The 71,905-nt window shown below is 49.4% G+C and overlaps 1 protein-coding gene across 1 annotated transcript; it reads right to left on the reverse strand.

Annotated features, from left to right (window-relative positions):
- Window positions 1-11,370: 11,370 nt before the first annotated feature.
- On the reverse strand, window positions 11,371-57,618 carry LOC131278947 (anthrax toxin receptor-like). Its single transcript, XM_058299579.1, has 13 exons — window positions 57,574-57,618; window positions 29,667-29,738; window positions 28,963-29,034; window positions 27,256-27,340; window positions 27,117-27,150; window positions 26,058-26,137; window positions 25,912-25,980; window positions 25,497-25,574; window positions 25,318-25,378; window positions 16,766-16,864; window positions 13,241-13,310; window positions 12,252-12,330; window positions 11,371-11,808 (listed from the first exon to the last, which is right to left on the reverse strand). Exons 3-13 carry the CDS (start codon window positions 29,025-29,027, stop codon window positions 11,371-11,373), a joined length of 1,158 nt encoding a protein of 385 aa, XP_058155562.1. The 5' UTR covers window positions 29,028-29,034; window positions 29,667-29,738; window positions 57,574-57,618.
- Between the last annotated feature and the right edge of the window lie 14,287 nt (window positions 57,619-71,905).

A 71,905-nucleotide genomic window follows, 5' to 3' on the forward strand; every position in this document is an offset into this window, starting at 1 on the left:
ATTATATTTTCTTGATATATTGACCCTTTTATTAATATATAGTGAAGTTATTTCTTATAACTCTTTTTGACTTAAAGACCATTTTGTCTGCTATTATTCACTTGGAATATTTTTCTTTCCTTTCACCCTTGGGTTTAAGGTGAGTCATTTTGTAAATGCATATAGCTGGTCATGCTTTTTACCCATTTTGTCAATCTCTGCCTTTTAGTTGGCTAGTGTAATCCATTTACATCCAATGTAATTACTGATATGGCAGGATTGACTATGGCCATTTTGCTTTGTGTGTGTGTGTAAATCTGATGCCTTTTGTACCCTACATTTCCTCCATCTCCTTCTTTTGTTTTAATTAATCTTTTGTAGTGAAATGATATGATTCTCTTCTCATTTCCTTTTCTGGATATTTTAAAGATATTTTCTTTGTGGTTCTCATGAGGTTTACATTTAGCATCCTTAATATATAACAATCTAGATAGAATTGATACTAATAATTTGCCTTCAATAGAATACACAATCTCTGCTCTTAATACTCCTCCAAACCCTCGCATAGTGTTTTTTTCTCCACAAATTGCATCTTTATATAGTATGTGCTCAATAACATAGAATTATTCTTTTATGCTTTTATATTTTAAGTCATGTAAAAAAATAAAAAAAAATTAGAGTTACAAACCAACATTACAATAACTCTTCCTTTCTTCATATGACTTCAAGTTGCTGTCTTGTGTCCTGTCCTTTCCTCCTGGAGGACTCACTTTAGTATATCTTGTAGGGAAGTTAGAGTGGTAACAATCTCCCTCTATTTTTGGGTTTCTGTGGATGCCTTGGTTTCTCCTTCCTTTTTGAAGGACAGTTTTGCCAGATATAGAGTTCTTGGTTGACAATTTTTCTCTTTCAGCACTTTAAATATGTCCCGTCACTGCGTTTTCACCTCCATGGGTTCTGATTAGAAATCAGCAATTAATTTTAATGAGGATCCCATGTATGTAACTAGTGACTTCTCTCTTGCTGCGTTTAGGAGACTCTTTGTCTTTGCCCTTTGACAGTTTGACTATAATGCATCTCAATGTGGATATCTTTGAATTTATCCTATTTAAACTTTGTTGAGCTTCTTGGATGTTATATTCACACCTTTCACCAAATTTGGGAAATTTCCATCCTTTATTCTTTCAAATATTCTGTCTCTTTTTCTTCTACTCTGGAACTATGATATGTTGATATGGCTCATTGTGTCCCACAGCTTTCTTAGGCTCTGTTTACTTTTTTTTTCATTGTTTTTCATTTTTCCTCACCAGCCTGAATAATCTCTTGTCTTATTTTCAAGGTTGCTGATTCTTTCTTTTGCCTGTTCAGATCTGTTGTTGAACCCCTCTAGTGAGTTATTTCAGTTACTATACCCTTTATCTTCATAATTTGTTTTGATCCTCTTTTAGATTTCTAATTCTTCCTTTTGCTCATGTATAATTTTTCTGATTTATTTTAGTTCGTTGTCCATATTTCATCTCACTGAACTTATTTAGGAAAGTTGACTTACTGTCTTTGATTAGGAATTCCAGTGTCTGACCTTTCTCAGGGGTAGTTTATTCATTTTATTTTGTTCATTTGAATGAGCCATCATATCCTGTTTCTTTGTATGACTTGTGATATTTTTGCTGAAGTCTAAACATTGGATATTTTCATGTGTTAATGTTTAAAGTCAGATTCTACCACTTCCCAGTGTTCTGTAATGTTTGTTTAGTGATCGTTGAAGGCTGTAATGTGGATCAACTCTGTGTTGAGGGTCTCCTTCTACATGTAGGCCTATTTGTACTGAGCTCTCATAAACCAGCCCATATTAAAGAATTAGGTTCCTCTGTGGTCTTTCTACACATGCATCTTGCCCTGGACATGTGTAGGAGCTTTCAAAAATTCTCTGGCATGCACAAATTTCTTTTTTGTGTCCCAGCTTCCCATCCTAAAGAGAAACTCTCCAGCTCTTCCTCCTGTGTGCCAGGCAGCTTTTATATCTTCACCACATTTTACCCTGGTGGCTGTGGCTTATTTCTTCCCCATGATCTGTCTGCCCTGCTTCTCCACCCATTTTCTCTGCCCTGCATACTTTCCACATTAGGCAAAACCAGTGATCACCTTGAGTCAGTCTTTCAGGAGCTGTTGTGTGTGCAGACAGGCAGATGCACTAAATGGGACCCACCCTGTGAACCTGCAGTATTTGTCGGATGTGTGAAGTACTGATAAATGTCACAATGATGGTTTATTTTCTAGATTATCACTTAGGTAGGTTAGTCCTTACCACAATGAGTCATTTTTTTAAATGTGCATTTTTTTTTTAATGAGCAGATTTTACAGATACATCATAATAAAATGTACTGCTACATTTGAAAAATAGGGGATGATGTGGGAGAGTGAGGAGGGTACGGGGAATTCCTCATAATTTCGATGTAACATTTCTGTAATCTAAAAGCTCTTTAAAAATAAATTTTATTATATTAAAAAAACACACACACAACTGCCGAGCCCCTCCCCAGGGCTTTAAGCCCCTCTCCCTCGCTCCTGGCTCTGAGTTGGCCCATTGCTCGGCCTCGCCTTATGCGGCATTTTGTCACAGGAACAACCTTCTTACCACCAGCTTGGGAGAGGATTTGCTGGCACACAGACGGCCTGGGAGGCGAGTGGGAAACGCTCTCCCCAAGCCCGTCCTGGTGGCTGGCTGGACAGACGGGGGACTCGGCTGCACAGGAGGGTGATGGGCAGGGAGGGGGAGAGGGGGCTCCCTGAAGCAGCAGCAACGCCAGACAGGAAGGCTTTGAAGGCCAATGGTTATTTGTCCCAGGGTAAGCCTGCACACACAACCTGCATACGCAGAAACGGGCCCCTCCAGAGAAATTTTTTTAAACATGGGAGAAATTATGGTTATTTCCTTCACTAGCCATCTAACTCAATCGATATTAAACTCCAAAACCTGCCATCTTTCCCCCCGTTCTTGCCGTGCACTCAATTGAAAGGCAGAAATGTAGCATTCAGGAAGACGGGATTGAGGTGGAGAGCAGCCTAGTTCCCTAATGAAGTGAATGCCTGGGTGCCCTCAGTCACAGCTGCCCTTGCAGACCCTCCTGAGGTGCTCGGGGACCCCACGCCAGGTTCCGGGGGCCTGTGGGCCTGGTGATTTCACAGACACAGAGGGACCGTGGGCTACGCCTGGTGGGAGGACGCTGCTCACTAAAACTCAGCCTTCTTGGGCGTGGATTCTCCAACAGGGGCAGATGGAACCAGATGGGGAATTGTTTTTCTTCTCTAGTGGAGAGGACACGGTTCAGTGGAATCCTTCTGGGCTTGGGCACAGTTTGGGACACCTGGACGGAGAAGTCGTGCTTCCAGCTAGTGACCCTGGGGGCTCCTCACCACCTTCTATGACACGTTCAGAATGTGGGACTCCAAAGTGGGAAACCAGGAACATGGAGAAAGGAGATGAGAAATTCAAAGGCTTCTCTTTGCATGAAGTTAGGGCGGGAGACACAGGACTGGATTCACATGAAATAGGCTCTTTGGGCTTTTTCATGGAGCGGAATTTGGCAGATGGATGAAGACGAGGTGCTGTGAGAGGCACAATCCATGTCATCCCCCACAGGGCCCCGGGATGTGTTATTCTAGCAGGTGGAGCGTACATGCATCTCGGAGAGGACAGAAACTCACCATGTAATAAACTCTTTTAATCATCAGCAACAAATGCCAACATCTTTTTGACTGTAAAACCAAAACTGTGTGTCCACCTAAGCAAGTCTACAATCCGGGTCATTTGGTGCCTTAGCGATGGGGCTTTGCAGGCAGGGCTCGCGGAGGGCAGGCGGCCTGTGCCCGGGAACAGGGCGAGACCAGCGGCAGCATCCGGGAGGACCAGGAGTACGCACGGGGGGAATGGCAGCACCCCGGGCACACGGGGAAGGGGACCCCCCTGCGGCAAGGTGGGGCGCACAGGGCTGGGTCGCAGACCACCGGCATGCATGGGGCTCTCACTGGGGCGAACGTGAGGCACCTCCCCTGGAGGGCAGAGAAGAGAGAGAAGGTCACAAGAAGGTTGTCCGATTTGGGAGCGGAGGTTGCAGTTCCCTTGGCACGGTGGGCTGGGCTCAGGACACCTGCACCCATTGGTGGACCTTTCCCTGGGTGCTGGCCTCCAGCCTCCACTCTACTTGGTGACGAGCGTCGGCTGTCACCTCCTCTGCAGGGGCACTCCCCGCCCTCCCCAGGCCCGACCTCTGACCTTGGTCTCCCCCCAGGCCCGACTCCACCCGGGGCTGCAGCATTGACCGGTTTGGGCCTCGGCATGTGTCTGCTGAAGGAGGACCCCTCCCCACAGCCTAGGCCACGGCGGGGCCCTGAGGCTGGGGGCTGCAGGGGGCCCCTGAAGGCAGAGGGTCTGCCCCACCCACTGTGCGAGGAAGCCCGTGCAGACCCTGCGTCTGTCTGCGGCACCTGCCGCCCCGGCGCTGCTGTCCTCTCTGCCCCTCCCTCCTGGGCTTGCCGAGGACCCCCACCCTCCACTCAAGGCCCCCGCAAGTGCCAGGAGAGTGACCAGAGCACATTGGTCCCTCCCTCACTCCCAGTAAGGAAGGGTCTCCCCGCGCCTTCGGTCAGCCCCCTGGGAGAAGGGAGACGGCCGGCCTTCCGGGACCCCCGCTCGCCTCCAGCGGCAGCACCTCAAGACCCCGGCGTCTATCTTTAGAGCCCAGCACCCCCGGTGCCCAGGAGGCCGGCCTCAGTAGGACAGGCCCGGCAGGGCCCCGGCGGGTGCTTGGCCGCCACCCTCGGCTCAGGCCCGGGGCCGCAGTCCTCCAACTCGCCCGCACACCCGTGTCCGCCTGGCCTTCCATGAGGGCCCGCCCGTGCCCGCTCTGAGCCAGGCGCCTGACATCAAGACAGCCCTGCTCTCAGGCACATGGCCCTCGGCTGCTGGAAAGCGAGCCCAGGGCGCCCATGTCCTTGAGGGGCCTGCAGAGCTGTGCACGTTGCCAGGTGAGGCCAAGGGGCCTGGAGACCCCCTCCAGCCTGTAGATGGAGGACGGGCCAGTGTGCGCGCCTGAAGCCATGGAGCTCGGGAAACTTCCATGGCAGCTGGAGGAAGCTATGACACCGCCAGGACAGCCAAGCAGGGACTCCAGGAAATGGTCGCGTCACAGCCTCCAAGCCACCCAGGAAAGGCCACTGGAACCACGCGAGGTCCCCAGGCCCTGCTGACCTCACGTGTCCCTCCCCACACCCCGAGCACACGCCGGGGCCTGTCCTGTGTGGTGGGGTCACCTCAGGACCTCACGCAAGAGGGACAGCAGAGGACACAGAAGGCAGGTGGAAGCCAGCCCCGCACAGCTGGGGTCAAGTTAGGGTCAAGCTGGGGCCCGGCATGTCGGGGAGCTCAGAGCTTTCCTCTGCAAGACACGGGGCCTGACCCCCAACCCAGGACACAGTGGGGATCAGATTTGGGGGCCACGAGCCACCCAGGAGCACTTGGAGAGTCTTCCAGCACGTGGACACGCTGCTGCTGGGCAGACGCCTCCTCAGTCGGAGACCTGCTGTCCCCTGGCTGTGGTCACTCATTGGCCCCACAGTGCCTGTGCTGACCTGCAGCAATCCCGCTGCGGCAGAGACCAGGGCACCCTGCTCAGGGGTGCAAAGTCCCGACGAGGAGCAAGGGGCACGCCTAGATGGGAGGCGTGTTCTCCGGGGCAGCATTTGGTGGCCGGGTGGGGTGTCAGCTTGACCAGTCATCTACCGGATAACACAGCTGCCATCTCTAGAACGGAGCTGGAGCGGAGCCAGGAGAGCAGGAGGGAGAGGCTGGGCACGTGCACCGTCATCCACGTCTGCCAGCCCAGGGGACTGCGCGGCCCTGGGACCACTCGCCAGGCCAGACTCTTACCTTCACCAAGAGGAATTTCTCCTTTCCTGTGTTTACTAAGTGTGCTCGGCTCTGGGGGCGAATCTAAGAGCAGGCTGTGTGGCTCTAGGGTTCTCTTTCCTCCTGTCTGTTCCACCCCTGTGCTCACCAGTCCAGGGACGATGGGCCCAACAGGCATGATGAGGCTGATCTGACGGCAAGGGCACCATGTGCCATCCAGAACAGATGTGCATGGAAACTTTACATCAGATCAGGCAGGGTGGAGGAGGGCTGCTGCAGCAGGTGGGCGAGCAGCGCTCGGGCCGCCCGGTCCTCGGGACAGCCGCACCCTCCCTGGCTCGGGCCTGTCTGCCCTGGGTGGCCTCAGGTGCTCTCTGTGCCCTCGGGCACACAGCAACCAGAGCTGCACATTCCCCGCACCTGCCAGGATGCAGCAGTCCTTCCACCTGCAGTGCCTGTCCTTGCTGGGCTTTCTCTCTGCTGGGTGCTTTTCCCAGATGATGCAGGACTAGCCTGGTCCCAGCCCAGAGCAGTCCTGGAGCACCGCCTGAGCCACAGATGTGGCGGTCAAGGGCCGGGCGCCTCCAGGGCCCCTGCCCCACCTGCACAAAGCGTGACGGGGGAGGCCACGCAGGGTGGGCTGCAGGCCGGGCCAGGGGGCCCGCGGCCACGTGGGGACAGCTGCCAGGTGATGTAGGAGGACCACATGAGATCCCAAGTGCTGACCCGAGCACAGGCAGTGCAGGGTGAGGAGGGTGCTGGGCTCTGGAGCCAGGCCACCGGGTCCCAGTCCATCCCCGCCCCGCAGTGGCTGTGTGAGGCGGGGCAAAGCACAAGCCTCTCTGTGCTCCAGCTTCCCGGTCTTTACAGCTGCACGTAACACAGTGCCAAGGCTTGGGCCAGAGGAGGGGCCAGAGGGGAGGACTGTAGGGCTCCCCAAGGGCAGCTGCCCAGGAGGTCCACCACGAGCGCAGCACTGCCCTGACTCCAGGTGCACACGTAGTGCTGCCGTTTACCCCCCGTGCCAGGGAGCCAACTCCAGGGGACCGTGGCTACCTGGAAGAGCCTGTGGGGGCTGCACCCGGAGCCTCCCACATGGGAGGCCACCTCCCGGGTGGCATAAAGCCAGCTGACCCCCAGGGCTGCAGGTGCAGGGGCCTCGTGGGCCAGGAGCGCTGGAGCTGGCGGCCAGCCCTGCTCTGCAGCCCCTTGCCCTTGACTCTGGCTGTGGCCTTCAGCCTCCAGCCTGGACAGTCCCCCGCCCATCCGAGACCACAGGGAGGAGCATGTGGGCGGCCACGGCCGGCCCCTGGGGCCTGCGTGCTCCTGAGGCCCCTGTCTGTGGGCACGTGTCACAAGGGAAAAGCACTGGGGTGTCGGCCCACCATGAAATGGGGGCCACATCAGGTGCACTGGGGTGCAGCATGGACTGAACAGGGCACACAGGAGGTCCACCTTGCCCTGCAAAGGAAATGTGGTGTGAGGATGCATCCAGAGAGGGTCAGGCACCCCTGCTGCATGCCTGCTGGGGTGGTGGTCGCTGTGCTCAGTGTCAGAATTTGGAACAAGACACCCTTTTGGCGTGTGGGGTCAGTGGCTCATTTAGGGGACAAGTTCCCAGGTCGGGCGAGCTACACCAGGAGCCAGGAGAGGTCCCTGAGGGGGTGGTCAGGGGGTGCAGGGAGTTGGGCAGGAGCCCACGGTGGGCAGGGAGGCCTGCACTGGGGTGGAGTGAGGAGGGGGCAGGCAGGGGCCAGGCAGGAGGCAGGTTCCTGATATGGGGGGTGGGCAGGGCAGAGAACAGCCCAGAAGGAGCCCTGCGCCGGTAGAGGCAACACCTGGCTGGCCTGAGCCACAGGGTGGGGCGGGTCTGGGCCGAGCAGGCCGAACAAGTCACTGTGTCAGGACAGGGGTGGGGCTGGCTGTTCCAGTGCCTTCCGGGTCCACAGAGGGGCACGGAGCAGACGCAGGAGAAGGGCGGAGGGGCCCGGCCAGGAGGAGGTGGGACTCTTGTCCTCCAGGTGGCTCTTTCACCCCAGGACACTCGGCCTGGCAGGGCTCTCCTGACCAGGTGGGTGGCATGACCAGGGAGGGGGTCTTGGGGCTCCTCCTCCCTGCAGCCCTGCGCCCCGTGTCACCAGCCACACAGCCAGCAGCTCTTGTCCTCATTCTGAGGAAACCTCAGTGGGAACTGCTTACCTGCCTGCTGTGGGCTGCCCGCAAGCACCAAGAGACCAGGTGGGGCAGGGGCGGCCAGGCTCGGTCAACTTGGAGCACCTGGGGCACAGGCCCCCCAGCTTCATGCCCTCCCCTGGCCCCTGCACCCAGGGAGGAAGCAAAGCGACCCAGACCCTGCACTCCCCCAGGTGAAGCCTTCCAGCCAGGCCTCTGCACCTGAACCGTCGCCCTCTCCCCTGCCCCAGCCCTCCTCACCTCCATTTGGCTCAGAGGCCCAGTGCCTGGGCAGTCACAGCAGCGGGTAATCATCACAGGGCATGGCAGGCTGCAGCACACTGTCTGTGGGAAGAGAAAGCACCTGCTTCAGGGTGGCACAACCGGGGGGCTGGTGCTGCCACTCAGCTGATGTTTGTGGGATGAATAAGGAACGATCGAGTGAGGGACCCCGGATTCCATCAGCAGCCCGCACCCCCAGGGAGCATCCTCTGGGGTAAACAAGACATCATCTGGCTCGTCCCCAAAGTGCTGCAAAGCTCCCCTGTCCCCTCACTGCTCTGACGCTCCCATTGGCAGAGCCTCCTTGAGGCTGTGCCCTGTGTGGGGCCTGGACCGAGGGCCCCAGAAGACAGGGGTTCACGCCTGCAGCTGTGCTCTCTGCGGGGAGCCATCTGTAACAGGGTGTGCCCAGGACGTCACTACTGGATGGGTGGCCAAAGAGAAGCGGGGGCTCTGTCCACTCCAGGAGCCTCATGAAGGAGGAAATGTGACTCAGGAGGAGCCTGAAGGCAGAGGATGGAGGGGACCAAGGATGGCACTGTGTGGCCGAGGCATGAGGCCAGCCAAGGACCCCGAGAGCCGCAGTGACTGGCACTGGAACCTGCGGACCTGGGAGAAAGCAGGACTTCTGGGCTCCAGACCAGAGACAGTGACCTCCGGGTTCAAGCCACCCGGTGCATGGCGTTTGTCAGAGCAGCCCTGGCAAATGAAGACACCACATGCTGGGCTGGTCAGGGGTCCACGCACGGGCAGGGGACGCCCCTCAGCCACCGGGCTCAAGCTTTGAAAGCGTGACTGCCCCAGGCCCACCTGGTCCCACGGCTGCTGCCCTGAACCTGGCCCTGGGCTCCCCCAGGTGGGTGCCCCTCGCAGCTCCATGCCAGGTAAGCTCCCTTGCCCACCCTCAGCCCTGCAGGCCCCAAGGGCTGACCTGGCCAGGCCCCTCTGCCCACCAGGAGACCGTGATTAAGACAAGGGCCCGGCAGATCCCAGAGCTGGGTCCTTGCAACATGAGGCTCCTTTTCCAGAAGCTTCCCTGAGTCCTGGGCAAGTACCATCCTGCCAGCCGGCAGGGGCTCAAGTTCCCCACCTGTCTCAGGAGGGTCCATGGCAGACCCCCACAGGCTGCCCACACTGCCCCTTTGGTGGGAGCCCAGGAAGGGGGACGCCTGGCTTTGCTAGCAGCCCCCGTCGCCCCACCCCTGCGCCCTCCTCCTCCTGCTCTGCAGGCTCTTGGCACAGGCGGTGGAGCTCCTGGGGCGGGAGCGGACCCCTCCCTGGGCCGTGGGAGGCTCGGTGCATGGCAGATGAGCTCACAGGAAGTCAGGACGCACTTAGGACTTACAGTAGAGGGTTCCAGCAGGAGTCGTGGCAGCTCCTTTTCTGTCTAGATTGAGAAAAAAACATAACCTGTGCTGGAAGGTGTGATTTGGGCTCAGCCTCAGCCCCTGGGAGAGGTGGGGACCCTGCTCAGAACCGCGGGGCACAGACCAATGCCTGTGGAGCTGTGGCCAGCATGGCTGCCTCTGAGCCTCAGTTTCCTCCTTTGTCACAGGGACACCACCCCTCCCTGGACGGCTTGGGCAGACCAGGCAGGCTGAGGCCACCCCAAGCCGAGAGCCCTTTGCGGGATGGTCCCCGCAGGCCTTCCCTCGAGCCCTCCCTGGGCAGGGACCCGCCTGCTCCTTCTCTGCCCCCCCCTTCTCCTCCTCCTTCCCGCAGCTCTCTGGATGGTCCTTCAGCCCCTCGAAGGCCCCTCCTTCCTAACCCAGGAGCACTCCTGTCTGTCCTCCTGCTGCCCTGCTGCACACTGGCCTCTGGTCACCTCTAGAAGGGCTGTGGGCACTGGAGCAGCCTGGCCCAGCGTGCGCAGCCTCCCCGTGAGCATCCCGTGGCAGGTGGGGCAGGAGGCCAGGGTGCCTCTAGGTTCCAGGGGGGAATGGAGCCTGAGCCGTGAGCAGTCTTGGGAGCTGCCACCATAGCAGGGGCACTCACCTGCCTGCTCATGTAGCAGGGCACTCACCTGCCTGCTCACATAGCAGGGGCACTCACCTGCTTGATCACATAGCAGGGGCACTCACCTGCCTGCTCATGTAGCAGGGCACTCACCTGCCTGCTCACATAGCAGGGGCACTCACCTGCTTGATCACATAGCGGGGCACTCACCTGCCTGCTCAGGCAGCAGGGGCACTCACCTGCCTGCTCATGTAGCAGGGCACTCACCTGCTTGATCACATAGCGGGGCACTCACCTGCTTGCTCAGGCAGCAGGGGTGCTCACCTGCCTGCTCAGGCAGCAGGGGCACTCACCTGCCTGCTCATGTAGCAGGGCACTCACCTGCTTGATCACATAGCGGGGCACTCACCTGCTTGCTCAGGCAGCAGGGGCGCTCACCTGCCTGCTCAGGCAGCAGGGGCACTCACCTGCCTGCTCAGGCAGCAGGGGCACTCACCTGCTTGATCACATAGCGGGGCACTCACCTGCTTGCTCAGGCAGCAGGGGCGCTCACCTGCCTGCTCAGGCAGCAGGGGCACTCACCTGCCTGCTCAGGCAGCAGGGGCACTCACCTGCTTGATCACATAGCGGGGCACTCACCTGCTTGCTCAGGCAGCAGGGGCACTCACCTGCCTGCTCAGGCAGCAGGGGCACTCACCTGCCTGCTCATGTAGCAGGGCACTCACCTGCCTGCTCAGGCAGCAGGGGCACTCACCTGCCTGCTCATGTAGCAGGGGCACTCACCTGCCTGCTCAGGCAGCAGGGGCACTCACCTGCTTGATCACATAGCGGGGCACTCACCTGCTTGCTCAGGCAGCAGGGGCGCTCACCTGCCTGCTCAGGCAGCAGGGGCACTCACCTGCCTGCTCATGTAGCAGGGCACTCACCTGCTTGATCATAGCGGGGCACTCACCTGCTTGCTCAGGCAGCAGGGGCGCTCACCTGCCTGCTCAGGCAGCAGGGGCACTCACCTGCCTGCTCAGGCAGCAGGGGCACTCACCTGCTTGCTCAGGCAGCAGGGGCACTCACCTGCCTGCTCAGGCAGCAGAGACACTCACCGGCCAGCACAGGTAGCAGAGGCAGCCCAGCAGCAGCAGCAGCAGCAGGAGCAGCAGGGCGGATGCGCCAGCCACGACAGGGATCCAGGGGAATTTGGAGCTGCCTTGGCTCTCGGTGGGGTCGTCATCCTCGTACTGGTACTCCTCATCAGCGTCCTCCTCGGGGTCCTCCTCCTCATCAGTGCCCTCGTCTTCTCTATTCGTGTCCTTGCTGGCATGCTCGGGGGACTGCTCAGGGGACTGCTTGGGGGACTGCTCGGGGGACTTCCTGGGAGTGCTGGCTGCAGCATTCTTGGAGGGCTTTGTGGGGCTCTTCTCAGGGGGTGTGTCGGGGGATTGTGCAGCGAGGCTTTGGCTGTTGACCTTGCTTGGGTTCCCAGCCTTGTCCTCGGTGGGTTTGGCAGCAGGATTCTCCCCCTGTGGAAGGGCCACCGTCACCATCCAGCCTTGGCTGCCAGAGAACAGGTGTGGCCGAGGGCTGGGCTGGGGCTGGGTGGTCCCCTCCTGGCTCCCGTCCCCTGGCATTCCACCCCCAGCCTCCTCCTCTCCTCAGGTGCTCCACCTCCAGGGACCCCAGGGGGGGCCAGGAGTCCATGGCCAGATGCCCAGACCACCTCGGCAGTGCCCAGGGCCACAGACACCACATGTGGCGGAGGCTGCCCCATCCCCCTGCCTGAACCCCAACCTGGAGGGGTGGGCCTTGGGGCCCACACAGCCAGGGGTGCCACAGGCCTGGACTCTGGTCCTGGTGGGCCCCCTGCCCCACCCACTCGCCCTGGCTGCCAGCTGCCCCCCAGCGTGTCTGCATCAGGGCTGGGCCGACGTGCCCCATGATGGGGGTGCCCCCACCCAGTACTCACGCAGTCCTTTCCACTGAATTTGAGGTTGTTGGCGATGAAGGTTATGCCTTTGTTGAGGCTGATTTCAACGAAGATGGGCCTAAAGCACAGAGGGGGTGGGCCGGTGACAAGCAGGTCTCCCCCATGGCTGAACCTTGGCCCCCAGCTCTCCTGGGTGCAGTGACTGTGCCAGCAAGGTAGTGGGGTAGTGGAGAGAACGAGGCAAGAGCTCCTTCCCCAGGGCACGAGGTCGGCCTGGCTTGGAGGCCCCAAGGGACACGGCCGGCCCCAGGAGCCCGGCATCGTCTGCCTGCCGTGCGGCCACGTGCCACATGAGTGGCTGCCACGGGGGGGGGTCACTTGGCTCCTCCTTGTGGACAGGGCACGTGGGCTCAGCTCTGGCGAGTGGCAGGAGCCCTTTGGAACCAGATGGGCTGAAGCGCGTGCCCCAGAAAAACCATGTTCACGACCTGCACCCAGTCCTGGGGTGTAACCCAATGTCAGTGGACCTTCTTAAGACATCGTTACGCTGCGGTCAGGGGAATGAGACTGCCCTTAGTGCTGTGACTGGGGGCTTTCAAGGGAAAGCCATTTGTAGGAGAAGACACTGGAAGTCCTTGGGAACCCGGCAGAGAGAGGAGAGCACGTGGCCGTGTGGTGGGGGAGCCACGGGACCCCAGGATTGCCGGCTGCCAGTACCAGAGCGCTGCCCACCCTGGAGGGAGCCAGCTTCCAGCCCCAGCACTGGCAGCCAAGAAAGCCCTCTTGTCAAGACAACCCATGGCTTGGTAGATGTCACAGCGTGGGGAAACTGAGGCAGGCACCCTCCACCTCCTGCCGTCCTCAGCAGAGCCGGGCCACATGGATCCCTGCCCACCTCCAGGACCACCCATCAGGGCAGGTACAGAGGGCTCCCTGGGTGCCCTGGCCAAGGGTGCCCTCACCCAGGACCCTTAAACCACTGCCCACCTGGTCTCCTGCCATGAGGGTCCCCAGACCGGGGCACTTACTTTCCAAGTACTTGAGGTTCTACTCCAGGACAAGTTATGAAGTTGTCTCCAGAAGAGTTTGCTGCTTTATCTAAAAGAAAACCCACAGCAGAAGGTCAGTGCACGTCCATCCATCCACCACCTCCTGCTGCCCTCGGCCAGACAAGTGGACCCTGGCAGGTGGCCAGCCTCTCCTTCGGCCATCGTCTACTCAGAGAAATTGTGGGATCCCTGGCCTTGCCCCAGGCACTGGGCAGCCGATGGTATTTAACAGAAGCAAGGCAGGCAGAGAGATGTTCTCAAGGCAGGAACGTTCTCGTGACTGGATGGGGAGGCAATCCCATAAAATATAACCATGAACAAAATAAATGCCAGGGAGTGCGAAGTGCATGACAATGAAAACGGGGAAGGCACAGAGCATGCAAGTGAAGGGACATCTACTCAGAACAGGTGGCCTGGATCATCTCTTACAGGTACAATTTCTCATTTGGAGACATTACGATATTTGCAGATGGACAGATGTGATGTCCGGGATTTGCTTCAAATAATTGGCAGTGGGGATACCGACGTCACCAGCTTGGCATGGGTGGACCATTACTGACAGCAGGTGATGAGTATTTCAAGTTCATTCTATAATTCTCACAAGAATTGTATGCTGTTGAAACTTCACTAAAAATCAGGCCTCTCCAAGGAGGCAGTGCTTGCTCTGAGCCCCAACAGGTGAGGAAGCCATCAGGGAGAGGTCTGAGGGAGGAATGTTCCAGGCTGTGGAAGGGCCTGTGCCAAGGTCCTGAGGTCAGAACTACTCGCGCGTGTGCAGGGAGGAAGGGAGTGAGCAGGATGGGCAGCGTGGGCTTTATCCAAGGACAGCGAGTGTGCCGGGGCCTGACAGATCCCGGGGTGCTATGGACTTAAAGGCAGCAGGACTTTTGGTGGTTGGATGCAGGGGAAGCAAAGAGGCACGAGGGGGCCGTGAGCTTTGGAGGAGAGGACTGAGTGGCTAGGGGCGCCCTTTCCCGCGATGGGGAAGCCTGACATGGGAAAGGATGTGGGCTGCTTTGGCTTTCCTTTAGCCTTCAGTTTCTGTGGGGTTTGGGACTGGGGCACAGGAGGCTGAGTGCAGGCCCACAGCTGTGGGGGGACCTCTCAGTCCACAGCCCACGCACTCACTGGCCCCTGGACTGGGGTGAAGGGCACTGCAAAGCCGCCCTCTGAGCAGGGCTCGGCCTCACGGTCATCCCCCAGGCTGGAGGAGCAGGACCTCCGCTTCCCAAGGCCCAGGGCCAGCTGCGCCCAGGAAGGAGGGTGAGCAGCAGCGTCCACTGTCTCTCTGCAGGATGGAGGCTGGGTCTGCCACCACCTGCAGCCCCCGAGAGCTGTGCTCAGAGCTGCTGGGAGCACTGCCCTCTCCAGCAGAAGGACCCTGGAGGTGGCAGGTCAGCCCCCTGCAGGGGAGAAGATTTAGGGGTGGTTCTTGTGGAATGTTTTCAAAACTAGGCTTTTTATCTCTTTAGAAATGCCAATTTTGGTGGGACTGGCAGCCAGGTGTTACTTCCTGGGCACTTGACCTATAAAGCACATGGATCAAAATGAAATGGAACCCCTGGTTACTGTCCTAACCACTTCAGGTGTTCCAGTCTCCTTTAACTTCAAGGGTGTCTTTTAGGAACCAATAGGTCTTATAAAGAAATATTTCTAGGGCATGAGAGTTGCATTAATTCCAGTTCAGTTTCTTTTCTTTTTTCTGTCAAATTTGAGAAAAATTATTTCACTATGCTGTATTTGAGAGGGTAAATGGTAGTTATTTGGGTTTGGGATCGGGGTAATGTTTTATTCTCTATTCTTTCCTCTAATTCCCTGTGGCTGCATCAATCTTATAATTAAGAATCTCTAACAATTGTGATTGTTTTTCTCTTTTCTACCACAGATCAGGGCTCTTCTCAACAAAATGGCTCGTTTCCACAGTGACCCACTGACATTACAACTGTCAGAGGAGCCATGAACCTGGAGATCTGGAAACTCATCTCCAAAGCAGGGCTCGAGGTGAGGATTTGCTGTGGGAAGGTTGGGAGTCACTGGAAAATGGACTCCCAGGGAGAGGATGACCACAGCATGTCCAAGGTCAGGGTCAGGAAGCACAGGGCACTGCAGGTGCCACCAAGCCACGGCCAAGATGGCTCGTGGCCAAGACGGCTGCCTGAGGGGCAAGGTGGGCAGATCAGGAGGGAGGTGCCACCCAGAACGAGCTCATCACCCGAATTTATAGGCCTTCCCGCTGTCGTGAAAACAGCATGCTAAAGACAGAACTCATGGGACAGGGGGACACACTGGCTATTACATTTTTCTTCTCATTTCTCAGGTTTCCAAAAGTTTTCCCAGGTGTTTTAATAAGAGGAAAATGTGATTAGAAGTAACAAGACAAATTCTTCTCAGTGCATCAGAGCTGCTCATGACATGCCACGTGCCCTGGCTCTGCCCACGTGGTATGGCCGGGTGCCCGGCACCCAGCACTGCCTTAGAGGGGACCCCCGGGGGGGGGCGCAGGAACCCCCAGCTCTCTGGGGAAGGACCTAGAAGCATTTCCAGGGCCGTCAGGTGGGCTCTGCCTGCTCCAGGAACTCTCTTCTAGGTGAACTAGAAGGTGCCCTCCGTGGTTTTGGCTGTCAGCACTGAGGGGCTTGGGCTCACCCACCCTGGGGAAGGGCAGGTAAAGGGAAACAGCACTTCCCTGGGCGCATCACCCACATGCAGGGTGGAGAGCCAGTGCTGAGATCCTCCCCATGCTCTGCCCACCCAGAGGAGCAGATGCCCACCAGTGCTGGAGAAGGGAGCCGTTCTGGGTCTACCAGGCGGCTGGGCAAGGCACTGGCCCAGGAAGATGCAACTGCAGCAAATGGAGGCAGCGAGGAGCCGGCTGGGAGCAGAGGGTGCTGAGGGCCGCCCAGCAGCCCAGGCTCTGGGAAGGCCCACCCAGCCCCAGCTCCCTGGGCACTGCCTGCCGGGCCCTCTGCTTCCTAAGGCTGCTCACCCTTGGTCACGTGCCTGGCACCTCAGTTCTGCCAAATAATAGGCTGCTTCTTACATTTTCACACAATTATTACACCCTCGAGGGCACCTCCCGCTCTACGTACGAGATCTTGCCATGACCACGGCCCATGTTACAGGAAAGAAAACAGGTTCAGGAGCAAGGCCCTGGGGCCTGGGCCTCGGACTCTGGAGTCCAGGCCTGGCCAGGGCTCCTTGTCTCAGCTCAGGATGAGCCACCTTCCCTGCAGGGGTCAGTGAACCAGGCAGGGCACAGGGCCCAGGCTGGCTGCCCATGCCCCCAGAGCCACCTGCGGCCCTGCTCCAGGTGCCCAGGGCCTGTTTCCAGTCGGGGTGGGAGGGGCCAGGCCCCCAGCCCATCTGACTCTACATGGCACGCTGCCTCTGACTCCACCAAGGCCACTGAAAGAGGCCATCAAGGGCAGGCAAGGCTGGGCATCTCAGAAGGAACACATGCTGTGGGGTCACTCGGGACTCAGAGGCATTTGGGCAGGTACTTACCTTCGAACTTGGTTCTGCTGAACTTGAATCTGCAAATTATGTCCTTCTTATTCAGGGCATTTGCAAAGCCTCTTCCGTGCACCTTGATATCAGGGCTTTCTGCAAGGACAATGTGGAACAGGCTTGTGAGGATGCACTCAGGGCTGTGTTCCCTCGGCTCTTCCTTTCAGGACAGGCTGCCCCAGAATGAACACCCAAGGGGACTCAGGCAAGGAAGTAGCTGTGGGGACACCACCTCTGGGGGACACCACCTCCGAGCAGCCTCTTCTCTCCACTGATTCTTAGAAGCCCTGTGTCCTGCCAGGCCTCTCCTTAGGGTGAGCTCCGCCCCTGAAATCCCATGGGGCTCCCTAAAGCCATGGGATGCTGGCAGTGGGCAGTCACCCCTTGCTTTACAGGTGAGAGCAGAGCTCGGTCCAGGTGGGTCCAAGGCCCCCAGGCTGCCTGAGCTGGGCCTCCAGGCCTGGAGCCATGGGACTTCTGCACATACAGGGGCTGTTCCTTCATCCTGTCCTGTTGGTGCCCAGGGCAGCATGGAGGCCCCCAGGGCCCTGCTCCTGAGAGGCCCTCATGGCAGGGGCAGTTCCATCCTAGCCCTGGGTGCAGAGCCCTGAGTCAGCTACCCCAGCACCCACCTCTCCCTGGCCACCAGGGACCACTCCTGGCCCATGCTGGGCTCAGTGTGCACATCCGTCCCCATGTGAGAAAGGCTGACACGGAGGTGCCATTCGGTGCCTTGCACATGTCCAGGCGCTGGGGGTCCCCTGGGCTTCCTGGCCCTGAGGCAAATACTACAGTGGCTTTAGGGAGGCCCGCTGGACCTTCGGCAACTCCATCGCCGTTCCACCCCGGTGCACCCACCTGAAATCCATCCATCCCCCCCCCCCCGCGCTGCCCCCTGACCCGGGCCTGCTAATTCCAGCCCTCATGCTTGGATGGTCCCCAGTCACTGGACCTGAGGGACTTTGCCTCTGAGGCCCGGCATGGCCCAGTGATTCCCTTGCTCAGGCAGCACCTGGTGGCTGTGGCCATGCCTTTGGAAATGAGCCATGCGGAAGCACCAAGGGCCAGGGGACAATCATGCCTGCCATAAAAGTCACTTCCAAGGCCAGTCCCTGTGCACGTGGGTTCAACCCCTTTGTAAAGAGGAACTTTGAAGATGCTATTACGAGTTAAGGAATGAGCTCATCTATGAACAAGAAACCCAGGGATCATATTTCTTAAAATGCAGAGAATATGCAAACACAGGCAAGGAGAAAATGCCAGGGGAGGAGACCATGGAGACTGCTGGCCTTGGAGTGGTAGGTGGGGGAGCCAGCCAAGACCCCCAAGGATTGTGAGGCACTTACACCAGCAGGCCACAGACCCCAGGAGAAAGCCTGGCCTGGAGCCCTTCATGTGGGACTTTGGGGGCCTCCAACATGATGAGCCAGGAAACTCCTGAGTGAAGCCAACCAGCACACGACCCTTGTCATGTAGCCTGGCAAGCTATGAGGACCTGTGGTGACAACATCACCTGCGGCTAATGGCAGGCTGTGTCGCTCGGCACGGGCTCCCCCTCCAGGCGGGGGGCACAGGCTCCTTCAGTCATGGCCTTCTGGCTGCACCCTCAGGCACATCCCTTCTCCCCCAGCGGGACGTGGGCTGGGCCTTGGCCCAGCATTGAGTCGCCACCCACACGGGCCGTTGCTGACCGGCCGACCCCGCCCACACTGAGCAGGGGACGGTGCTCAGTCATTTCCAACTTCCATCCTGGGATTATTTATATAACAGAAGGCGGAACCCTGACGAACACAGCGAGGCGTGGCTAGATAGACCCCAAGAAGGGACATTCCCTGCCGGAGTGCAGGCAAGCTAGACTCTGGACGGGGCCTTCCTGCCCCAAGAAGAAGCCAAGAAGAAACGTCCATGGGCAAGTTCGAGTGGCGCGTGGACGACGGGCTCATCCTAAATCGCATTCCCTCGTTTCTGAGCATCTTGTGAGCAGAAGGTTCCCACTTTACAGAACCGGAGGCTACAAAGGGCCCTGGGCCAGGGCCCAGCTCGGCGCACGCAGCCCGGATCCCAGGCTGCTTCCCACGGGGCCCAGCCGGGGTTGCGCCACCCCAGCAGCCCTGCTCCTGCCCGTCCCTGTCTTGTTCTGAGCCGCCCTCTCAGGGCTCCTCCCCAGTAAGCCCCCGAGCCCCTGAGGAGTCGTCAGCTCCAGGAGATGTGGGTCCTGAGCCAGAAAGCCCCGAGCAGGGGTGGGCGTGGAGGGCAGGGATGGAGGCCCAGGACAGGGCCTTTTGGGGACCCCGGAATGGCGAGCACTTGCCCCCACAGCACAACCCTCACCCCCAGCCTCTACCTGGAATGCGCATCCAGCCCCACAGCCCCAGCCGGCCTCAGGCTCCAGATCAACCCACCCATGCCCTGGACCCACCCCCACCCCCCAAGGATTCAGCTCCAAGAGGAACCTGCTTCCATGAGGGAAGGACAGGGAAGGGGCAGGGAAGAGGATGCCCAGGCAAGGACTTCTGCTCTGCGCAGCAGCCGCTCCTTCCCCTTCCCAGCCCCTCACCACCCCTGCCCCCTCAGCACCATCCCGGGGCAGGGCATCCACCACCCGCAGCGCCGGCAGCCCCGGAGGGAGGCCGGGCTTTTGGCAAAGGGGTCTCTTCCTCTCAGGAAAAGGCCCTACACCAGGCCGCCTGGGTCAGGGAGCTGAGCTGGGCAGCAGGGGTTCCCCAGGAGGGAAGGGCTGGGCAGGAGCTGAGGGCCGACAGGCGGGCAGCACTGTGTGGGCAGCAGCTTCCAGGTGAAGAGCCTGGCGATGGGAGGGCCTCCCACACTTGGAGACCCAGCACCAAGTCACTGCTGAGCAGGTCCCCTCTGGCTGCGCTCAGCAGGGCCCCGTGGCCGTGACTGGGGAGAGGGCTTCTGCCCAGTCCCCAGGTGGGCGTGGGGCTCAGGATTCCACCTCCAGGAGGAGGCAGCTGCTGGCCGATGAGCAGGCTCCCCTGCCAGGCTGGGAGGCCCTTCTCCCCGGCGCTGAGCGGGGGGCATCTGGATGTCGGGCTCGGCCATGTCTTTCCTCCATGCCTGAGCCGCACTTGTTGGGCTCCCCGTCCTCCGACGCTGTGACTTGCAGGTTTCAAATGGCCACACAGCGGGGATGATGGCTAATTCCTCCTGTGTGATGTCTGTCTTGTGTGCTCCTGTGCTCCACTGCCTGGTGCTGTGCTGAGGGGGCTCTAAATATGCTTTTCCTTTCTCATTGTTTGTTAAACATTTTGTTTTGAGAGGGGAAAAATGTACTTGCACACACATACCCACAAACACCCTCACAAAGCCACTCACAAATGAGCACCTTCCTGCACACTTCAAACACACTCACACACCACACACACACAAACACGTGCACACACATATAGACACCAAAGTATAAACACACAAAGGCACATACACGTGCACATGTGCACACACCACACATCCAAACACATATTCATGCTCACACGTACACATGCATACATTGCAAATACACACACACTGCATGTACATAGATACATACACAAACATGATTCTCACACATGCCCATGAACACACATAAACACACATGGATATGCATGCATACACATACACAACAACCCAAATATACACATACACATGCATGTACACACATCATGATATCCACATGCACACACACATGAAGTCTGAAACACATACACACAAACATGCACGCATACACACATACAGGTTCATGCTCCTATTATACTCGTATCTGTGCACAAAAGCATGCCTGCACACACACACGATTGTTCTGGTCCACTAGGCTGCCAAAAGCAATATACCAGAAAGGGGTTGGCTTTTACAGTGGGGATTTATTAGCGTACAAGTTCATGGTTCTGAGCCTTGGAAAGGTCCAAATCAAGGCACCATCAAGATGGTACCTTCCTCCTGAAGACCACCAGCTGCCAGTGACCTTGCCTCCTCTGTCACACCACAAGGTCCTTGTTGGCATCTGCTGGTCTCCCTCCTCTTCCAGGCTGTTGCTTCCAGCTTCTTCCTTCCATGGCTTTCTTTCTCTTTGTGTGGATTTCATTGTCTTATAAGGACTCCAATAAGAGGATTAAGACCCACCCTGAGCCAGGCCTTAACTGAAGGAACCTCATCAAAAGGCCCTACTTACCATAGGTCCACACCCACGGGAATGGATCAGCTTTAAGAACATACTTTTCTGGGGTTTATACATGTTCAAACCATCACACTCTGCCCCGTGAATCCAAAAAGACATGCTCTTTCTATACTGAAATACATTCATTCCATCACAATATCCCAGAGCCTTAATTCATTTCAGTAACAATATTAAGTAAACTTCTCATCAAAAGCAGTTACAGCTGTCATCTGTCCTGGGGCACAATTCCTCTGGCTGTGGACCTGGGGACTCAGAGCACAAGTTACCTGCTTTCAAGAGACACAGAAGGGATAGTCATAGGGCCAACATTCCCACTGCCATAGGGAGAAATTGGAAGGAAAACAGGGGTCACAGGTCCCAAACAATTCCAAAACCCTTCAGGTCAGACCCATGAGATTTCCAGGTCTGAGAGTCATTATGGAACAATGGTGTGACCTCAGGCCCTAGTACATCAGAAGCCCCACCCTTTCCAGGTGCTTGCACAGAGTCCCTGCCACCACAAACACTGGGGTGAAGGCTTGTCAAGCATCTGAGTGGCAAACATCCTCTCTGCAATTCCACAGGCATCTGAGAAACCTGGCATGGTGGCACTCTTCCACAACAAGGCAGAAGGCCACCACCTCCAAGCTCCCAGGCATACTCACACCTTCCACATGGAAGTGCTAACCTCCAAGCTCCCAGGTGTACTCACACCTTCCACATGGCAGGGCTGACCTCCAAGCTCCTGTGTGTACTCAAACCTTCCACATGGCAGGCTGAGCTCCAAGCTCCTGGGTGTACTCACACCTCCACATGGCAGGGCTGAGCTCCAAGCTCCTGTGTGTACTCACACCTTCCACATGGCAGGGCTGAGCTCCAAGCTCCTGTGTGTACTCAAACCTTCCACATGGCAGAGCTGAGCTCCAAGCTCCTGGGTGTACTCACACCTCCACATGGCAGGGCTGAGCTCCAAGCTCCTGTGCGTACTCACACCTCCACATGGCAGGGCTGAGCTCCAAGCTCCTCTGTGTACTCACACCTTCCACATGGCAGGGCTGAGCTCCAAGCTCCTGTGTGTACTCACACCTTCCACATGGCAGGGCTGAGCTCCAAGCTCCTGGGTGTACTCACACTTCCACATGGCAGGGCTGAGCTCCAAGCTCCTGTGTGTACTCACACCTTCCACATGGCAGGGCTGAGCTCCAAGCTCCTGTGTGTACTCAAACCTTCCACATGGCAGAGCTGAGCTCCAAGCTCCTGGGTGTACTCACACCTCCACATGGCAGGACTGAGCTCCAAGCTCCTGTGCGTACTCACACCTCCACATGGCAGGGCTGAGCTCCAAGCTCCTCTGTGTACTCACACCTTCCACATGGCAGGGCTGAGCTCCAAGCTCCTGTGTGTACTCACACCTCCACATGGCAGGACTGAGCTCCAAGCTCCTGTGCGTACTCACACCTCCACATGGCAGGGCTGAGCTCCAAGCTCCTCTGTGTACTCACACCTCCACATGGCAGGGCTGAGCTCCAAGCTCCTCTGTGTACTCACACCTTCCACATGGCAGGGCTGAGCTCCAAGCTCCTGTGTGTACTCACACCTCCACATGGCAGGGCTGAGCTCCAAGCTCCTGTGTGTACTCACACCTTCCACATGGCAGGGCTGAGCTCCAAGCTCCTGGGTGTACTCACACTTCCACATGGCAGGGCTGAGCTCCAAGCTCCTGTGTGTACTCACACCTTCCACATGGCAGGGCTGAGCTCCAAGCTCCTGTGTGTACTCAAACCTTCCACATGGCAGAGCTGAGCTCCAAGCTCCTGGGTGTACTCACACCTCCACATGGCAGAGCTGAGCTCCAAGCTCCTGTGTGTACTCAAACCTTCCACATGGAAGTGCTAACCTCCAAGCTCCCAGGTGTACTCACACCTCCCATATGGCAGGGCTGACCTCCAAGCTCCTGTGTGTACTCAAACCTTCCACATGGCAGGCTGAGCTCCAAGCTCCTGTGTGTACTCACACCTCCACATGGCAGGGCTGAGCTCTAAGCTCCTGTGTGTACTCAAACCTTCCACATGGCAGGGCTGAGCTCCAAGCTTCTGGACATACTCACACCTTCCACATGGCAGGGCTGAGCTCCAAGCTCCCGGACATACTCACACCTTCCACATGGCAGGACTGAGCTCCAAACTCCTGTGTGTACTCACACCTCCACATGGAAGGCCTGAGCTCTAAGCTCCTGTGTGTACTCACACTTCCACATGGCAGGGCTGAGCTCCACGCTCCCGGACATATTCACACCTTCCACATAGCAGGGCTGACCTCCAAGCTCCTGTGTGTACTCAAACCTTCCACATGGCAGGGCTGACCTCCAAGCTCCCAGGTGTACTCATACCTCCACAAGGCAGGGCTGAGCTCCAAGCTCCTGTGTCTACTCACACCTTCCATAGAGCAGGGCTGACCTCCAAGCTCATGGGTGTACTCACACCTTCCACATGGGAGGGCTGACCTCCAAGCTCCTGGGTGTACTCACACCTTCCACATGGCAGGGCTGATCTCCAGGCTCCTGGGTGTACTCACACCTTCCACATGGCACGGCTGACCTCCACACTCCCGGGTGTACTCACACCTCCACATGGCAGGGCTGACCTCCAGCTTCCTGGGCATACTCACACCTTGGCTGGGCTGGTCTGCTCTCTTGGCTGAATACTGTCTACAGTGCAGATCTCAGCTGCCATCATTGTGCCTTTGAAGTTATTTTTCCATCAGTCTACCCCTTTTCTGTTCCTTATAGACCAAACTGGTAATGGCTCCATTCATACAGATTTTGCAAAAAACGTGTTGGTTTCACAGGTAGAATACTGGGGTCCAGGCCATAATACAAAGGACCTTCCAGAGATCCTCCCTGGATGGTTGTGTTCCCAGTCCTGATACACACTGACGACCGGCTCCCTGTTCAGGGATGTTTTCACATGGGGCACTATTCTCTGGGGACTCGCTTTTCAGAAGCTCAGAATTTACCACCCATCAATATCTGCTCTCTTTGTGCCCATCAGTTCAGTCCTCAGCTTATCCCTTTCCTCTCACATTTTACTATGAGCTGCAAGGAGAAGCCAGGCTGCATTTTCTACATTTAGTCTCATATCTCCTCAGCTACATTTCCAAGCTTGTCATTTCCAAATTCTATCATCTTCCATATGATATCAGGACTCAATTTTGCCAAATTCTCTGCCATTTTAAAACAAGGATTGCCTTTCTTCCAGTTTGCAATGACACATTCATCATCTCTGACTGAGGCCTCATCGGAAGTTCCTTTAGCATCTGTGTTTCTACCAAAAATCTCTTCAAAGTACTCTGGGCCTTTTCTATCATGCTTTGCCCAATTCTTCCCACCTCTACTCTCTCTCCCTTCTAACAGTTTTTTAAACATTTTAGGTATTTGCACTAGCAGCTACCCACTTTCCTGGTACCAAGGTCTATTCCAGTTTGCTAGGTTGCTGACAGCAACATACCAGAAATGAGTTGACTTTTACAGTGGGGATTTATTAGCATATAAGCTTACAGTTCTGAGGCCTTGGAAAGGTCCAAACAAGGCATCATCAGGATGATACTTTGTTCCTGAAGATGGGCTGTTGGGACCCTGGACTCCTCTGTCACATGGCATGGGGTGCATCTGCTGATCTCTCTCTTCACTTCTGGGTTTCATTACTTCCAGAATCTTGCTTCTGTGGCTTTCTCACTCTTTTTCTGAATAATCAACCCAAATGCCCATCAACAGATGGATGGATAAACAAAATGTCATTTATACATACAATGGAATACTACTCAGCTGTAAGAAGGAATACAGTACTAACACATGAGATAATATGGATGAATCTTGAGGACCTTATGTTGAGTGAAGCAAGCCAGACATTGAAGGACAAATACTACATGACCTCTCTGATATGAATAAAGCAAGTCAAGCTCTCTCAGAGAGCTGGAGACTAGAAGATAGGCTTACAGGAAATAGGGGGAAAGAAGAAGGTTGTGAGCCATTGTCCACCTGGGCAAAATCTATCATTCACTTTAAACAACTCCAGTAAGAGGACTGAGAACATCCCTGGGCCATGCCTTAACTAAAGAAACCTCATCAAAAGGCCCTACATGCAATAGGTTTACACCCACAGGAATGGAATAGCTGTAAGAACATGCATTTCAGGGGTCCATGCAGCTTCAAACCACCACCACAACACACGTATATACACACACAAAAACATGCCAACACACACATGCACACATACAGACTCATGCAGAGGCACACACCTACACACACACCCATATGTATGCACACACACACATACATATACACATACACAAGCAGACACACACACACCTCTGTCTACACCAGTGACACCTCAGCCCTTACCTCCCATGCAGACACTGGTAGGCTCCAAAGATTTAATTTCGATACAGCTCTTCTCAATTACCTAGAATCCACAGTGGGCAAGAGGGCAGGGTGTGAGCTGTGGGGAGATTCTCGACAAGCCCCTCCTCACTTGCAGCTTCTCACACCCATCAGGGTTCTCACATCCAGTTCCCACTCACCTGGGAACTGATGCTTGACAGGGAGTCCAGATCAGGGACCCCAAACATATGGTCCTTGGAGTCTGCAATTCCTTCCAGCTATGAGGGAGAGGAGGTGGTTGGGATGTACAGCCAGGGCATGGAAGGGGCAGCTGCTTCCACAAACGGGACAGTGCCTGGCCAACACGTCAGGGTCTGGGCAGTGTTTCCCTGGAACTAGATCCTTCCATCTGCAGGAGAACTCATGGGGGGCGGCCTCCACCCTCAGCTGGGGTGCAACCGAGCCCACCAACTCCATCCTTTAAAGTGGACGGGGTAGACCCAAGTAATTGGGGGGGTTAGGATGGCATCCCTGGGCTACCCAGGGAAAGCAGCCTCTGACACCTGCCCCCAAACAGGCTCAAGGGTGGCCCCTGCGTTACCTGCTCTCACTTACCTGTTTTTGCTCAAATTCGTTTGCGCCAATGGCGAAAACGATTGCTCCCATCTTCCGAGCCTTTTGAGCCTAAGAGAAAGAAGGTGTTGAGTAGAATTCCCCAGAATCAGTGCAGCATAATGGCTGTAACGATGGATTGGACTCACTTCCTCCGCAGCCAGCCTGTCTGCCCCTTTAGGTATTTTTGCAGCCGTCAGAGCATAGACAATGCTGGTGACCTTCTTACCTGGAGGACAAGCAAAGAGGGCCCAGGTGGGAACGGGACCTTGGGTGCACCAGGGAGCCATGGCGGCAGAACCTCAGGGCTGCCCGTGCGGGCAAGGTCTGAGCAGCTCACTGGGAGGCGCATGTGCCGGCCACCCTACTCTGCAGGCTTTCAGCAGAGAAGGGCCTGAGCCCAGGACCCACCTGGCAGACAGGAGTCCAAGCCCACCTCAGGGCACCTCCTGCTAGGCTGCCCCACCCTCCCCCACCAGATGGTACCACCTGTGCCAGGAAGGGAAACCCAGCTCATGCACCTGACAGGTGCAAGACTCCAGAACAGCAGGGAGACCACAGGCTGACCTGCCGTAATGGGTGGGCTGCAGGTTCAGGGTAAGGGCTCCTTGAGCCGGGCTGGCCTCGGGGTTCCTGCCAGTGTCCTGGGCCCCAGAGCCCCTGGCCAAGGCCCTTGATGGGGGACCATGCACCCAGCTAAGGGCTCTGCAAAACCCAGTGCAGGCCCCTGGGAAGCCTGGAAGGACGTCAGTCCTGGTCTGAGGACAGCACCCAACACCATCAGGGAGGGAGGCACAGGGTGAAAGGAAGAAGAGCTGAAAGCCACAGTGCAGCTCAGAGGGCACAGCGGGCAGCAAAGGGCGGCAATCGAGAAGATCCATAAACCAAATCCTACGTCTGTGCGGGAACATTGGCTGCTTCCTTTTTTTTTCCCAAGTGCAGGTCAGAGAGGGAAATGGCCTCACCTGGACACACCTGCAGCCTCTCAAGACCAAAGGTGCAGGCAGGTACCTTAGTTCTCATAAAGGCGAGGTGGGTATTACCTTAGCCTCCTTGTCCAGGGGAGGAATCTGTAACTCGGAGACCGTAAGGAACTTTCTCCAACTCAGAGCTAGAATGTGGGGGAGGGATTGGGACCCGAACGCGCTGATGCCCAAGCCCGGCTTTGCCCTCGGCCCCTGAGCCCACGGCGGGCAGGAGGGGCTTACCTCCAGTGGCGGCTTTTCTGATCATCATATTTGCCTGCAAAAAAGGAAGGAAATGTTGGGACAAGGGGTTTAGATGAACAAGGAGCACTCCAAGAACGCAGTCAGGCGGGATGAAAGCCCCAGGCTCCAGCAGCTGTACCTTCTCTAGTCCTTCATTCACGTATGAAAATGTCACGAGAATGGGCTCAACTGTTAGTCTCCGAAGGCCTTGTTGAAGATATTCTCTGAAATGCAACATGGAAAAGGCAGTGGAGGTGGGCGTGGCCCTCCCCCGTCACTCTGCGGGGACGTGCAAGGACGCGGGTGCATCTCACACGCAGACAGGGCTCCGCTGTCCCCATGGGCTCGACCTGGCTTGCTGGGTGCATCCCTTACCCACAGCACCCAGCCCCCAGCCCCAGGGGCCCTGCCTCTGACCATCCTCTCCACAGTGGGGGCATCCCTGCATGTGCAGCTGCGAGGCAGCACTCACGAGGGACCAGTGTTTCCGTGGAACTCCTGGGGGACTGCCGGCAGGCAGCCCACGGGAGGCTGAGTTTGGGAAAGCTCGTCCTGCTTCTCCACTGCCCACCCCCTCCTCTGTTCAGCAGCCCCCTGTGCGGGGGTGTGGACTCAGTGCCACTAGATGCTTGTGTCAGTGCTAGAGGAAGCAGCAAATAGGCCTGAGAGGGTTCCTGGGCTGCTGCGGGAGAAAGGCCAAAAGCTGGGAGGAGCGTGGGCTGTGAGCAGAGGGCGGGGCAGTGGGGGCGGCCTCACAGGCCTGCCCAGCCCAGGAGGTGGGGCTGGGACCCCTGGAGGCTGGTGTGCAGGCTCCACCTCCCTGGGCAAGCCCCTCCTCTTGCAGATGCCTCTTCCCCTAGGAAACCCCCTCCCAGGTCTCACTCTCCTGACAGCCCAGCTGGGGCCACCCAGCCCCTGTGCTCTGGCCTCTGCCCCCACAGCAGACCCTCCATGACCCTGCACCCACCACCCATGGCCACACGCTCTCCACACCCCCCCAGGGGGTCAGGCTCCCTCTGCTCCCAGGCCCAGGGCCCCTTCAGGCCCCACCCCACCCCTCTGCCCCACCCCTCCTCAGCTCGGGCAGGGAGCACCTGTGGGAGCACCAGTCCCAGGCCGCCCCAGCTCTGCTGCAGGCCACGCGCCCCCAGGGCTGCTGCTTGAGGACTTGGGGCTCCCTGCACGTGTCCCTCCTGCATGGCTCCCACAGCCTCCTGCCTGGGGGGGGCCTTCCTGGCCCAGGCATGCTCCCCCTGGACACCACAGCCCCACCCAGGGGCCTTCCAAGACTTGCTTCCTCCCACCTCCAAACCCACATGACACACACTCCCCCTCCATGCTCTCACCCCTGCCCAGAGCATCAGCCCTTGCAGCTCCTCCTGGAGCACCATGGGGAGGCCTGGCCCCCCCGGTGCCCCCTCTCGGGTGCTGCCTCCTGCTTCCCCTGCTGCCCTGGCTTCCCTCCAAGGTGCGGGCAGCGTGCTCTGCTCCACCCCCAGGCACCACCCACAGGATGACATATCCCCAGGTCTCATTTGGGCTCCCCACTCGGCATGGGGCCCCAGCGCTGGTGTCCCCAAGTGCCTGGACCCTGCATCCACCAGGCACTTCCCCAGCCCCACCCCCAGGCTTTGTGACCCTCTTCAGGCCACTGCATGCCCCCAGCTGTGCCCGCCCCATGCTCGCAGGACCCTGCCCTTGGGCTCCTCTTTTTGACCCACTCTGGCTTCCCCGGACCCTTTGCTCCAGCACCCTGACTGCCCCCATTGTCCCGCCTGGCACTGGGGCTCACTCCTCACTGCCCTGCCGGGCCTCTGGGTCCACCGAGGGCGTCCAGGGGTCTTACTCGTCTGAGGTGAGGTCCATGGACACGTAGCCCCGAGAGTCGAACGTGATGAAGCAAATCCGCATTTTTGGGCTGCGAGGAAGTGCCCACTTGTGAGAGGCCACTCACAGCTGGAAGCCGCACACCCAGGCAGCCAGGCCAGGCCACAGCCCAGCTGCCCCCTCCCTACCACATCTCACGTTTGAGCCCACTCCCCACCAGGCAGTGCCGACAACTTGAGTGAAGGATTTGGAGGCTTCACGCAAGAGCGGGTGCCAGGATGGCATTCTGCCCACCTCTAGAGCCCACACCCCAGAAGATGCATGTGCACACCTGCACACACCTGCACACACCTGCACCTGCATCTCTGAGGCATCTCCCTTCTACTGTGATATTCTTGCAGCTCTGTCCCTCCTTCCTCTCCGCCATCTCCCCTCCTCCCTCCTCCACCAATTAGCCCCCTCTGGGGAGTTGGTCACCACCTCCCTGTCTTGGCCATGGATGGTCTTTACTGAGCTCCCCCCCCTTGGTACCACCCCTCGGTCACCACAGGGGGCATCCACTGGCATCTGTCCATGTGTCCTCTGCTCTGGCTCAGAGCACTGGGCTCGGGGCTCCCACCCGAGGGACGTGCAGACCCCTAGAGGCTCCAAGGGATATGTGCTCTGCCTGACCAGGGCCAAGCTCCCACAGCCCAAGGGGCCTGCAGCTCGGAGAAGCCTTACTTCTTTAATTTATTTGCGATGTCGGCAACAAGGTTGCAAATGCTTTTCCAGTTTTTCCCCACAAATGTCGACCTGAGGACAAGAGGGCATGGGTCAGGGGGACGAGGTGCCCTGTCGGGCAAGAGGGCAGGGAGAGTTTCTACCTGTCCCCCAATTCCAGCAGCCTCTCTAACAGGCACCTCCCTCCCGCACACAGCCTTGGAGAGCAACAGCCCTCAGGCCCCATGGCGCATCTGGTGAGCAGGGCAGGGGGTGCCCCCAGCCCATTTGCCCAGGTCAGAGGAGCTTCCTGGACCAGGGCCTTCCAGTGCTGAAGCTGAGTCAGCCCCAGGCAGATGGAGGTGTGGACCCTGGAGGGGCCAAGAGGGCCAGGATGGGGGCGGTGGATTGGCTGGCTGAGCCCATCAGGTACTGACCAGCAGGGAAAGCCACAGGCCCTCCCACCCACACTTTCAGGTACTTTCTCCCTCTGAGTAAATGGAGAAGCTTCTCCAGGTTGTGTTCAGTGCCTGGAAGAAGTGAGGTGGTTGGAGAAGGCTGAGGCCCCTTCTGGCCAGGTGGGAAGCTGCTTGTGTCTATGTATCTCCCCTGGGTTCAAGGTCTTTGCACGTCCACAGATCTGTTGTGTACAGCTTTGTGGAGCTGGGAATGACTCAGGTTATGGAGGGAAGTGGCAAGTGCCTGGGTTCCTTGCAGGCCTGCAGTCTGAAGGCCTGCAGAGGTAAGTCATGGGGGCAAGGCTGGCCCCAGGCCTCCTTGTTCCCTGCTGGCTCTCTCCCTGGATCTGGGACCACTCAAGTCTCCCCTAAGCCATGCATCAGAGGGACCAACCCACAGGGAGGCCCTTCCTTTCCCTTCCAGCAGTTAATGTACCTTTGGGCAGTTTGGAGCTCTGTATCCCATAAAAAACATGTTCTGAAACCAAATCCATTACTCTGGGTATGAACCCTTGAGGATAAGGACTTTGATGAGGTTGCCTCAGTAGTATGTGGTCCACGATGGGTCCTAATCCTGTTACTGAAGACCTTATAGGTAAGGTCACAGAGAAAAAGCCACAGAGGGAGCAGCTGGAAGGTAAAAGTCAACAGAGCCAAGAAGAGAAGGGGGAGACCAGGAGAGGCTGCCATGTGCATTGCATCATGACATAGGGGCTCAGGACCAAAGACCTAAACAGCCTGCCCTGGGAGGCCAGTCTTCGGGAAGAAAGCATCATCTTGGCTTGGACCTCTCTCAGCGTCAAAACCATGAGCCAATAAATTTTTTTGTCTTTATTTATTTTTCAATATTAAATTAAAAAAATATGAGGTCCCCATATACCCCCCACCCCCCTTACCCCACTCCTCCTACAACAACCTCCTCCAACATCATGGGACACTCGCTGCACTCGGTGAACTCATCTATGAGCACTGCTGCACCACCTGGTCAGTGGTCCACATTTAAGTCCATACTCTCCCCCAGTCCACCCAGTGGGCCATGGGAGAACACACAATGTCCAGTAACTGTCCCTGCAGTATCACCCAGGACAACTCCAAGTCCAGAAAATGCCCCCACATCACATATTTTCTTCCCACTCCCCACCCCCAGCAGCCACCATGGCCACTTTCTCCACCTCAATGCCACATTTACTTCCATCACTAATCACAATTCCAGAATAGAGCATCGGCAAGTCCTCTCTAATCCATACTCCACTCCTTCATCCTGTGGACCCTGGGATGGTTATGTCCACTCCACCTCTGTATCAAGAGGGGGCTTAGCTTCCACTTGGATGATGGATGCAGTTCTCCTGTTTGCAGTTGTAGGCACTCTTGGCTCCCTGGTGTGGTGGTTGACCTTCTTCACCTCCCTGTTAGCTGGCTTTTTGTTTAATCCAACCCACTGTATGGTATTTGCTTTAGCAATGAGGAAACTAAAACAATTCTCAATGTCCTGTTTACAGACATTGCTATACACCCAAGAGCAAACTTCTCCTCCCCTCCCTCCTTACTGCCTCCTCTAGGCTTTGTCTAGAACTGTCAGCAGGGCAGTGCTCCAGGGTGTATTCACCAAATGCAATGAATGTGTCTTACTGATAAAAGAGGATGTTGATGTGGGAGGAGCGGGGGTGGGGGGTGGGGAGTGGAGTATATGGGAACTTTTGTTTTTTAACGTAAGAGTTGTGTGATGTATTTATCTTTTTAAAAAAATTTTTAAATAAGTAAAACTGCCAGCAGACAATAAGGAAACTAAGGACAGATGGTTCTAATGATATCAGGATTATCAATTATGGGGTATTTATATCCCAGGCACTTTTTATGCATGACTTCGAATTCCAGGACAACCTGATGACCCAGTGTTACTATCATTTCACAGATGGGATAACTGAGGGTCAGGCGGGTCAAGTCGTTGGCCACACTTTCTGGGGCTAGCATGGATAAGAACCCATCTCCAATCACAAAGCACCTGCTCTGCCCTTTGCAGGAGGTGCAGGCACTCTGGGTCCTCTCTAGCATTGGACAACTTCTGGACTGCAAAGCTCTAGCTTCTGAAAAGGCACCCACAGTACAGACTTTACCCTTGGCAGCCCACAGGAAAAAGTACAAGGCCCTGCCTTTTCCTAGCTAATGCTAACACTTCTCTCTACTCTTCTCTTCTTGCCCTGAGTGAAAAGGCCCTTCCAAAGAATTACAATTACAAGAATATTTATAGGAAGCAAGAGTCGTCAGCTCACACAGAACATCTAGGAAAGTTCCCAGTTTGAGATGATTTTGAAGGAGGGTCTAGACTATAAAAAGAAAGCAAGGGCTTATGGCCAGTAGAATGAGTCACAGGATACCCAAAGACTGGAGAAGGACATGGTGTGGAATAGCAAAAAGCTTCTGGCACAACAAGCTGCAATAGTGTTTTTGTGCCCCCCTTTTAGATGAGAATGGACAAAGATGGTCAGACACTCGAGGAACACCTCAGCTCTTAAAATTTGTGACCAAAATATCAGTACCTACAGCAACAACCAGAAAAATTCAGAAGAATTAGTGAGCAGGATAAAATGTAAAAATTCTGCAATTCATAGTCTCAGAGAATTAAGAGAATATCTATGAAAAAATTGGGAAGCTAGTTATATAAGAGGGAAGCTTCTACATAATCAGAAAGCATGGGAAACTAAAAGATCCCTGAAGTAACAAGATAAAAAATAAACATAACAAATCTTTAAAAACTAAATAACACCATAATAAATAGCTCAGCTATAAACAATATTTATATTGTAAGGGCAAAGTAAGCAATAAATATTTAGTATGAAATTATTTAACTCTGTTGGGAAAATGGAAGAGGTCAAATGATAATATGTAAACTTTAATAAGAAACTGCACTCAGTACAACCATGTTATCAGAATAATGTGCAACATGCTCACAAAAGAAGAGGTTTTGCAAGTGGCTGCTTCTGGAGGGTAGGAGTGGAGGTCAGGAGATGGGAGGTTAATTTTCAGTTTTGATAGGGCCATTCCTGCAGGGTATGAAAATGTTGGTCCATGCAAGGAAACCTGACCTAAAATTCAGAGTTATCTTCACAGTGTCTCCGTAAAGAATGTGTCCCTGGGCACTGGACATGTGTGAGTGGAGGTAGATTAGCAGTGCAGTTCTATCCCCAGGTGGAGATTGAGCCTGATGACCTGTGAGGTCACTAACCACTCTCTGAGCTGTGAATCCTGAAAACAAGCAGCAAACAAGACAGGGTGGAAAAAATATGTTTCAGCATCAAGCCTGTACCTTCCTCCTGATCTTCCCACTGCCTGAATATACTGAGGTCAAACCACAAAAGCCACATGGGGCCATTGGCCTGCAAGGGCATCCAGTGAGCCACTAGGTCTCAAGCATCTTGGGGAGAGGCCCCAACATTTGGCTACTAGGACCGTCTGGAGCAGGCTGATGCTTCTTGGACAGTGAGATGACCACTCCCAGCAGGAAGTGGTGGATGGCATGAGTGCCAGAGGAAAGGACAGGAGGCTGCAGGTGGGACCAGGCATCCCATCCAGCCTTTGAGCACCCTGGAATGCCCTTTATTCCACACCTGCACATCAGCCACAGGTGCCTCCTTGTGGACTTGTGAGGGGTCCTGAGAAGGTGAAAACAAGAGAACCTGGATGGCCCTCTGAAAGGGAGAGCAGAGATTAACTGCTGCCTTGCCCGGCTCTATTAATCCTTGTGCATCTGCTGCCTTCCTAAGGTCAGTTCCTGGAACAGACTTAATCCAGCAGTACACCAAGATCTCAAGGATGCTGAGAAAGGGGGTACAAGTCACAGCCAAGGCTGTAGGGAAGCTGTGCAGCAGCCTATTTTGTGGGTTGAAAGAATTTTGTTGGAAGACTCCAGGCTCACTGCCTCGGGCCATTGGCTAGATCTCTGCTGTAACACTGGCTCAGGCCTGGTGTGAACTGGGGGGCCCAGGCTGCAGCTCCCTGAGGCAAGCTATGTGACATCTCAAAAAAAAGATGGGCCAAGTGCATGTCACAAGCCAAAGGGAGAAGAAGGGACACTCGGAGATGCCCAGGAGAGGAGCAGGACAGGCAGGACCTCTCCCCTTTTGGAAGAGAATTTAGGACAGGTTCTAGATCTGTCATCAGCCTATCAGAAGCCGCTTCTCAACCATCTACTCCAGGTCCAAGAAATAATTAACCAGCTGAAATACTTTGGCCTTCCTTCAGTTAAATCCCCCCCAAATTTGGCTGCAAACCCCAGACATGAAGAAGCAACAGGATGGTCCAAATCCAAGGCGCTCATGGGGAGGCTGCACACAGAGCTGGTTAAGAAAGAACCGAGGGATTTTGCATCCTGACCTCAAGATCTCTAAGCATGGAGAGGGGCGGGCCTGGCTCATGTCCCACAGAGCCTGGCCTGGAACCCAGGTCGGGATGCTTGGCATGTGCTCTGAGGCCTGGGTGCTGCCAGAAAAGAGCCATGTTGCGGGCAGACAAAGGGTGTGGGTGGGTACCGTGGGTTCTACAGAGAGTGGAGGCTGGTGGGGGCGGCCCTGGATGTCCCTTCCCACCTCCCTTGCCTGTGGGGCTATCCCCCCACCAGGGGGCTTTGGTGTGGGCCCTGGAACGTTAAAGGCTATCCCAGCTGCAGGGATCTTGGCTGACAGCTGAGGACAGGCACAGCCAACCCAGCAGAGACCCAGGCGAGGGCTTCCTCACTCAACCTGAGCCTTTCCTTTTCTGCAAAAAGAATTGAGAGTGGTCCTGCCTCGTTCTGGTAGAAAACTGGAAGGGTAAAGCTGCAACTGAGAAGGAACATTCCTTCCTTCTTCCCAGGGTCGAGGCACCAGGCTGCGTTCCTCCAGTGTTGCCATCCAGCCTGATGGAGGCGGGGCTGGAGACTGAGGAGGAATGTCAGTGTGTGGCTCTGACTCAAGGCCCCCAGAGCAGAAAGCCAGTCAGGGACCCTCAGGGACTGCAGCATGCCATCAGCAGAACACTGGAGACTATGGGAAGAGCATGTCCTTGATCGGGCCTTAGTGTGGGACTTCGAAACCCATGAGCCAATAAAAGGCTGTTCTAAGCTGACTCGTTGTGTGCCTCAACAGTGTCAGCAAACCAAGACAGTTTTTGGTACTGGGAGTGGGGTGCTGCTTTTAAAATTATCTGAACATATGGAAGTGGCTTTAGAATTGGATAATGGGTGAGGGTTGGAAGAATGTGAAGCATTTGATTAAAAAAAAAAAAAAACCTAGATTACTTTAAAGAGAAGATTGGTAGAAAACTGTATATTGGTGGGTGGACCCGTGGCACCGGCGCCAGAAGCCGCGTTTTCTGGAGGCTTTGCATTACTGGGAAATTCATAAGCCCTGAGCGGCCTATCAGGGGGTTAACAGGACAGGAGGCCTTTGCAGACTGATTTGGGGAGACAAATGGGAGTTTTATTGCGAAGCGGGGGAATTTTTGATTGCGGACACAAATAATAGCACTTCCGCCTAGAGCCCCGGCCCCCCCAAGCCTGGCTGCCGATCTGCAGTGGACTTAAATTGATAGCAATAAAGAGACATCACCAGGGTCTGGCAGGGTGAGAGACATCTGGAAGCTGATTAGGGGAATATTTTGTGAAGCGTGGGAATTTCAGTTTTGGACTGTTATCAGCGTTTCCAGCTGGAGCCCCACCCCCGGGCCTGGCTATTGATCTGTGTCATTAAATTGGCTGCAGTGTAGAGGTGCCCCCAGGAGGCCGTTCTGGGGGTTTACAGGGTGGGAGGGGTCCTGAAGTCAAATTGGTGATACATCCACAGAATAGACCCCAGTGAGTGAGTGAATTGTGGGGTTCAGACACACAGGATACAGTTTGTGGATGTGATCTCACCCATAGGGCTGGCACCCAGCTGTGGGGATCCCTGAAGGCTGTGTTGTACTGCGGTGCTCCCAGGCTCTCTGTTAACTGGACTTGAAGTTGCCAGGTCTGAGTCCCCTAAACCCTGGTGGCCCACACCCCAGAGACTCACATCTCTTGAGTCTTCAATATCTCAGACTTTCCATCCCTGAATCCATCATGCCCTGAGGTCCATCTGAAGTCCTTGAATGTCCTAGCCCTCAACATTTGTGTTTTTTCTTTTTTGTTTTGTTTTGTTTTGTGTTTATATTTATTTTATTTTATTATTTATTTTTTTAATGTCCTGATTGCTAACATTGCATTATTCCCTAGTCTTTTCTCACAGCATATCCCCCAAAGTCTTTTTTTTTTCAGTTATTTAGGGTTTTTTTTTGTTGTTGTTGTTGCTGTTGTGGTTGGTGTATATCTTTTGTTCCTTTTCCCTACCTGTTCCCTGCCCTTTACCCACCCCCTTTTTCTATCTTCCTTTCTTCTCTTTTTTTTTCTCTCTCTCTTGTCCCTCATTTACTTGTTATTTTATTTTATCTTAATTATACAGTAGGTGCTGCAGGGAACACCTCACATTTGCTGGGTTTCCTCATTCTCCACTGCCTCATTTCTGTGTGAATTGATTTTGGCTACCTACACTACAACCTTTCCCCTACATCTTGATATCCTCCATCATCTACTGTCTCTCCTATATTCCACCTCCCTTTCTTTGATCCACAAAGTGTCTAACTAAATTTCTAATATCTTTGTTTTGTTTTCTGTCTGTTATCCACTCTTGAAACTATTGCCTTTCTTTTCTCTTTCCCTCTTTCACAAAAATACTAGCTTTTTAATTCATACCATATTCCTCCCATATTCAGTCAACTACCTCATTATAGGTACTCTACCTCCTGCTATAACTCTACACAACTTACATGAATCTAATATCCATCCTCCCAGATCTCATATTGTTGCTCTGTTAACATTTATCACCAATACTACTTTACACTTTTTCCTTGCTTACATAATTGCCTTTCCCTGGCCCTAATACTTTCCTTTAAAGTGAACTCAACCAGCAATAAGAAGTTAGAATAAGAAGAACAAAGTGACAAAGAGAAGATATAACACTTATGCAAAAACAACAGCTAATTAATCCCCAAGACTAGACAAAGAAGCTAAGGAACTGATTAAACCTGTCAAGATAAAATGACCAGACAGCAACAAAAACTAAAAACCAAAACAGTAATCAGGAAAACATGGCTGAATCCAGTGAATAAACTAAAAATCAGGAAGGGGAGCAGAACTTCGCACAAGTAATTAAAGATCTCAGAACATTTATCACTGACAAATTTAATGAAGTAAAGGAAGAGGTTAACAACTTGAAGACAACACTTGGAGGGGAAATTGCAGACATATGCAAAAAGATAACAGATATGATGAGAATGAACACCACAGTTCAAGAAATCAAAAATAACTTGCAGCAAATATCAGCAGACTAGAAGAGGCAGAGAAAAGAATTAGTGATGTGGAAGACAATACATCAGAAATCAAACAGATAGTAGAATTGGTTGATAAAAAGATAGAAAAAATCCAGCTAGGACTTAGGGACCTGAATGATAATACAAAATGCTCAGACATATGTATTATAGGCATCCCAGAAGGAGAAGAGAAGGGAAAGGGGTCAGAAGGAGTATTGCAGGAAATAATGGCTAAAAACTTCCCAAATCTACTGAAAGAGACAGATGTACATATCCAAGAAGCACAGCGCACCCCAATCGTCATAAACCCCAACAGGCCCACCCCAAGACATATACTTGTCAAATTATCCAACACTCAAGATAAAGAGAAAATTCTAAAAGCAGCAAGAGAAAAGAAAACCATCACATACAAGGGAAGCTCCATAAGATTAAGTGCTGATTTCTCATATGAAACCATGGAGGCAAGAAGGCAGTGGTATGATATAGTCAAGGAACTAAAGGAAAAAAATTTCCAACCGAGAACACTCTACCAGCTAAACTAGCATTCAAAAATGATGGAGAGTTCAAAATATTCACAGATAAACAGAAACTGAAAGAGTATGCCAACAAGAAACCTCCCCTTCAAGAAATTCTAAAGGGAGTTCTGCAGGAAGAAAGGAAAAAACAGGACAGGCAGAGTTAGAGGAGAGTGTAAGAGCAACAAAAAAGACAAAAAGAGAAGGGGGGGAAAAAGCAAACAAAATATGACAAACACAAGTCCAATCAAAATATGGCTAACACAAATAATTCCTGGAAAGTAATAACACTGAATGTCAATGGATTAAACTCACCTATCAAAAGATTCAGACTGAGACATTGGATAAGGGAATATGACCCATCTATATGCTGTCTACAAGAGACACATCTTAGACCCAGAGACTCATGGAGGCTGAAAGTGAATGGTTGGAAAACAATCATACAAGCAAACAATAACCCAAAAAAAAGCCAGGAGTAGCTATATTAATATCAGACAACATAGACTTTGAATGCAAAACAATTGTGAGAGGCAAAGAAGGATACTACATTTAGTGAAAGGGACCATCTGTCAAGAAGATCAAACAATCATAAATATTTATGCTCCTAACAAGGGTGCCTCTAAATAGATGAGGCAAATGCTGGAAAAACTAAGTGAAAGAATAGATGCATCTACAATTATAGTGGGGGATTTTAATACACCACTATCAACTCTGGACAGAACATCTCAAAAGAGAATCACTAAAGAAACAAAATATTTTAACAGTATATTAGAGGAGCTGGATCTAATAGACATATATAGATCATTACAGCCACACACAGCAGGATATACATTTTTTTAAGCGCACACGGATCTTTCTCCAAGATAGACCATATGCTAGGCCACAAAGAAAGGCTTAATGAATTCAGAAAGATCAAAATCATACAAAATAATATCTCTGACCACAGTGGAGTGAAGCTGGAAATTTGCAGGGGTCAGAGGCCCAGATTTCACACCATGATTTGGAAATTAAACAGCACACTCTTCAAAAAAACAGTGGGTCAAAGAGGAAATCTCAAAAGAAATCAATGACTACCTTGAAACAAATGATAATGGTAACACAACATACCAAAATTTATGGGATGCAGCAAAAGCAGTACTGAGAGGGAAATTTATAGCCATAAATTCATATATCAAAAAAGAAGAAAGAGTAAAAATTGAAGAACTAACTGCACATTTGGAGGAATTACAAAAAAAAACAAAAACAAAATAATCCAACAGAAAGAAGAAGGAAGGAAATAACAAAGATAAGAGGAAAACTAAGTGAAATAGAAAATAAAGCACTTGAAAAGATATACAAGACCAAGAGCTGGTTTTCTGAGAAGATGAACAAAATTGACAAACCTTTAGCGAGACTAACAAAGAAAAAAAGAGAGAAGATGCAAATACACAAAATAAGAAATGAGAAAGGAGATATCACCACTGGCCTCACAGAAATAAAGACTATCATAAGAGGATACTTTGAAAAACTATATTCCAACAAAAATGACAATTCAGAGGGAATGGAAAAATTCCTAGAAACATATAAGCAGCCCATATTGATGAAAGAAGAAATTGATGATCTCAACAAACCAATCACAAGTAAAGAGATAGAATCAGTCATTAAAAACCTCCCAACTAAGAAGAGCCCAGGGCCAGACGGCTTCACAGGTGAACTCTACAAAACATTTTGGTAAGAACTAACACCAATCCTGCTGAAACTATTACAAAAAATCGAAACAGAAGGAACATTGCCTAACTCCTTCTATGATGCCAACATTACCCTAGTACCAAAGCCAAACAAAGACACCACAAGAAAGGAAAATTACAGACCAATTTCTCTAATGAACCTAGACACAAAAATACTTAACAAAATACTTGCTAATCATATTTGACAACACATTAAATGAATTATACACCACAACCAAGTGGGATTCATTCCAGGTAAGCAAGGATGGTTCAACATAAGGAAATCAATCAATGTAATACACCATATAAAGAGATTGAAGGAAAAAATCACATGATTATATCTATAGATGCAGAAAAAGCATTTGACAAAATACAGCACCCTTTCCTGATAAAAACACTCCAAAAGATTGGAATACAAGGAAATTATTTGAACATGATTGCGGCGGCTTGCTCGGTCGGTAGAGGGGGGTTGCACTGCCCCACGTTGGGCGCCAGCTGTGGCGGCTTCCTCGGTCGGTAGAGGTGGGGTCTGACTGTGGACGAGGGGTCGGTCCAGCTCAGGACGAGGGGTCAGTCCTGCTTGGGATGAGGGATCGGTCCCGCTTGGGACGAGGGGTCGGTCCGGCAGCAGACAAGGGGGCGGTCTCACAGGGGTTGCGTGGTTCGGCTGACGGGGTCGCCCGGCGAAGCCGGCGACGAAGGGGTCGCCCGGAGAAGCAGGCGACGAACTGGGGACAAGGGAGGCCAGACCCTTGTCGGGGGCTCTCAGGACTGGAGGGCGCACGGCAGAAGAACTACCGCGGAGACGAGGTAAACACGCAGGTCCACTTTATTGAGGGAGAGGCAACAGTTTTATAGGGGCTGGGGAAGGCTGATTGGTCGAAGCCACGCCCTGTTCTGATTGGTTGCCGGCGAAAGGTCAGTGGGCGGTACTGGACGGGGGAGGGGTGGTGGTTAGGGATTGGCCATCGCTGTTGCTGGGGGAAGGGGCAGGGTTTAGGGATTGGTGGCTGCTGTTGCTGGGGTGGAGGGCAGACTTGAGTTTCCCGCCCACGCCTGGCTGTTGCTGCTGTCGGGGGAAGGGAAAAGGGCAGACTGGATTTTTCCGCCCATGCCTGGCGGTTGCTGCTGTCGGGGGAGGGGAAAAGGGCAGACTGGAATTTTCCACCCTGCGCCTGCGCAGGGAGAAAGAAGAAGAAAGGTGCCGCCCCACAGGTATCGTGTGGTGCCATCCGGGAGGAGGGGCGGCCGCGGAAGCATGGCTGCCGAGAAGGGGAGACCCGAGGGCACTCTGCGCCCATGCTGAGCTCCCTTCAGGGGTGGCAGTGAGTCCGACCAACCACCCTATTATGGGGGCAGAGGCTTGGCCTGCCGCAGCTGCTCCCCCGCCAGGCCAGCAAACCACGCTTCAGCCCGAGGGGTGACCACACATGATAAAGAGTATATATGAAAAACCTACAGCCAACATTGTTTACAATGGAGAAATCCTAAAATTCTTCCCTCTAAACTCAGGAACAAGATAAGGATGCCCATTGTCTCCTCTTCTAATTAATGTTGTCTTAGAAGTACTTGCTCGAGCACTGAGGCAAGAACCAGATATAAAAGGCATTCAAATTGGAAAGGAAGAAGTCAAAATTTCATTATTTGCTGATGACATGATCCTATACATAGAAAACCCTGAGAGATCTACAACAAAGCTTCTAGAACTCATAAATGAATTTAGTAAAGTTGCAGGTTATAAGATCAATGTGCAAAAATCAGTAGCACTTCTTACACCAATAATGAGCAAGCTCAGGAGGAAATCAAGAAACAAATGCCATTTACAATAGTAAATTAAAAAAATCAAATATTTAGGAATAAATTGAACTAAAGATGTAAAAAACTTATACACTGAGAACTATACAAGACTGTTCAAGGAAATCAAAGAAGACCTAAATAAATGGAAGAATATTCCTTGTTCATAGATAGGAAGACTAAATATTATTAAGATGTCTATCCTACCAAAACTGATCTACACATTCAATGCAATCCCAATAAAAATCAACAGAGCCTTCTTTAAGGAACTACAAAAACTAACTATGAAATTTATTTGGAAAGGAAAGAGGCCCCGAATAACCAAAGACATATTGAAAAAGAAAAATGAAATTGGAGGAATCACACTACCTGACGTCAAAACATACTACAAAGCTACAGTAGTGAAAACAGCATGGTATTGGCATAAGGAGAGACACACAGACCAATGGAATCGAATTGAAAGTTCAGATATAGAATCTCATATATATAGGCATATAATATTCGATAAAGCCACCAAGCCCTCTCAACTGGGAGAGAATGGCCTATTCAACAAATTGTGCCTGGAGAACTGGATAGCCATATGTAGAAGAATAAAAGAGGATTACCATCTCACATCTTATACAAAGATCAATTCAAGATGGATCAAAGACCTAAATATAAGAGCCAAGACCATAAAGACCTTGGAAAGCAGTGTAGGGAAACATCTACAGGACCTTGTAATAGGAAATGGCTTCATGAATATCACACCAAAAGCACGAGCAGCAAAAGAACAAATAGATAAATGGGACTTCCTCAAAATTAAAGCCTTCTGCACCTCAAAGGAGTTTGTCAAGAAAGTAAAAAGGGAACCCACACAATGGGAGAAAATATTTGGCAACCATATATCTGATAAGAGACTTATAACTTGCATATATAAAGAAATCATATATCTTGAAAACAAAAAGTTAAACAACCCATTTAAAAAATGGGAAAAAGATTTAAACAGACACTTCTCCAAAGAAGAAATACAAATGGCTAAAAAGCACATGAAAAAATGTTCCAAATCTCTAGCTATCAGGGAAATGCAAATCAAAACTACAATGAGATACCATCTTACTCCCATAAGATTGGCAGCTATGAAAAAAAAAACAGAAGAATACAAATGCTGGAGAGGATGTGAAGAAATGGGAACACTCATCCACTGCTGGTGGGAATGCAGAAGGATACAACCATTCTGGAGGACAGTCTGGTGGTTTCTCAAAAAACTAACCATAGATTTGCCATAGGACCCAGCAATACCACTGCTGGGTATATACCCAGCAGAACTGAAAACAAGGACACAAACCAATATATACACACCAATGTTCATAGCAGCATTGTTCACTATCGCCAAAAGTTGGAATCAACCCAAATGCCCATCAACAGATGAGTGGATCAATAAAATGTGGTATATACACACAATGGAATACTACTTGGCTGTAAGAACAAATACACTACAAACACACGTGATAACATGGATGAATCTTGAGAACCTTATGTTGAGTGAAGCAACCCAGGCATTGAAGGACAAATACTACATGACCTCAATGATATGAAATAAGCAACCTGCCTCAGAGAGCTAGAGACTGGAAGATAGGCTTACAAGAAATCGGGGGGTGGAGGAAGGATGTGAGCCGACGTCTGCAGGGGTGGAATCTATGATGAGCTGGCAGTAAGTATGAGCACAAAGAAGAGATAAAATGGGGGCAAGGGGTTGCCTTTGGGTGGGGCTTTGCAGGTTTGATGGGGGCTGGGGATGGGCAGATGGGTAATATTGCCCAAAAAATTGGGGGAAGGGAGGGTCAACATATGAACATAGGAGAGTGTCAGGTGTTGGTTGAGAGTAAAATGCTTAGAAAACCATATCAAAATATAATTAGGAGGGTTACCTGTTTAGGATGCTCGGAGGGGATGGTCTGACACAGGACGGACTCCTGGGGAATGTCTGAATGCTCATTTTGCCAGGGTGGGTTGTACCATTGGGTAGAGACCCAAGTAGTTAGAGTGGGGGTGGACCCACATCCTGAGGAGAACCAATGCCATCAAATAGAGGGAACTGTATCTCTCGAGAGAAAGGGTGGCTCCCAGGGCATTAGGGCAGTTGAGAAAGTCAGGCCCTGAACACTGTTGCAAGTATCTCTGGATGTGGCTCCTTGGGAAATGGAGATTGGCTGTCGCTGTGGGCCCCAAGGGGAGGGGAAAATCGATGTTGAATGGATGGAACCAAGGTAAATGTGAGGGTAAGAGAGGAGTTTCATGAGAGTACACAGGGATGGATATAAAACATGTAATATTACACCAAAAATGTATAGGGGACGACAGACTAATAATATAAACCATAATGTAAAACATAGGATAACTAAAAATTTAGAAAACTGTATATCCTAAAGCATGGACCACAATGTAAGCACAGATGTCACCTTGTTTGAAAGCTATTGTCTCAGAGTCTGTACATCAGTTTAAGTAAATATGATATGAATGTTATAAGATTATCACTGTGGAAGGGAAAAGGTTTTATGGTGGATGTGTGGGAGTACTGTATATTGTATATATGAATTACTGTGATCTAAGGCTCTTGTGAAGAGAAGCTCAATAATTAGGAAAAAAGAAAAGAAAAAGATAGGATGTAGAATTTTTCCAAATCAATACGTATTCTATATCTAACCTTTAAACTCATCGCTATATTCCATTTTACTATTAAGGGAACCTGACATTATATTGGGCTTCACTTTTCAGGAAGTTTTGGATCACAGAGTGGTTCAACAATGGCAGCGAAGGAATACTGGTATGGGATGTTATTGACAGGCGATATATGGCTGACAGGGAGTTATACATGGCATATGTCCAGGGTGCATGGTAATGTTTGGATATACTCATAGTAGAAACAATAAAAACAACACCTGGGGGATACTGGGTTACTGGCTGGGGGGGGGCTCTTTCATGGTCCCTAGGGGAGCAGCAGCACTCCCCCATGTGCAACAGTAAAGACCAGGAAGGAATGAGGGTCCAACAGTGAGTCCCTGATACTAATGACTATGCTTGTGAGCCTATATGCCTGAAATAAGAACAAGGCCTAGAGCAGCACTGTGCCTAGGAGTTTCCTCCTGACAGCCTTCATGTTACTCAAATGTGGCCAGTCTTGAAGCCAAACTCAGCATGTAAATGCAATGCATTCCCCCCAGCATGGGACATGACACCTGGGGATGAGCCTCCCTGGCACCAAGGGATCACTACCAAGTACCAGTTGATGATACAACTAGAAAATGACCTTGAATTGAAGGTTCAATGTGGACCAGCAGAATATCCCTGTCTACATATAATAACAGGAGTTTAAAATGCTGTTTCACCTAAATTAAGGGGGAAATGGAAAGGACAAGTGAGTTTATATGGCTATGAGTCTCTAAAAAAGAGTCTGGAGCTTGTCAGAAGGATTGCCCTTATGCACACCTGAGCAGAGCCTCAAAGACAGATAAAGTAGGTACAACCCCAGGTATTGGTCCTTTTGAGGGCTAAAGAGACCCACAGGTTCTATGGTCATGGCAGATGGGTTTCACTGCCATGCCAGTTGACCCTTCTTTGGAGCTGGTGTTTCTGCGTGATGGAGCTGGACTCAGATGGGATCTCTTTTCACAAGACTTTCATGCTACTTTACTGGAATTGTAGTTGGTACTGGGGTTTAAGATATATCTAGGGGATTTGAATCTCTGGATTGACAACATGATAGCCAGGCACAGACCTCAACAGACGTCAGCTCCTACACTCTGATTTATTGGACTTACTCCACTCAGCTAACATGGAGTTGAAGAATGTCAACCACCACACCACGGAGCCTAGAGTACCTACAACTGACATAGATGTGGAATGGACACAACCATGCCAAGGTCCACAGGAAGGAGGAATACAGTAAGGATCAGAGTGGACTTAATGATAGTCTATTCATGAACTATTGTGGTTAATAATCGAGAAAATGTGGCATTGATGTGGAAAAAGTGGTCATGGTGGCTGCTGGGTGTGAGGAAGGGGAGGAAGAGAAGAGATGTGGATGCATTCTTGGGACTTGGAGTTGTCCTGGGTGGTGCCCCAGGGACAATTGCCGGATGTTGTATGTCCTCCCATGGCCGACTGGATGGAACGAGGGAAAGTGTGGGCTATGGTGTGGAACACGGGACGTGGGGTGCTGCGATGCCCGGAGATGTACTCACCAGATGCAATGGATGTGACATGATTATGGGGGAGAGTGTTATTGGGGGTCGAGTGGTGGGGTGGGGGCGGTGGGGGCAAATGGGGACCTCATATTTTTTAATGTAATATCTTTTTAAAAAATGAATACATTGAGTAGAATTTGGAAAAAAAAGAATTAAACAAAAAAAAGAAAAGTGTATATTAAAAGTAAATTGTATACAGTATCTATTTGGTTTGAGCCTAAAGTTTTGGTAATGAAGGGTGGTGATGGTTGCACTGCATTGTGAATGTAATTAGCAACACTGATTCATAGCCCTGAATTACATTGTGAATGTGGTTAAAGGGGAAATGTCAGGTTGTATATGTGTTACTAGATTAAAATTTTTAAAGAAAACTTAGGATTGTACAACTCAGGCAGAGAACCATTGTAAACTATGGACTACAGTTAATAATACAATTATAAAAATGTCCTTTCATGAATTGTAACAAATGTAAAACACTAATGTAAGGTATTAATAATAGGGTGGTATATTTGAATTCTTTTTCTTGCATGATTTTTCTGTAAGTCTACAACTTTTCTAATAAAAAAAGAAATTGGCAAGCAAGTGTTTCTGGTGAGGGTTCAGAAATAATTGAAAGGTGTATAGAAAGTTTCTATCAACTTAGAGAACACTTGTATTGCAATGAACATCATGTTCATAGAAATATGGACATCAAAAGTGCTTCTGGTGAGGCCTTAGGAGGAAATGATGAATGTGTTCTTGGAAACTGGAAGAAAGGCAATCCTTATTATGTAGCAATGAACTTGGTGAAATTGTGTACCTAAGCTGGATGGAAGACAACACTTGTAAGTGAGCTCTTGGATGTTTAGCTAGGAAATTTCCAAGGTAAGTGTGGAAAATGCTGCCTGGTATCTCCTTGCTATTTTTAGCAAATTGAGGGAGGGAAAACAGGTCTAAAAGGAACGAGCTATTGATGCTTTGGAAAGTTCTCAGCAGATCAAGACAACATATTCTGATTAGGCATGGAAACAGCTCTATTAGGGCCCTCCCCGAGATATGAGAAAGGCAGCTCCCAAGAACACGATCCCACAGGAGGCTTTGGTTGAACTGAAATTTGCAAAGATTAGGTGTATGACTCATGGATCCAACCAGCCCCCTCAGAGGAAGTCAGGCTTGAAAATGCATTTATCCAGGAAGGATCTGTGGGAAATCCTTTTGTCTGGTAGCATGGGCACTCTTGAACTGCATGCAAAACTGACAAGAATTTTGAGAACTTTTTGAGTACAGGCACTGCCAGCCTTGGCACAGAGGGTCAGAGATGGGACAAAATCAAGAAAAAATGACTGCAGAGGCAGAGCCATGGAAGCAGAAGTCTGGGCTAACTCTTCTCCTTTGCACTTCGGTCCTTGATTCCGTCCTTCCTCCTTCATATCCATTCTCTCCACAGATGCCAAAGGCTCTTTTTTTTTTTTTTTAAAAGATTTATTTATTTATTTAATTTCCCCCCCCTCCCCTGGTTGTCTGTTCTTGGTGTCTGTTTGCTGCGTCTTGTTTCTTTGTCTGCTTCTGTTGTCGTCAGCTGCATGGGAAGTGTGGGCAGCGCCATTCCTGGGCAGGCTGCACTTTCTTTTCACGCTGGTCGGCTTTCCTCACGGGCGCACTCCTTGCGCGTGGGGTTTCCCCATGCGGGGGACACCCTTGTGTGGCACGGCACTCCCTGTGCACATCAGCACTGCACATGGCCAGCTCCACACGGGTCAAGGAGGCCTGGGGTTTGAACCGCGGACCTCCCATATGGTAGACGGACACCCTAACCACTGAGCCAAAGTCCGTTTCCCGCAAAGGCTCTTTTGAAAACACAAGTCTGACCCATCACACCTCTGATGAAGGCCTCCTTTCAATGACCCCCAAATGCCCTTGAGATGAAGAGCAAACCTTATTCATGGCCCCAGGTCCCCACCATCTGGCCTGTCCTCTCCTCTCCCTCTTCCTTTCTCCCCCCACTTCCTTGAGCTCCAGGCCTGCCTAGACCACCTGACATCTGCTTTCTCTGGACCTCTGCACAGGATTCACCCTCAGTATGGAGTCTCTTCCCTAGAAGTCAGAGGTGCCCTGGTCAAGGAAGTGGGCACACAGTAGGGGCTTACCCACATTTTCCAAGTCCATCCAGTGTAAACACCTGGTCCCCAAATTCTGGGTGTCCCTGAATGGCAATGATAACCAGAGAGCCTCCACATGGCTAACAGATTTTTTTTAAAATTCCTCCCACTCCTTGCAGCTTGCTTGTTGTCTGCTCTCTGTGTTCATTCACTGTGCTTTCTTCTGTGTGTCTGTATATTTATTTTTATTTATTGCCCCCCCCTTTGTGGTTTGCTTGTGTTGTCTGCTCTCTGTGTCCATTTGCTGCACACTCCTCTAAGATTTTACTTGTCTCCCTTTTAGTTGCATCCCCTTGCTGGGTTGGCTCTCCACGGCATGCAGGCGAGCCTGTCTTCACAAGCCTACCACCATATGGTAAATGGGAGCCCAACTGACTGAGCCACAGCCACTTCCCTAAAAGATTATTTTTGCCTCCAAGACCACATCAGCAGCTCCCAGGGACCTCAGCCATTGGTTTAGGACTGGGTCCTGGAGTTGCACACTCCAGAGTTTCTATTCTGTCTCCATGTCTTCCTTCTAGAAGTGTCAACAGACCACTTTCAGTCCATGAGCCTCCTCCTCTCATTCTCTAAAAAATAAGGGAAATGCCATTTACCCACAGTGTTGTCAGACAATCAGTCAGGGGCGTTAACTTCCTCCTTACACTTACCCAAGTCCAGGCCACAACTCACCTTCCTCACTCAAACTGTCAAAAATTTCATGGCCTCTGGTTTCAATATGGGTTTGGAATGTGGCCAGTTACCATATTCTCCACCAACCTATATCCTCACCATCATCTTCTCCAACTCCCACATGAATACGCGCCGGGCTCAGGAAATAGGGCACATTAGTTCCCTGGGGTTAAGAAGTCCACTGTGGTCCTGATAAGACTTCCACACCCACCTCTGGCCACATGCCAGCTTGAGGATATGCAATGTGTATACAAGGGCGATTTCTTTGGCAAGCTCAGCATACACTCCATTTTCATAATCCAGTAGCATCGTGGACTAGCAAATAAATAGACTGAGTGTGAGGAAAGGACCATGTAGAGCATCATTAATCCTAGGGTCTGATCTGGACCATAGGCAACTTGAGTTGCTCACCCCCTCCCCTGCTCTCCAAGGATACCTAGAGGTACCTGTGCTTCCTCCCCTCTTTTAAGAAGCCAAATGAGAGCTATTAGGAGCAAAATGGTAAAATAGGAAGTATTAAAGAATCTTCCCTCCACTTAAAAAAAAAATGAGCTAGAAAAAGAGAGTGTAATTAACTAGGGGGTAACCCCAAAACCAGATCAGACATTCAGAACAACCATGGGGAGTTCAGGATGAAAGGAAAGACTGCCAAGAATTCAGTTTTGTAATGAAGACTAGAAACCATGAGGTACTGCAGTGCTGGCAGTGGAGGTGGCACAGCTGTGGAAACATGTCATAGATTCTAAGAGTAGCTGGCTGTAGTCACTGTGGGCAGAGGAAACATCAGCCTCCAAAAGTCTGGCTGGAGGTCAAGGTCAGTTTGGGAAATCCTGAGACACCAGCACACATGCTAAGTTTAGTCTGGGCCCACTCATCAGTAGGGCGTTCTGGCCTCAAACAGCATCTGCTGGAGGTAAAGATCCAAGCATCTTTATATTTGGTAGGTATCTATGATGGTTAGGCTAATGTGTCAACTCAGCCAGGTAATCGTACCCAGTTGTTTGGTCAAGCAAGCACTGAGCTAACTGTAGTAGAAGGGCATTTATGGACTTTAGTCACCACTGACTTTACTGCATAGATAGCTGATTACATCTACATCAGTCAGGGAGATTTCTGTCAGCAATGAGTGACGCTTTATCCAATCAGTTGAATGCCTTAAAAGGGGAAGTGATTCAGCACTCAGAGAGAATTTCCCAGCTCGTCTTTGGACAGCCAACATCTCTCAGAAACTCATCAAGGACCTCCATTGGACGTTCATCAGAGCCATGCTTTGCAGCCTGCCTGTGGAACCTGGAGGTGTGCAACCCCACGGTGATGTAAGAGATTCTTATAAAATCGCATACTATTGACCGATATCTATTATTGGTTTTGTTTCTCTAGAGAACCCTGACTAACACAGTTTCATTTCTCTTTTTGTGTGTATTTTCTGGTGGATGGGTCATGAAGGACCTGCAGAGACACAACCCTTGATTTTGGCTTTCCTGGCAACAATAGCTTCCAGCTTTCCATTGGCATCTACTTAGAGAATTAAGGGGTGGCAGACATTTTTTGAAGGGGTGGGGGTATGTTTTTTTCCTTATTATTCTACCCCCTCACTTTTTTGTCTTTTACTTGATCTGGCAAACTGAGGAAGGCAATAGCTAGCCTGCAGAGTGACCACAATACTCAAAACTCAAAATGTCCAATTCTCAACCAAAAATTACAAAAATGCAAGGAGAGAGGAAAGTATGATTCAATTGCAGGAAAAATGAATTCAAAAGAATCTTTTAACAGAGGAAGCCCAGTCACTTGGATTACTAATCAAAGATCATAGATCAACTCTCTTAACAGGACAAATGAACTAAAGGAAACCAGGAAAACAATTTATTAACAAAATTATTATTTCAATCATGAGACAGAAATTATAAAGAGGAATCAAATAGAAATTCTTGAACTAAAATTATTCTAACATGAGGAAAATTCAATAGCATGAACAGACTGAAACAAGAAGAAAGGATCAGCAAACCAGAAGATAAGACCATTGAAATTATGCAAGTTGAGAAGCAGAAAGAAAAAAGAATGAAAAAGTGAAGAGAGTATAAGGAAATGGTAGGAGCAAATAAAGTGTTCCAATTCATATGTCATAGGAATCCCAGAGGTAGAAGAGAAGGGGAAGAAAGAATGCTAAAACAGATAATTGCCAAAAATGTCACAAATATGATGAAAGATAGAAATAAACTAATTCAAAAAGCTCAATCAATTTATGAATTTATGCAAGATAAATTCAAAGAGATCTACATTAAGACACATTTTAGTGGAAGTGGCAAAGCCCAGAGATAAAAAGAGAATCTTGAAAACAGCAGGAAAGAAGTGATATATCTTGTAAAAGGGATGCTTAGTAAGATTAACATTTGGTTGTTAAGTCAAATATATGGAAGACAGAAGGCAATGGCATGAAATATTTAAAGAGTTGAAAGAAATAAATGACTGTCAAAGGAAAATAATATATCTATAAAAGTGCTCCTCAAATATGAGGGAGAAACTGTAATATTTCCAAATAAACACAAACTGAGGAAGTTCATTACAAAAATGTCCAAAATATCTACACAAATGGAAATGAGAAGTGATTCAAAATGGGTCATGATAAAGGATCACCTTAGCAAAAAAGGTAGATAATAATGGAGCAAAGGAGGGATAAAAAATGTATGAGACATACAAAAAGCAAGTAGCAAAATGTTAGAAGTCTTGCCTTTTAAATAAATACATTACTGTAAATGAATTAAACACTCAAATAAAAAGGTAGAGATTGGCAGAAAGAATAAAGAAGCATGATCCAACTATATGCACTTAAAAGAGACTCATTTTCATTCCAAAGACACAAATAGGTTGAAAGTGAAAAAATGAAAAAGAATGCCCCAAGCAAATTATAACCCAAAGAGAGCTAAGATGGATATCTGATATCTTTCATATCAGAAAAAATATATGGTAAGCAAACACTCTTACAAGAAACAAAGATGGTTATTATATATTGATAAAAGAGTCAACTAAAAAAGAAGATATAACAATTATAAAACATATATGCACATAACAACAGGGCCCCAAATACATGAAGAAAAAGTAGAAAGAGCTCAAAGGAGAAATAGACAGTTCTATAATAATAGTTTCAACACACAATTTTCCATAGTAGATGAAACATTGAGAAAGAAAATCAGCATAGAAATAGAAAATTGAAATAGCACCATAAACCACCTAGAATTAAGAGACATATATAGGGCAATTTACCCAACGACACAGAACACATACATCCTTCAAGTGCACATGGATCATTCCATAGGAAGACCATATGTTAGGGCATAAGACTTGTAAATTTTAAAAAATGGAAATCATGCAAAGTAACTTCTTGGAGCACAATGGAATGAAGCTAGAAATCAATAACAGAAGGATCACTGGAAAAATTATAAATATGTGGAAATTAAACTACAAACTCTTCAAAACCAGTGGGTTGAAGAAGAAACCACAGAGGAAATTAAGAAGAGATCTGATGCGGGGGCATTTTCAGGACTTGGAGTTGTCCTGGGTGGAACTGCAGGGACAGATGCTGTACATTGTATGTCCTGCCATGGCCCACGGGGTGGACTGGGGGAGAGTGTAAACTACAGTGTAAACCATTATCCATGAGGTGCAGCAGTGCTCCAAAATGTATTCACCAAATGCAATGAATGTGCCACGATGATGAAAGAGATTGTTGATGTGGGAGGAGTGGGGTGAGGGGGGTAGGGGATATATGGGGACCTCATATTCCTTTAATGTAACATTTTTTAAAAATTAAAAAGGAAGAAAAAATAAATAAAATACTTAGAAAGAATTTTTAAAGCCAACATACCAAAATTCATGGGATAGAATGAATGCAGTGCTGAAAAGAAAATTTATAGCTATGAATTCCTATATGAAAAAGAAGAGAAAAATCTCAAATCAATAACTTAACTTCACATCCTGATGAACCGGTGAGAGCAAAATAAATTCAGTGTTAGCAGAAGGAAGGAAATAATTTCTATATTAGACCAGAGATTAATGAAATGGAGAATGGAAAACCATTTGAGGCAATCAACACAAATAAACTTGGGTTTATGATAATTTGACAAAATGGACTGTATTTTAGCTACAGTGTCAAAGAAAAAATATACAAATAACTAAAATCAAAATAAAATAGTGCTGTCTTTACTGACTTTATAGAAATAAAAAGAATTAGAAAAGAATACTCTAAACATTTTATATCAACAAATTAGAGGGCCATGGTCAATTAGAAAAAGTCTTAAAAACACATCAACTACCTAAACTGACTCAAGAAGAAAGAGAAAATCTCTACAAATCTATAACAAATAAAGACACTGAATAAACAGAACCATCCACCAAAAGTCCAGGAATAGATGGTTTCAATAGTTAATTCTACCAATATTTCAAGTACAAAATAACACCAATCCTTCTCTGATCCTTCCAAAGCATTCAAGAAGAAGGAACACTTTATAATTCATTCTATAAGGCCAGCATTACCTGGATACCAAAGGCTGATAAGGGAAGAAATTTACAGAGCAAGTTCCCTTGTGAATACTGATGCCAAAAACCTAAACAAAATGCTAGCAAACTGAATCCAACAGCATGTGACAAAAGATTGTACCCATGACCAAGTGGTGTATATATACCACTTGGTTCAAGACTGGTTCAATATATGAAAATCAATCCACGAATAGAATGAAGGAAACAAAAACACATGATCATCTAAATGGATGCAGAAAACACACTTGGAAAAAAAACCAGCATCCTATCTTGATAAAAACACTTAGAATTCTAGGATTAGAAGGGAAATTTTTCTTTATGATAAAGGTCAATTACTAAAAAATGACCTTAAATAAAAGGGTCAACTCAGACCAGCAGAATATCTCAGTCTACATATAGTACCAGGAGTTAAAAATGCTTTTTGACCTGAATAAAAGGGAGAAATGGAAAGGACAAATGAGTTTATATGGCTATGGGTCTCCAAAAAGAGCCAGGAGGTTATCAGAGGGGTTGCCCTTATGCACACCTGAGCAGAGTCCCAGAGACAGATAAAGTAGATACAATCCCAGGTACTGGTTCTTCTGAGGGCTACAGACACCCACAGGTTCTATGGTCATGGCAGATGGAGTTCAGTGCCATGTCAGTTGGCCCTACTTTGGAGTTTATGTTTCCATGTGATGGAGCTGGACTCAGATGTGATCTTTGTCCACAAGTCTCTCCTGTTACTTTTACCGGAAATGTAGTTGGTGCTGGGGATTCAGGGGACCTGAATCTCTGGACTGACCATGTGATAGCCAGGCCCTGAGCCTCAACAGACTTGCAACTCCTACACTCTGGTTTATTGGACTTACCCCACTCAGCCAACAAGGAGGTGAAGAAGGTCAACCACCACACCAGGGAGCCAAGAGTGCCTACAACTGAAAGCAGGAGGATTGCATCCAGGATGCATGTGGAATCTAAGCCCCCTCTAGATATAGATGTGGAGTGGAAACAACCATTCTAAGGTCCACAGGATGGAGGGATAGAGTATGGATTAGAGTGGAATTACTGATATTCTATTCATGAACTATTGTGATTAGTAATTGAAGAAAATGTGGCATTGGTGTGGAGAAAGTGGCCATGGTGGCTGCTGGGGGTAGAGCATGGGAGAAAGAGAGGTGATGTGGGGGCGTTTTTGGTACTTGGAGTTGTCCTGGGTGGTGCTGCAAGGACAGTTATCGGACATTGTCCTCCCATGGCCCACTGGGTGGACTGTGGGAGAGTGTGGGCTATGGTGTGGACCATTGACCATGAGGTGCAGTGGTGTTCAGAGATGTATTCACCAAGTGCAATGAATGTCTCATGATGATGGAGGAGGTTGTTGTTATGGGGGGAGGAGTGGGGTGAGGGGGTGGGGGGTATATGGGGCCCCATATTTTGTTAATTTAACATTAAAGAAAATAAAGACAAAAAAGAAAAAAGAAAAACTCACATCTAACATCTTGCTCAATGATGAAAACTGAAAACTTTCCCCTTAAGATCAGAAACAAGATAAGGATGCCCATTTTAATCATGCTATTCAATATTCAATATTGTACTAGAAGTTCTAGCCAGAACAATTAAGAAGGAAGAAGAAATAAACTGTATCCAAATTGGAATCAAGAAGTAGATCTATTTTGCAAATGATGTTGTCTTTTAAATAGAAAAGCCAAGGGAATCCATGAGAAAACTACTAGAATTAACAAATTCAGCAAAGCAACTGGGTACAAGTTTAACACATTAAAAATCAGTTATGCTTCTATATACTAACAATGCACAATCTAAACACAAAAATAGGAAAACAATTCCAGTTATGACAGCATATAAATGAATGATATATCTAGGAATAAATTTAAGCAAGGATGTAAAAAACTTTTATAGTGAAAATTACAAAAGACCATTGAAAGATATCAAAGAAGGCATAAATGTATGGCATGACAAAGCCCATGTCCATGGATTGAAAGAGTTAATATTGCCAAAATGTCAATTCTGCCCAATATGATCTATGGATCCAACACAATCACTGTCAAATTACAGCAGCCATTTTTGCAGAAATGGAAAAGCTGATCCTCAAATTCACATAGAACCGCAAGGAGCCTCAGATAGCAAAACAATTTTGAAAGAGAAGAATTAGGTTGAAAGAGTACCATTTTCCAATTTCAAAATACACTACAAAGTTACAGTAATCAAAACAGTGTGGAAGTGGCCTAAAGATAATGCATAGTTGGACCATTGGAATAGAATTGAAAGTACAGAAATAAGCCCAAACATATATGGACAATTGATTTTGTACAAAAATGTCAGTAACACACATATGTGAAAGATTAGATTCTAACAAATGACACCATTAAAACCTGGATATCCCCTTGCAAAGGAATGAGGCTAGACTCCTACCTCATATCATGTACAAAAATTGACTCAAATTGGATGAAGGTCCTAATTATAATGGCTAAAAATGCAAAGCTCTTTGAAGAAAGCAATCTTTATGATATACTATTTGGCTATGGAGTCATAGATATGATGCCAGAGTATGAACAACAAAAGAAACAATATGTAAGTTCCATTTCATGAACAATTAAAACTTTAATTCATTAAGGCAGTATTAAAAAAACTGAAAATATTTTACAAAATGGGAGAATAGTGGCAAATCATAGACTAATAAGGGTTTAATGTCTAAAATATACAGAAATTTTTGCAATGCAACAACAGAAGCATAAAAAACTCAGTCAAACAAAAGGCAAAAGCTTGAACATACCAAAGAAGATGCACAAATGAAAAATAAGCATATGAAAAGAGCCCCTACATCATTAGCCAGTAAGGAAATATAAAGCCAAACTAGGTTTATGTGGCCTTGACCAACCCACTTAGCCCCTCCAAGCCTTAGTCGCCTCATCCTAAAAGAGGGGAATCGAACACACTCCCTCAGTTGTCAGGGACTAAAGTGTCTAGTACGTTGCTTATCATGTAGTAAGTGCTCAGTTAATGTGATTTCACACACCCCTGGTGCCAGAGCTCCTCCTCCAACCCTGGCTGGGCTGTGCCCCCGCTGGGCCAAACAGCAGAGCCTGGGAGAGCAGTAGGATGGCTGCCCAGCAGCGGGGGGCCCTCTGGACTCACTACCCTTTCTGGAAAGACTAAACTAGAGAGGCTGTCATCCCCTCCAGATCCAGCCATCCTCCAACCCTGATCCACTCTCCAAGGGGGCGTCAACCAGGCGAGACCTGTCCAGGGTGTGTCAGAAGTCCCCCCACTAGGCAGAGGAAGGGACTCTCTTCCAAGATCTGCCTCCATCACTTGACCCTGGGTCTCTCACTCACCCCTAGGGCCTCACCCCTCCCATCCAGACTTGGATGGACACCCCCCTTTGCTCCTGTCCATTCCAGGGCTGTTTGGAGGATGAAAGAAGACAACCACGGTGAAACCGTAAAGTGCTCCAGCAGAATTACCATTGGTTGCACTTCCATTACTCATCAATGAATGCAAAGTTCACTGTCAACCCAACAGGAGGAGATGAAGGTAGAAGCAAGACAATCTCTCCAAGGCTGACCCTGCACCTCCCTTTCCTTCTTTGGAAGGACAACCTCACAGGGGCCAGGAGGCACGTGAGCCACTGCCCAGGGGCCAAGGCCACAAGCAGACCCGCCAGCTGCTCCTGAAAGTGACTGTGAAGAAGGAAGCGAAGCCACCAGAAGAAGCAAAGCAAAGGATTTTCCAAGCACCAGCGACACTTAAAATACCCAAAGAAAGCCACGAACCTGCTTCTTTGGGACCCTGTAGAGCCAGAAGTCTTATAGACTAAAGATCAGCCCACTTGAAGGCCACTTAAAAGAAGGGACAGAAGCTTCAGAAACATTGTGGTGGCTTATGTTCCCTTCCTTATAAAGAACTAAAAGAAAACAGTTTGACAGCCAAGAGATTTCAAATGGAGTCAGGAGGCCACGCGGGAGGTGACTCTTAGGCAGGTCTCAGGTGTCACAAACCACTCGAGTCTGCAAAGCCTCAGGCACAGGCTCCTCAAAATCTCAGGGGCATCCCCACACCAAAAAGCAAAGCGCAATGAAAGGACTCAGCTAACTCCTAACATAACCCCAACCATCCTCCAACCACAGTCAACTTTTGTGCTCGTCTTTTTCTTTGAAATCTCTTGCTTGGAGATGCCACAACACAACACTACTTGGGGTGCTCCCTGAATCTCTGCTCCCCGAATCGCCATTGAGGCCAAATGAACGTCTTGGTTGCCTTGCATCTTAGTCTATTTCTCAGTAGAAACCTCCAAAGGAAAAGTATCTGGACACAAAAGCCTGGAGCATCCTTCTGCCTCGGGAAACGAGGCATTCCCAGAGCCACCTCTCTTGCGACTGACCCCTGGGCCTCCCGCAGCGCCCACAAAACAGGGGCTCCCCAGGCCCTGGACCCAGGCAGAACCTCCCTGTGGAGCCTGGACCTGCTCCAACAACCCTCCCCGCCCCCCCACCCCCACCCCCAGTGCACCAGGCGCCCCCAGCAACTTACTTGTCCAGGACGAAATAGAGATCCAAGGAGGGCTGGCAGGTTCCCAAATCCCCTGTATTCTGGAGCCACGTGCCCCTCCCGCTCCGAACGTGATGGGGTCTGCCCCCCACGCTCAACACCTGCAGCTGCAGGAGCAGCAGCAGCAGCCATAAGGGCGCTGGCCCGGGCGCCCGGGGAGCGCGGCTCCCCATCAGTCTGGTATCTCTGGAAGCCTGGAGTCAGGCCCAGCAAGTCCACCAAAGTCTCTTCCAGGCGCTACCTCCGCCTCTGCGCGTGCTCAGCGGCCGCCGGCCCGCGCCTCTAGCCTAGACACGCACGACCTCGCCACGCACCCACGGAGCGCGCCAAGCAAGACAGCGACTGGCTCTGGGCACCAGCCGCAACTGCCTGCTCGCCCCCTTCCGCCACCCCGGGGCCAGGTTATTACGACGGCCATGAGGCTGACGTGCCACTTTGTGACCTGCAGCACTGCGGGGCTGCTCACAACTGCAAGGGGGAGTCACAGGATCTGTGCGGGGTGGGAGGGGGCTAAAGAGGCGCCCCTTTCCCCCAGACCCTCACAGGGGGCCTCTAGGACTCTCAAAATCGCCGCGTTTTTGCTTAATAGCATGTTACCAGAAGGGTCTGGGTGCTGGCGGATGAGGACCCGGCACTCCCTCGCCCCCCACCCGCTCTCCCCACCCCGGCCTGGGAGCAGAGCCTGGAGGCAGAGGCTGGGCTCAGGCATCTCTCTGGTCCTGTTACTGTCAATCCTGCGGGGAATGCAAGTGGAACCCAGAGGGTGCTCGCAGGCTGAGGACACCTCCCTCTCCTCGCCCAGCAGGAGGCGGTCCTCCCCTGACCAGCTCCAGGGGGAAACCGAGGCCCTGCAGGAGGGGCCAGCGCCGAGGGCCTGCAGCAGGCAGTGGGGGAGGCGGGGCCAGCCCCGGGCTCCGAGGGTCTCCAGACTCTCCCTTGGGGCTGCCTCTGGAGGGGTGGGGAGGGAAAGCCGGCTGGGGGAGCGGGAGGGGCTCTGGGAGCCCCCGTCTGTCCTGAGGGGCCCTTTCTCCTGGAGAGAAAGCCCTGTCCGGGCTGGCGCAACCCGCGCCCCAGGGTCCAGCTGCGACTCTCCTGGCTTGGAGGCGGAGCTGTGGGGACCCAACTGCTCAGCGCCCCCGGGCCAGGGCCAGGCGCTGACAGGGCCGCGGGGCCACGCCGCGGTTCAAGCCGGCAGGGAGGGGGGCCGGGGTCCCTCTGAGTCCCCCGGCCTGGAGCTGGCTCTGGGCTGGGGGTGCAGTGACGGGGCACGGGCTCTTCTTTCACATCCGCCCGCTCAGCACTGCGACCACCGCCTGCTCTGGCTGCGGGCGGGGGGGGGGGGGGGGGGAAGTGCCCTGTCCGCGGAGGAGGGGAGCCCCGCGCTCAGCCCTTATCAGACCAGGAGCCTCGGGCCCGTGACCAGCCGTGCCCACACCGTGGAGTCGGATGCCAGCGGCGCTGGACCTCGTGGAGTCGGTGGTGGGGCCGCCCCGCGGGGCCGGCTGGTCCTTTGGGGCCTTTCTCCTCCACGCAGCTTCCCGGGGGGACGTGGGGTTCGTCCAGGGCTGAAGTGTTTGCTGAGGGAGGGAGCGCAAAGCCGGTGTGCAGGGGCTCAGGGTGCGAGCACATGTTGTGGAAGGGAGGGCCTAGGATCCCAGCTGCTGGGGGAAAAGGGGCAGGCAGAGGGTGCCTGGAGCCCCTGGGAGAAGGCGTCACTCCATAATTTTACATTATATGTTCAGTTCATAATAGCACAATCAAACAGTATTTGTTCTTTTGTATCTGGCTTGCTTCACTCAACATAATGTCCTCCAGGTTCATCCATGTTGTCATGTTTCCACATTTCTTCTTATGGTTGCATACTATTCCATTGGGAGAATACACCACAATTGGTTTACCCATTCATCAGTTGATGGATACCTGGGTTGTTTCCAGCTTTTAACAATCGTGAATAATGATGGGTGTGCAGAAGTCTGTTCGTTACACTGCTCTCAGTTCTTCTGGCTATATACCTAGTAATGGTATATCCAGGTCACATGGTAAGTCTATATTCGACATCCTTAGAAAGTGCCCAACTGTCCTCCACAGTGGCTGTACCATTCTACATTCTAACCAACAGTGAATAAGTGTTCCTACCTCCAACACTTACACTTTTCCAACTTTTACTAGTGGCCAGTCTAGCAGGTGTGAAATAATATCTCGTAGTTTTGATTTGCATTTCCCTAATTGCTAGTGATGTTGAACATTTTTCATGTGTTTCTTCACCATTTGTATTTCTTCTTTGGACAATTGTCTTTTGAACTCTTTTGCCCATTTTTTAATCAGGCAGTTTGACTTTTTATTGTTGAGTTGTATGGCCTCTATATATCATGGATATTAAACCCTTATCAGATATGTGATTGCCAAACATTTACCCCCATTGATTCAGCTGCCTTTTCACCCTTTTGACAAAGTCCTATAAGGACAAAGTGTTTAATTTTGAGGAGGTCCCATTTATCAATTTTCTCTTTCATTGTTTGTGCTATCGGTATAAGATTAAGAAAATATTACCTACCACAAGATCTTTTTTTTTTTAAAGATTTATTTATTTATTTGATTCCCCCCTCCCCTGGTTGTCTGTTTTTGGTGTCTATTCGCTGCGTCTTGTTTCTTTGTCCGCTTCTGTTGTCGTCCGCAGCACGGGAAGTGTGGGCGGCGCCATTCCTGGGCAGGCTGCTCTTTCTTTTCACGCTGGGCGGCTTTCCTCACGGGCGCACTCCTTGCACGTGGGCCTCCCCCATGCAGGGGACACCCTTGCGTGGCAGGGCACTCCTTGCGCGCAGTGGCATCAGCACTGCGCGTGGCCAGTTCCACACGGGTCAAGGAGGCCCGGGGTTTGAACCGCGGACCTCCCATGTGGTAGACGGACGCCCTAACCACTGGGCCAAAGTCCGTTTCCCTACCACAAGATCTTAAAGATGTTTCTCAACATTTTCTTCTGGGAGCTTTATAGTTGTCTCTTTTATATTTAGGTCCTTGATCCATTTTGTTTTATTTTTACACTTTTTTAATTAAAGTTAATAGATTACAAAGAACACTACATTAAAAAATATTTTAAAAAACATGAAGTTCCCATATACCCCACTCCCCACCCCCACCCCATCATTTTTGTAAATTATATATTTTTGCAGATATATGCATCACACAAAATAAAGTTACATTAAAAAATATAAGAGGTTCCCATATACCCCTGACTCCTGCACCCCACTCCTCCCACACCAACAACCTCCTCCATCATTGTGGCACACTCATCGCACTTTGCTGAACACATTTTGGAGCACTGCTGCACCACATACATAATAGTTTACGTGTAGTTCACACTCTCCCCCCATACATTCAGAAGGTTATGGCAGGATATATAAAGTCCAGCATCTGATCCTGCAGTATCATTTAGGACAACTCAAAGTCCCCAAAATGCCCCCACATCACATCCCTTCTTCCCTCTCCCTGCCCTCAGCAACTACCGTGGTCTCATTCTCCACCTCAATGCTACAATTTCCTCTATTACTAGTCACAATAGTTTTATAGTAAAATGTCAGTAAGCCCACTCTAATCCATATTTTATTCCTCCATCCTGTGGACCCTGGGATGGTGATGTCCATTCCACCTCTAGATCAAAAGGGGGCTTAGGTTCCATGAATGATGAATGCAATTCCTCTGGTTGCAGTTGTTGGCACTTTTGATTCCCTGGTGTGGTGTTTACCATCTTCATCTCTCTGTTAGCTGGCCTGGGTAAGTCCAAAGAAACAAAGAGTAGGAGTCCCAACTCTACTGAGGCTCAAGGCCCAGCTGGCACATGGGCAGTCCAGACCCCTAAGCATGCACCATCCCTAGCACCAACCACAGTTTCAGTAAAAGTGACAGAAGAGGCATGTGTAGGAAGGTCACATCTGAGTCCAGCTCTATCACACTCAGGAGCACAAAGTCCAAAGTAGGGCCCTCTGACATGGCACAGAACTCCAAATCAATCTGCCATGACCATATACCCTGTGGATCTCCATAGCCTTCAGGAGAACTAGCACCTAGGGTTGCATCTACTTTGGCTCTCTCTGGGGTCCTGCTGAGGTGTGCATAAGTGTGACCCCTCTGATGACCTCCCAACTCGTTTTTGAAGACTCTTAGCCATATAAACTCATTTGTGTTTGCCAATTCCTCCTTTTATTCAAGGTCAAAAAGTCATTTTGAACACTGGATCATACATTTGGGCTGAGATATTCTGCTGGTCTGAGTTGACCCTTTTATTCAAGGTCTCTTTCTAGTTGCATCAGCAGTTAGTGATTGGTTGTAATCCCTCGGGGCCAGGGAGGCTCATCCCCAGGAGTCATGTCCCATGCTGGGGGGAAGGTAATGCATTTACATGCTGAGTTTGGCTTAGAGAATGGCCACATTTATGCAGCATCGAGGCTTTCATGAGGTAACTCTTAGGTACCCTGCAGCTCTAAGCCAGTTCATATTTCAGGCACACAGGTTCATAAGCATAGTCATCAGTATAAAGGGCTCATTATTGGACCATCCTTCCTTGTTGGTCTTTGCTGTTACACTTGGGGGATTGTTGCTGTTCCATTGGGGAATGTGACAGAGCTCCCCTGGGTAGGAACTCAGTACTCCCTCTGTTGATGTTTGTAACTGTAACTTCTATAAAAATATCCAACATGTATCAGAACATTTTTATGTCCCCTATATACATGCCCTGGAGAACTCCCCCTCACTCATGTGCCCCCCATCAATAACATCCCACACCAGTGTTCCTCCACTGCGATAGTTGAACCTCTCTGTGGTCCAAATTTTCTTCAGCAATGAAACCTAATATATTGCCAAATTCAATTAATAGGAAATTGAAATACAGTGATGGGTTTAAAGCTTAGAAATAGAATACATAATAATTGAGAAATACTAAAGTAAAAATGAATTGGTGTATTAATAAAATGTAAAATATTATAAAACTTTATTTCAAACATTTTGCCTTTTATCATTGTAATAGGTGTTGCTCTGTATGTACAGTGGCAAGGCACTTTCTTTCATTTCTTCCTCAGTGTCTATATCCTTTCTTTATTTTTCTAATTTTTAGAAAAAGTTTTAGATCACAGTAACTCTCATACACAAGATAGGGAACTCCCATATACCCAACATCAAACCCTTTCCCCATCTATGATCTTTTTACATGTTCATGTTATATTTGCTGCAGCTGATGTACAGATATTGAAATATAGCTTTCAAACATTATGGTTTACATTATGGTTTACATTTTGGTTTATATTCTTAGACTGTACAAATTTCTAAATTTTTAGCTTCCTTATGTTTTACATTATGGCTTACATTTTAGTTTATAAACTTTTATACACTTTTGGTGTAAGTTAACATGTCCTATCTCCATCATTGTATGATCTTGTGGAGCACTTCCATTGCCCCCTAGTTGCCCTGCTTCCGTCTATTCTATACCTCTCTCCCCCTCCCCTCAGGGCCCACAGTGACAATTAATCTTCACTACTTGAGGGACCAGATTTATAGATACTGCAACAATGCTGAGGGCTTGGCATAGTAGACTGCCCTAACTAATTGGGAGCCACCAATTCTCTCAAGAGACACAATTCCCTCTATTTGGGAACATCAGGTCTCCCCAGGATGTGGGTACACTTATACGCTCATTGTATGGGTCTCCACCCAATGATATAGCACACTGTTCTTTTGTATGTTCACTTTCAGAGGCCATTTCTTCAAGCTCACCAATGCTTTCTTCTGCCTCTTCAAATATGCTGTTATATGATTCCAGTTTTTTAAAAATTTCATTTATTGTGCCTTTCATTCCCATAAGATCTGCTATTTTTCTATGTATGCTTTCAAATTCTTCTTTGTGCTCATCCAATGTCTTCTTAATATCCTTAATCTCTTTTGCCATCTCATTGAATTTATTAAGGAGATTTGTTTGAACATCTATGATTAGTTGTCTCAACTCCTTTATGTCATCTGGAGGCTTAACTTATTCCTTTAACTGTGCAACAGCTTCCTTTTTCTTGGTGTGGATGTAATTTTTTTGTTGATGTCTTTGCACCTGGCTTACTAGAGTAATTATTCTCGATGCAGTTTTTCTCTTTAGTTTAGGGCTTCCTGTCCTTTCTCCCTTGCTGATTGTGCAGTAGAAACCAAGGATGTAGTTGGTGTTATAAGCTGTGGAGGCTCAAGCTGCCCTCATTACCCCAGGGACTGATGAAGCTTCTCCCAATTTTCTCCTTTTCCAGGGGTAGGGATGGAGTCACAGCTGTGTGGAATAATTCAAGTTGTTTAGGCCTATACTCTAGTTGCCCAGAGAGACTGAAGTCCCTTCATGTCCTTTTCTCCCCTACCTGGGGCTGTGATGGAGCTGCAGCTGTGGGCAGCAATCTAAGCAGTGTGGGTCCAAGACGACTGCAGTTGCCCTGATAGATTTCTGATTATTCAGTCTGTGCCAATCAAATGTACCTGCAGTTTCCTGAATAGGCTGGTGCAGGGCCTGCCAGCCTTCCCCCTGCTAGGGGTGGGGCTGATGCCTAGGCTAGGGCTGTAGGCTGATCTGGGTGAAAGAAACTGGTTCCTACCCTCACTGTGATTTTCTGTCAGCCCAGCTTTCCCTCATGCTGGGGTCGGAGTCAAAATGGCAAGTACCAGCCTCTTTTTGACCTGGACAAGTTCAAACTTTATCTATTCTTAGGGTTATACTTTAGCCAGTCAAATCTGCCAATCAGTAGCTGAAATCAGTGTCCAACCATCTCCTCCTCCCCTGTTTTAGGGAAATGGAGCTTCAAATTCCAGACACAGAATAGTTCCTGGGACAGTTTGTGCTGCCAAAGTAGGATGATCACTGGCCTCTGTGGCTTGACTGGTAATTTCCTGGAGAGGCTGGCACAGGTCCCCCTGGATTCCAGGTGGGGTTTGGTCTTATGCTAGAGCTGCAAACTGATCTAGATGGAAAGAAGCCAGTCCCTACCAGCACTGTGATTTTCATTCTGCCCCACTTCTCCTAATGCCAGGCATGGAGTTAAGATGGTGGCTACTGGCCTCTTTCTGACTTGGACAGATTCAAACTTTAGCTTTCTCAGGATTATACTTTAGCCTGGTGAATTTACTCATAAGTAGCTGAAGTTGTTGAAAAACCGTCTCTTGTTCCCCTGTTTTTGGGAAATGGAGCTTTCAATTCCAGTCCCAGAACAGATCCCAAGGCGGCTTGAGCCTCCAGTAGAGGATGGGCACTGCCCTCCTTGGCATTGAGGTCTCTACTTATGAGTCTTCTCTGCAGATGGGCAGTCTCCTCTTTCCATTCTTTCCAGGATGTTGCAGAATGCTCTTCTGGTCTCCTGGAAGTCCCAGATAGGTGTTTCAGCTAGCTCCAGATAGCTCTGGGTGTTTACTAACTCTCCTGTAGCAGAAGCTGACTCTAGGAGTGCCTTACTCTGCCACCATCTTGCCTATTGATGGATGGGACTCTCTTGGTTACAACTGTAGACACTCTCATTTCCTTGGCATGGTGGTTATTCATCCTCACCTTCTCTTTAGTTGTCCTGGTTGAGTCCAATAAACTGGAGAGTAAGCGTTGAAACTCCGCTGAGGCTCAGGTCCTAGCTGGTATATGGGCAGCCCAAAGATTCAAATCTCTTGGACATACACCTAAGAACTCTAGCACCAAATATAGATTCAAATAAAATGGGATGGTGGAGGTATGTGTAGAGAAGTCACACCTGAGTCAAACTCTGTCACACTGGGGAGCACAAACTCCAAAATAGGGCTCACTGGCAAGGGACCAAACTTTGGAGCTATCTGCTGTGACAGTAGGCCGGCCCTGGGTGTCTCCGTAGCACTCAGGAGCCCCACTATTTGGGGCAGTATCTACTTTGTCAATCTATGAGCTCCTACTGAGACTTATGTAAGCATTACCTCTGGAATGACTTCCCGACTCACATCGAAGTCTCCTAGTCATATAAACTCATTTGTCTTTACTCCCCCCCCTTTTTTTTTGTTTAAAGAAAACATTTATTTATGGTTTTTATTCAAACACACACAGAACAGGTTTTCATATTTTGAACCTTGAGTGCATAGACAGGGATGTCATGCATGGAATAAATGCTTTTCCAGCAGAGCTATTCCCTGATGTGTTTAAGTATTAGGATGATTAGGCAGAAAAGAAAAAGACTTACTTGATAGAAATCTGCTCATAAATCTGCTTGTAAAAGGACATGATTTTAACCTTATCCCCCCTTTTATTCAAGGTCTTTTTCCAGTTCCATTGCTTTTGGGTGCTTGGTAGTAATCCCTTGGTGCCAAGGATGCTCATCCTTGGGAGTCATAGCTCATGCTTGGAGGAAAATAAAGCATTTTTATGCTGAGTTTGGCTTAGAGAGGCCACATTGTAGCAACAAGGTGGCTCACAGGAGGGAACTCTTAGGCACCCTGTAGCACTAGGCTAAGTTGCAATTTAAGAGCAAAGTCTCATAAGCATAATTGTCAGTATCAAGGGTCCATCAATGGACCATCCTTCTTTACTAGTCATTGCCCTGCACTTCGGGGATCCGTGATGTTCCATTAGAGAATATGGCAGAGCTCCCAGGATGGGAATTCAATATTCTTTGGGTTATTGTGTGAATCTCCACCAACTGTGACAATGCCCCATGAACATTTGAACATATTTATGTACCTTATAGGTTTGCCCAGGTGAACTTCCTTCCATGTGTCCCCTATCACTGAAGCCCATACCAATGATCCTCCCCTGCCACAGTTGTGACCCTTTTGTGGTCCAAAACTTCTTCAAAAATGAAGCCAAGATCATGAAATACAATTAATAGTGAAATGAAATAACAATGATAGGTTTAAACATAAGAAATAAAATACGTAATAATTTAGAAAAAGTAAAACTAAAATAAAAAATTGGAATATTAAAAAAATAAAGAATATCAAAAATTTTTGATGTTTTTTCATTCATCACTGTAAGATCTGTTGTCCTGTGTGTATAGTGGCATTTTATTCCATTTATTCCCGCAGTGTCTTACATTTTTCATTTTGTCTTAAAAGCAGTTTTATTATTATTACTTTTTTCATTAACAAAATTGGAATTTTAATTAGAATTCAAAGCAAACTGTGGGAGTCTATCAAAATTAGATCATAATGTCAAATTTACCATACTAGAAAAACCAGACAGGATAGAAAAAGAAAATTATAGGTCAATATTACTGAGGAATAAAGACTTGGCATCTTTAAAATATATATTATTATATAGAATCCAGCATTATATGTAAAGAAAAATGCACATTATCCAAATTGGGTTTAGTCTGAGGATGCAAGGTTGATTCAATTCTTTTTATCTTTATTATGCTTTTGTGTGTGTATGTGTGTGAGATGATATCTCATTACGGTGTTTTTTTTTTTAATTTTTAAAATTAAATTGTCTTTTTAAAAAAAGATACATGGATTTCAAAAAATGTTACATTAAAAAATATAACATGTTACCACATACCCAACACCCCACCGCCCCACTCCTCCCACATCAAAACCTCTTTTATCATTGTGGCACATTCATTGCATTTGGTGAATACATTTTGGAACACTGTTGCACCACATGGATTATAGTTTACATTGTAGTTTACACTCTCCCCCAGTCCATTCAATGGGTTATGGCAGTATATATAATGTCCAGCATCTGTCCCTGCAATATCATTCAGGACAACTCCAAGTCCCAAAAATGCCCCCACATCTCATCTCTTCTTCCCTCTCCCTGCCCTCAGCAGGGCCCCTTTTCCAGATCAGTGCTACAGTTTCTTCCATTACTAGTCACAATAGTTCTATAGTAGAATACAGTAAGTTAAATCTAATCCATATTTTATTCCTCCATCCTGTGGATGCTGAGTTGTTGATGTCCACTCCACCTCTATATCAGGAGGGGGCTTAGATCCCACATGGCTGATGGACACAATTCTCCTGCTTGGAGTTATAGGCACTCTTGGTTCCCTGGTGTGGTAGTTGACCATCTTCACCTCCCTATTAGCTGACCTGTGCAAGTCCAACAAACCGGAGAATAGGAGCTGCAACTCTGCTGAGGCTCAGGGAGGGCCCAGGTGGCACATGGCAGGTCCAGAGATTGAAGTCTCCTGGGTATACACCAACCCCAGCACCAACCACAGGTCCAGTAAAAGTGATAGAAGAGGCATGTGTAGAGAGGTGCCATCTGAATCTGGGTCCAAGTCCATCACACTCAGGAACACAAATTCCAAAGTAGGGCCCACTGACAAAGAGCTGAACTCCAGAGCCAACTGCCATGATTGTAGAGCCTGTGTGTCTCCATAGCCCTCAGGAGCACCAGTGCCTGGGGTTGTATCTACTTTGGCTGTCTCTGAGATCCTGATGAGGCATGAGTAATTTCAACCTCTATGATGACCTCATGACTCTTTTTTGAAGTCTCTTAGCCATATAAATTCATTTGTCTTTACCATTTCCCCCTTTTAATCAAGGTCTTTTCCTAGTTGCATCACCAGTTAGTGATTGGTAGTAATCCCTTAGCACCAGGGAGGCTCATCTCTGGGAGTCATGTCCCATGCTGGGGGGATGGTAATGCATTTACATGCTCAGTTTGACTTAGAGAGTGGCCACATTTGAGCAACATGGAGGCTCTCAGGAGATAACTTCTAGGCACCCTGCAGCTCTAGGCCTCATAGAACTTTCAGGCACACAGGCTCATAAGCATAGTCATCAGTATCAAGGGCTCATCATTGGAGGATCCTTCTTTACTGGTCTTTGCCCTTGCTCTTGAAGAATTGTTGCTATTCCATTGGGGAATGTGACAGAGCTCCTCTGGCTGGGAACTCAGCACTCCCACAGTTGTCGTTTGTAACTCTAACTACTATGAAAATACCCAAGACATATCCGAACATTTTTATGTACCCTATATACATGCCCTCTAGAACTTCCACCCAACCATGTGTCCCCCATCAATAATACCCTACACCAGCATGACTCCCCTGCCATAGTTGAACCCCTCTGAGGTCCAAAACTTCTTCAACAATAAATTCTAATATATTGCCAAATTCAATTAATAGGAAAATGTAATAGTAGTGATAGGTTTAAAGATTAGAAATAGAATACATAATTTAGAAAAACTAAAATTAAGTAAAAATAAATTGGTGTATTAAAAAATGAAAAATACTATAATACTTTGTTTTTGAAGTTTTGCCTTTCATCACTGTGGTGGATATTGCCCTGTATGTACAGTGACAAGGCAATTTTTTTTCATTTCTTCCTCAATGTCTACAACCGTTTTTTAAAAAATTTTTAATTTGTCTTAAAGTTTCAGACCACAGTAAAATCACATATACTACTTAGGGGACTCCCATATATCCATATATCTACCATCAAAACCTTTTCTGCCTTCCCCAGCAATGATCTTTTTACATGTTCATGTTATATTTGCTGCAGCTGATGTACAGATATTGAAACATAGCTACCAAACATGGTTCCATTTTGGTTTACATTATGGTTTATATTTTAGACTGTAAAATTTTCAAAATTTTTAGCTACCTTATATTTTACATTGTGGTTTACATTTTAGCCTATAGACTTTTATACATTTTTGTTATAATTTAACATGACCTTTATCCATCATTGCACAATCTTTCAGAACACTTCCGTTGCCCTCCCCAGTTGCCCTGCTTCTATCTATTTTATTCCTCTCTCCCTCTCCCCTCAGAGCCCACAGAGACAACTGGTCTTCACTGCTTGAAGGACCAGATTCACAGATAATTGCAACAATGCTGCGGGCTTGACTTTGGGAGCCACTAATGTTCTCAAGAGACACAATTCCCTCTATTTCAGAACATCAGGCCTCCCCAGGATGTGGGTACACCTTCCCACTCATTGTATGACATAATGGTATAACACACTATGGTATAACACACTATGACAAGATGAGCACTCACACACTCCCTAGAAGCCTGCCCCTGTGCACATCCCGCCCCCCTTAAGAACCTTTAAGCAGGTAATCCTTCCTTATATTATCTTCTAAAGAGTTTTTTCAACATTATGGTGTCAACCACACACACAACAATCTCCCATGTTCAACTGTTCCCCCAGTCCTCCCCCCAATTCCTTGGGCCATCTGACCCACCCTTCCAAACCTAGCCCCCCTCAAGCCTTCACTGCCCCAACCAAAGGTATCCTTAATTCTCCATCTTATCCCTTCCTGTATAAATATTTACCTCTACTTTATCATAGATTTCATCCATGTAGGCATCAGCTCACAACCTTCCTCTCTCCCTCAATTTCCTGTAAGCCTATCATCCAGTCTCTGGCTCTCTGAGACAGTTTGATTTACTTATTTCATATCAGAGAGGTCACGTAATATTTTTCCTTCAATGCCCGACTTGCTTCACTCACCATAAGGTCCTCAAGATTCATCCATGTTATCCCATGTATTTGTACTGTATTTCTTCTTATAGCTGAGTAGTATTCCATTGTATGTATATACCACATTATATTTATCCATTCATCTGTTGATGGGCATTTGGGTTGATTCTAACTTTTGACAATAGTGAATAATGCTGCTATGAACTTTGGTATGCATATATCTGTTTGTGTCCCTGTTTTCAGTTCTTCTGGATATATACCCAGCAATGGGATTGCTGGGTCATATGGCATATCTATAGCTAGTTTTTTTAGAAATCACCTGTTAGAGAAAATACGGCTCTTACTGAGACATGGAGACTGATTGACCATAAGCAAAGAATTTATTTACTGAGAAACTCTCCCAATGGAGGGAATCCGAATAACAGATTTCAATCTCCCCACCAGCATGGTGCGGGTCTGAAGAGAGACTTCAGCCCACTCCTGGAAAGGGGGAACTTGAGTTTATACAGAACTTTCCTAGGCAGAGAAATGATAATTAGTGGAAGGGGGGTTGAGGCTGTCTATGGCTTCTTGGAAAGCTGCCAGAGCAAATGTTTCTTTTGATCTGTAGGGTTTTAAAAGGGTCTGTAAATAGTGAAGGTTTCTGTCTCCATCTCCCTCTGATATGCAGTTAGAGGTAGTAAAGATCTCCCTCTCCCTCTGATGTGCAGATGGTGAAGATCTCTATCTCCCTTTACTCCTGTCCTTACTGGGTTCCTTTGTTTAACCTGTGGGAAAGTGCCACAGGGGGGAGGGGGTTTACTTTTTTCCCAGTGCATATCAGGGGAAACAGGTACAGCTTGTTAATTATTGCAAACTAACATCGCCAAACTATCCTCCAGAATGGCAGGATCCTTCTGCATTCCCGCCAACAGTGAATGAGTGTTGCCATTCCTCCACATCCTCTCCAGCACTTGTAGTCTTTTTTTTGATAGCTGTCACTCTTATGGGAGTAAGATGGTATCTCGTAGTTTTGATTTGCATTTCCCTGATAGCTAGTGATTTTGAGCATTTTTTCATGTGCATTTTAGCTGTTTGTGTTTCTTCTTTGGTGAAGCATCTGTTCAAATCTCTTGCCCATTTTTTAAATGGGTCTTTTGTCTTTTTATTTTCGAGATACAGGAGTTCCTTTTATATGCAGAATATTAGTCTCCTATCAGATACATGGTTACCAAATATTTTCTCCCATTGGGTAGGCTGTCTTTTCACTTTCTTGACAAACTCCTTTGAGGTGCAGAAGGCTTTAATTTTGATGAAGTCCCATTTATCTTTTTGTTCTTTTGCTGCTCATGCTTTGGGTGTGAATTTCATGAAGACATTTCCTATTACAAGGTCCTGTAGATGCTTCCCTACATTGCTTTCCAAGGTCTTTATGGTCTTGGCTCTTATATTTAGGTCTTTGATCCATCTTGAGTTTATTTTTGTATAAGGTGTGAGAAGGTAATCCTCTTCCGTTCTTTTACTAATGGATATCCAATTCTCCAGGCACCATTTGTTGAAGAGGCCATTCTCTCCCAGTTGAGTAGGCTTGGTGGCCTTTTGAGTATCAGGTGACTGTACATGTGAGGATCTGTATCAGAACTCTAAATTTAGTTCCATTGGTCAGTGTGTCTATCCTTGTGTGAATACCATGCCATTTTTTTATGTTTTATTTTTTTATTTCTCTTCCTTCTCTCCCTTCCCCCTCTCCCCCCCCCCGTTGTCTGCTCTCTGTGTCCACTCACTATGTGTTCTTTTGTGTCCGCTTGCACCCGTGGCAGCACTGAGAAACTGCATCTCTTTTGTTGTTGTTGGGTTATCTTGCTGCATCGGCTCTCCATGTGTGCAGTGCCACTCCTGGGCAGGTTGCACTTTTTTCAACATGGGCAGCTCTCCTTGA

Source organism: Dasypus novemcinctus, chromosome 6 (assembly GCF_030445035.2).
Source record: "Dasypus novemcinctus isolate mDasNov1 chromosome 6, mDasNov1.1.hap2, whole genome shotgun sequence".
In the NCBI taxonomy this organism is placed as follows: domain Eukaryota; kingdom Metazoa; phylum Chordata; class Mammalia; order Cingulata; family Dasypodidae; genus Dasypus; species Dasypus novemcinctus.

Coding starts and splice junctions, on each gene's coding strand:
- LOC131278947 (XM_058299579.1), bottom strand. CDS start 29,027: ATGCGGATTTGCTTCATCACGTTCGACTCTCGGGGCTACGTGTCCATG. Junction 25,379..25,496: donor TGTCAAGCATCAGTTCCCAG/GTGAGTGGGAAC, acceptor TGTGGATTCTAG/GTAATTGAGAAGAGCTGTAT. Junction 12,331..13,240: donor GAACCTCAAGTACTTGGAAA/GTAAGTGCCCCG, acceptor TCTGTGCTTTAG/GCCCATCTTCGTTGAAATCA.